The sequence below is a fragment of the Pistacia vera genome, unplaced genomic scaffold (genome assembly GCF_008641045.1).
Source record: "Pistacia vera cultivar Batoury unplaced genomic scaffold, PisVer_v2 Contig93, whole genome shotgun sequence".
In the NCBI taxonomy this organism is placed as follows: domain Eukaryota; kingdom Viridiplantae; phylum Streptophyta; class Magnoliopsida; order Sapindales; family Anacardiaceae; genus Pistacia; species Pistacia vera.
In genome coordinates this window covers 202,274-274,362 of record NW_022196812.1, presented here as the reverse complement: position 1 = coordinate 274,362, position 72,089 = coordinate 202,274, and the positions used below count along the sequence as shown (strand labels likewise).

The 72,089-nt window shown below is 35.5% G+C and overlaps 2 protein-coding genes across 2 annotated transcripts; both read left to right on the top strand.

The window, feature by feature from the left end:
* Window positions 1–53,011: 53,011 nt before the first annotated feature.
* Window positions 53,012–61,461, top strand: LOC116120312 (CSC1-like protein At4g02900). Its single transcript, XM_031406271.1, has 11 exons — window positions 53,012–53,531; window positions 53,656–53,805; window positions 54,293–54,428; window positions 56,242–56,343; window positions 56,586–56,702; window positions 56,857–56,937; window positions 58,359–58,699; window positions 59,225–59,470; window positions 59,823–60,147; window positions 60,719–60,952; window positions 61,243–61,461. The coding sequence occupies exons 1-11, from the start codon at window positions 53,218–53,220 to the stop codon at window positions 61,459–61,461; spliced, it is 2,265 nt and encodes a 754-aa protein (XP_031262131.1). The 5' UTR covers window positions 53,012–53,217.
* A 7,916-nt stretch (window positions 61,462–69,377) lies between these two features.
* On the top strand, window positions 69,378–70,652 carry LOC116120311. Its single transcript, XM_031406270.1, has one exon. The coding sequence runs from the start codon at window positions 69,378–69,380 to the stop codon at window positions 70,650–70,652; it is 1,275 nt and encodes a 424-aa protein (XP_031262130.1).
* Window positions 70,653–72,089: the final 1,437 nt, after the last annotated feature.

The following is a 72,089-nucleotide window of genomic DNA, read 5'->3' as shown; positions in this document are numbered from 1 at the left end:
ATAATCACTTATGGAGCTTACATACTAGCGACTTATCATGCTGTTTAGAGAAACCCTGTGGTATATTCATATAAATTTCTTCTTGGAGGTCCCTTTGCAAGAAGGCATTATCAACATCTAAATGGTAAAGAAGCCAATCCTTCATAGATGTTATATATGGCTAAGACTAATCTAACTATTACCATCTTAACCACAGGAGAAAAAGTCTCCTTGTAATCAATTCCAACTTGTTGTGTAAATCCTTTGGCAACTAATCTTGCCTTATACCGTTCTAGAGTGCCATCTGCCTTGTACTTGAGTTTATAAACCCATTTACACCTAATTGGAGATTTACCAGGTGGTAAGGGAACTAAAGACCATGTGCCATTTCTTTCCAAAGCCTAAATTTCTTGTTGCATAGCCATAACCTAGTGGGGATCTTTGGATGGTTGGGTAAGTGTAGTGGGTTCAGCAATGGCTAATATACTAGACAAACATGTTTGATAGGATGGTGAAAGATTTGTGTAGGAAATGTAATTCTGAATAGGATATTGGACAGTAGTTGTTAGATTAATTTTGGGTAATGTAGGACATACAAAATCAATGGTCCAAATTGGTGGTTTAGTGACTCTACCAGATTTTCTAAGAGGACCAAGTTGTTGTGAAGCTGGACAACTAGGGTTTGCTGGCTCTATTTCATGAAGATCATTTGTATTTTCATGCACATAAAAAACAGTAGAAGATGCAGTTTCAAAATCTTGTTCCAAAAATGTTTCTAGGATAAAAGGTGGTTGACTAGATTTATGCAAAGTAAAAGGAAAAATATATTCATGGAAAACTACATCACGATTAATATGAACATATTTGAAATGTAAATCATACAAAATATAACGTTTTTGTGTGGTAGAGTAACCAAGAAACACACAATGAGTAGATCTAGGAGTGAACTTGTCATGGGGAATTAGATTGGTAGCATATACCAAGCATCCAAAGACTTTCAAGTGGTTCAACTTAGGCTTATGACCAAAGAACTTCTCATAAGGTGAGAGACCATCCAGGACTTTAGTGGGTAATCAATTAATGATATAGACTGCAGTTTTGACTGCATAACCCCACAAATAGTCTTGAATATTTGGTTGAAACTTAAGGGCTCTAGCTATGTTAAGTATATGCCTATGCTTGCGCTCTACAACTCCATTTTGTTGTGGAGTGTACACACATTTGCTTTGATGTATGATACCTAAACAACCAATAAGTCATGAAATTGATGATTGAAAAATTCTAAACCGTTGTCAGTTCTAATGCATTTAGGGGTCTGATTATGCTGATTTTTGACCACGTGAAGGAAATCTTTTAAGTTTTGATACACATCAGATTTGTATTGCATGAGGAAAATCCATGTAGTCCTAGAGAAGTCATCCACTATGGTAAGAAAAAAAAACCTAGCATTTCCTTGGGTTGGTAACTTATAAGGTCCCTAAACATCTAAGTGTAACAACTCAAAAATATGTGATGTATGTGTTTTACTTAAGGCAAATGGTAGCCTGGTTTGCTTTGCTAAAGGGCAAATGCTGCAGTGAAAATTAGAGTGCGCAGGGAATTCATGATGTAATTTTCGTAGAACAGGTAAGGGTGCATGTCCTAATCTCCTATGCCAAAGTACAATGTCCTTACTATATAGTTCTGTTCACATTACTAAAGGCCTTTTTATTGATGAATCAAAGGTTACATCACAAGAATTACAAACATAATTCTTTATTCCTAAAAATGGAAGACAGTGCTTTATTTGTGAAAAAGGTATACAATGGTATAGCCCTTGATATTGCTTACCAATCCCCTTGAGTTTGCCACTCCAAAGATCATGGATAACACAAAAATCCGGATAAAATGTGATAGAACGGTGATTTGATGCAGTTAATTTGGATATCAACATCAAATTATACTTAAAATCTGGTAAATGTAAAACTTTTTCAAGAGACAAATTTTCTCGCAATTTTATAGAACCAAAATGAGTGATTGGTGTTTTAGTTCCATTAGGAAGTCCTACATGACTTGTTACAGGTGAATTATTAGCTATAGAAGATTCAAGGTTTTGGAAATTATGTGTCATATGGTCAGTGGCCCCAGAATCAAGAATCCAATCAGAATTACTAAAATTTGAGTATAGAGACACAATTGTACCTGCTAGATTAGCAGACCGTGCACTCATGTTCTCTTTCCCTAGGAATTGAAATAGTTGTGCATACTGCTCTGGAGTTAACACATTGCCGAGATTAGCTCCTACTTTGGTATTGTCACCTACTATTTTAGAGTTCACCAACCGATCCTGAGTCGAATGGACTTGATTGGCCTTAGCTTTTGTCCTTGACTTTCTCTTGGTGAACGCAAAATTAGCTGGATAACTGTGTATTAAACTTCCGCACCCAACAATTTGAAGAATAATAGGTCCAAGTTCATTAAGCTAATGGAATCCTAGATTGATTTCATTGATTTTCAAATCTATCTCTAGCATTCAATACTACAATGGTGATTACCCAAGAAGCTTAATATGATTCATCTCTCAATCTCATCATATTCATCAAATAAAATCAATAAAAATGGAATAACCACACAATCTGTGCAATAGGATATCAAAATAACAATAATCAATTGATTAACCCATAAAAAATCCGAGTTACTTCAAAACCCTAACCCAAAATGGGTTAGTTCATAACTAAATCAACACAAACAGCAAGAAAAACATTAAACATAGCAGTCAACATATTGAAATAAGAGAAAAGAAAAGATATCTCCCCTAGTTGAAGAATCCACAAGGTTGAATATCAATTCTTCTCACTTTCTCCACAAAAATGTCAAATCTATTCTAAACTCAATGAAAATCAGACGAGACTAGACGACTCCCACGAAAATGGCAAGGCTTTTCTTATATAGCTCGCCCCAAAAGACCTAAAACTTTCCTAAAATAAAACTGTGCGTTTTGGAGAAACTAAAATTTGTAGACTTTGCCGCGGCGACGAGGTAAAATGGAATCTCGTGCTTAACAGTTTTTGCCGTGACGAAGAATAGACTTCGCCGCGGCGAACCTTCATGAAGAATTATGAAATTACATAATTGCCCTCCGCTTGCTTCTTTGCTTGAATCTTTGATCTTTGATGCTCTCCCATAGGAACAAGCTTCATAGTGCTTCACTCTGCTTCCGAACTCTCTCAAATTCTGAGATCCGCTTACTTCTGAGTCCAGAAACTCTAATTCACTCATTATTTACTCAAAATGTCCATTTTGGCCTGCAACACAAAATGTATAGAATTAAATAGCAATTCAGGCATAAATGAACTAAGAAGTATCTAAAATCCGGCCACAATGCCTCATTTAAATATTATAATTCTCGGATTATCAGCAGTCTTTAGTGAGCGGCCTCAAAATTTAGAAAGAAGAATTGTACAGTCCGTTAGAACTGTGTGTGGATGAAGACTGTACCCAAAATTAGAGAATTCACTCACACGGCGAAGGCTCCAAATCCATGCCTCAACCGAGTCCGATCGGCAAGAAAAGAAAAGAAAGAAAGAATAGAAAAGAAAGAAAAAATAGAAAGAAAGAAAAAGAAACAGAATAAGAATAAGAAAAATAGAAAGAAAATGCATAATTTATGCATTTGTGCATTTGCATCATGTATATGCATAATACCATGCTCATTATCATGAGTAGTGAAAAATTAGAAAATTGAGAGAAAAACAGAGAGCAAAACAGAGAAAGAATGAGAAAGAATAGAGAAAGAACAGAGAGAAGAACAGAGAAAGAATAGAGAGTAATCGGAAAATGAGATGTAAGGAAAGAAAATGCAAAGTTAAGCAAAGGAGACAGAAGGGTAGTATAGCTGGTTTACTTACTGAGCAATTAGTGCTCACTCCGTTGTTTTCAATGTTTTTGTAGGTAATAAGTGAGTTGCGGTCACTTGGAACGTCAAGCAATGGAAGGGTTGGGCTACACTGTCAAGTTGCTATTTTTGAGTATATTTTATAAATATTTGTATATAAAGAAAAATTAATATGGGCCCATACTTTATTACTTGTTTATATGTGTATTTATATATATATATATATATATATATATAATGAGTTTTAATGATTATTTTACAAGTATACTAGCTAGAAAGAAAGTATTACAGTACATAGATGTGCGGGGACCAACCCTTGTCTCTTTAATAGAAGGCTTTAAATATTATGTTTAGTTTCTGGATGACTTTAGTAGATTCACTTGGTTGTTTCCTCTTAGGACCAAGGTTGAGGTTAAATCTATTTTTGTTAAATTTCATCATCTTGTTGAATGTCAATTCAGCACTAAACTAAAGTGTCTCCAATCTGATCAAGGAAGAGAGTATAAAGCTCTTCTTCCTTATCTCCAAGAAAATGGTATACAATATAGGTTTTCTTGTGTCCATGTTCACTAGCAAAATGGTAAGAGTGAGCGCAAACATCGACACATAGTTGAAACATGCCTTACCTTACTAGCCCATGCATTCATGCCTTTAAAATATTGGTGGTTAGCTTTTGAAACAACAATTTTTCTTATTAACAGAATGTCTATTGATGTACTTCAAAATAACACACCCTATTTTACACTTTTCAACAAAATTCCTTCCTATGATAGTCTTAGAGTATTTGGTTGTGCTTGCTTTCCTTTTCTTAGAAATTTTAATAGCCACAAATTTGATTTCCATTCCTTTAAATGTGTGTTTGTTAGTTATAGGTTAATACACAAACAGTACAAGTGTCTAAGAGTTGATGGAATTTTTTTTGTCTCTCCTAGTGTTAAGTTCAACGAAATTGAGTTTCCTTTTTTAGAAAATAGGTTTGAACAAACTGCTGGTTTATTTGGTCCTGATTCTAATTCTTTAGTCAGCCCCTACACTACAAATTCTTCTAGTTTTCCATGTGTTACTATTCATATTCCCTGTCTTCAAGCTGATTTTGCTCCTCCTCCAACAATTGGCTCTTAATCTCAGTCCTTTTTCCCTAATACAACAATCATCCCTCTACTTCATTGCCTCAATCTCATACTCATCCTACTCAAGTAATCACAAATACTTCCTCAACAGCTTTACAATCCTTCAAGGTTTCATCACAAACTGCCTCACCAAAGTCACCAAGTAGCTCATCAACCTTACACACCATTTTACTAGATTTCCACGCCACCTATTCTTCTCTATCAGACTTGTAACCAAACTCATCAGACCTACACGTTAACTCATCAGACTTACATGCCATCTCACCAACCTTACACACTGTAGATTCCTCTCCCAACTTAACCTTACTAGTCAGCTCCCAATCAATATCTAATCTACCCATTATCCCTTCCACTTGTTCCTTACCCAACTGCCCACTTGAAGTTGATCTGAATCCGTCAAAGTTCACAAATGTTTAGCCCATGTCTGTTATCAACAATCACCCCATGATCACAAGAGCCAAGTTAGCCGCTAGTTTCTCTACCAAAAGGGATGATGACCTAGTTCATACTGCCTATCTTACATAAGGTTAGCCTATTATAGAACTAGAACCACTGACAATTGCTAAAGCTCTAACTAGCACCACAAGGAGAAAAGCCATGAAAGCAAAATTTGATGCTCTTGTTCACAACAACACCTGGACCCTTGTGCCTCCTACAGCGGATATGAGTATTGTAGGAAATAAGTGGGTCTTTCGCACTAAATTTCATGCAAATGGCACCCTGCAAAAATATAAGGCTCTCCTAGTGGCTAAGGGCTTCCAACAAACACCTAGACTGGACTATTTTGAAACATTTAGTTAAGTCATTAAACCCTCTACCATCAGAATCATTCTTACCTTAACTGTTACAAATTCTTGGGATGTACAACAAATTGATGTGAATAATGCATTTCTGAATGGCACTTTCAATGAGACAGTTTACATGAAGCAACCTATGGGGTTTGCATTTGCTACTCAGCCTTCCTTTGTGTGTAAACTGAATAAAGCCTTGTATGGTCTTAAACAAGCTCCTAGAGCCTAGTTTGACAAGCTTGAAAATGCTCTTTAAGCCAAGGGATTTAGAAATTCAATCTCTAATTCTAGCCTCTTTAGTCTCAAATTGGATACTGGCCTAATCTATGTTTTGGTCTATGTGGATGATATACTTTTCACAGGGTCAAATTTAGCCTATATTACTCATTTGGTTAAAGAGTTGAATGATCAATTTGCACTCAAAGCCTTAGGCTTTCTCAAGTACTTCTTAGGAATGGAAGGAACTAAATCCTCTACAAGTATTCATCTTAAAAGTCTAAATACGCATAAGATTTGCTTATTAAAACCAAAATGTTTGAAGCAAATCCTTGTTCCATGCCCATGGCTGTTGGTACAAAGCTTAGCTGTGATGACAGTGAACTGTTTGAGAATCCCAGCCTTTACAAAGGTACCATAGGTGTATTGCAATATCTCACTCTTACTTGACCTGATATTAGCTTCACTATCAATAAACTTAGTCAAATTTTACAAGCTCCTACTAAGTTGCATTGGTAGTCTTGCAAATGAGGACTCAGATACATAAAAGGTACTTTGAATTTTGGTTTTCAATTCAAACCAGCAAGCTTCCTACATGTAGAGTGTTATGCTGACACTGATTGGGGAAGCAATGTTGAAGATAGACGATCTACAAGTGGATATTGTGTTTATTTGGGTCCTAACTTGATCCAATGGAGTTCCAGAAAACAAAAAGTAGTAGCCTTGTCTTCTACCAAGGCTGAATATAGAGCTTTGGCACAAACTGCTACAGAAATTGCTTGGTTACAAAGTATGTTCACTGAGTTAGGAATAAGTATATACTCAACCCCGGTTATTTGGGGTGACAATGTTAGTGCACGTGTGTTGGCTTCCAACCTTGTTTTTCATGCCCGAACTAAACATATAGAAATAGACGCTCACTACATCCGAGAGTAAGTTTTGGCTAAAAACCTTGTTGTTCAATTTGTGCCCTCAAAACTTCAAATTGCTGATTTACTAATCAAACCCCTGTCTATTGCTCTAGAGCCACAAGTTTCATTTTAGGTTTTGGGTACCCTGCACTATTACTGAAAATTACAACCCAAAGTTTTCATCACATATTTCATTTCCCCCAATTCCTCTACTCAACCTATTGCCATTCCTATCAAAGCAAACACCGTTGTCCTTCTTGAATGTGTAACACTTTGCTGTCGAGCTACCAGATCTTGTCGCCGCCTTGCTCTACCATCTTTTTCTTTCCATTATGTTTCTTCACTTCCTCTTCTCTTTTTTATCTCTCTCTTGTCTTTCATATTTCCCCTAATTCCTTTTCTCAACCCATTGCCATTTCCAATCGGAGCCAACACCATCGTCCTTGTTGAACGTGTAACACGTCACCGTCAAGCTACCAGATACAATCGCTACCTTGCTTTACTAACTCTTTCTTTCCGTTATGTTCTTTTTTTCCTCCTCTCTTTTTTGTCTCTCTATTTTCTTCCATCTCTTTATTTTCCTCTTTCTTCTTCTTCTTCTTCTTCTTCTTCTCTCTTAACAAAAAATTTCAAAATTCCCCAATCCTCAATTCTATACCCTAAATTGTTATTTAAAAGGGGAAATTACAAAAGAACTCCCATTTTTTTTTTAAAATTTCAATTAAGTCGTGGTTCTGAAACCAGTTCCAACCTAAGTACTCGGATTTCGATTTTGGCTTCGGTTCCTAGTTCAGTTCTGGTTGCCTGTACTGGTGGAACTTGACCATCGATTCTGATTCTACCTGGACAATCTATGATAACTTCACTATATATTATTAATTTAAAAAGGTAATATTTTATAATTATAATAAGTTATTACCACTTTCTAAGAATCTTGTTGAGTTATTATTATACTAATTACATAAAATTAGTAGATCAAAGAAAAAAAACATTTAATGAGAGTAATACTGAAATGGTCTAAGCTTTGACTACTGTATTAGTAACTGTCATTATAAAAACAACTAGACAGGTGATATCATATAATTATAACAATTTGTCACAAATTTTCTAAAATTTTATCTACTTATTATTTTATTAATTACATAAAATAAATAGGTTAAAGAATGTACGCTTTAGAAAGTAATATAGAAGTGCTCAAAGCTTTGAACATTAAAATGATAACTATCACTAAAAACAACTAGACAGGTGATATCATATAATTATAACAATTTGTCACAAATTTTTAAAAAAATTTATCTAGTTATTATTTTATTAATTACATAAAATAATTAGATAAAATAGTGTACGTATAGAAGTGCTCAAAGCTTTAAACATTGAAATGATAACTATCATTATAAAAACAACTAGACAGGTGATATCATATAATTATAACAATTTGTCACAAATTTTCTAAAAATTTTATCTAGTTATTATTTTATTAATTACATAAAATAATTAGATAAAAGAGTGTACGTTTTAGAAAAGTAATATAGAAGTGCTCAAAGCTTTGAACATTGAAATGGTAACTAGCTATCATTATATTATTAAAAGTATTATATAATTATAAAATAGTTGTTGCAAATTTTTTCATAAATTTATCTAGTATTTATATATCAATTTGATAAAATTACTGGATTAAATGGAACACATGCGCATTTTGATGCATACACTTAAGAATATTAATATTTAAGTAATCAAAGCTTTGACTATTGATATGATACGAAATTGTTGATGCCATTTTTGCCAAGGAAGCCCAATAAAGGCTAAATGGGTCCAACCAAGGAATCAACTCAACAAAAGGAGTTTCAAAGCCGTTCAACGCTTCAGAAAAACCTATTAAGCTCAGTTCGAAGGTTTGTTTCTCTTAAACCCTTTTAAGGGCATTATTTTGTGAGTTATCGTGCGGCAGGTAAGAAAGTCCAATAGGGCCTATTTTAAATTGAAATGTTTCTTTAGATTTGGCCCGCTTGGGGGACCCTAATTGGACATTTCAATTAATAACATGAAAAGTTATTTTCAAAAAAAAAAAAAAAAGTGGTTTATAATCCCTAAAACCTCCCTAAAACCATTCTAAATCAAAATCTACTATTCTTTATCATTCACAGTAGCAAAATAGCAAAATTTCATACTTGAATTGTAAAAACTCATAGTCTCCAAAAAATTCTCTGTTCCTGAACTTCGATACTTTTGCATTTTTCATAAGTCTAATATTCCAAATATTTATATTTTTAAAAATCTTCAAAAATCTTTAATAACCAGAAAATTTCAAAATTTTATTCCAAGTAGTTTATTTTATAAAGTTCTTTCTTTTTAGAAATTCAACAGTTTTAGCTAATAGCATAGAATTTTAAGTTATATTTTTCAAACTCATTTTCAAAAAACATATAATAATTCTAGTTACATTTGAAATCCCTTCAAAACATATTTATTTCCACGGGGATCAATTTATAATTATTTTATATTTTTTCCTATTAAAACCTCAGCTTTTGCTTGGGTAAATAGGTATTATGACCGTTTGTTAAATGTTTGCCAAGTTTAAAACAAGTCATTTCGAAACTACATAGTTTTATAGGTTTTTCAAATCATAATTTAGTTTAAATTTCCATTTTCAGTAAATGTTTTTATTTTGTAAATTATTTTAAATGGTAAAAGATATCCTTTTTTTTTTTTTTTTTGGATAACCAAGGTAAACAACATGTCTATTGAATAAACGCCAAGCCCAATGTTCCACGGGAGAGTCACAAATGTAGTAGATGTCCTCTAAAGTGGTTTGAACCAAAAAAGTAAATAAAGAGAGTAAATTTTATTGACCACCAAGTCAACCCCGTAAGGTTATAATATCCCAATATTGTTTATCAATAATATTGTATTTATCTTGAATTGTAATAAATAATCCTGAAATTAAATTAATTTTATAATTAATTTTTGGATTATCTTTATCAATAATATTGTATACATCTAGAATTATAACAACTAATCCTGAAATTAAATTAATTTTATATTTAAGTATAGTGAAAGAACAAAACTCCAACTCTCCATCAACAACATTGCCACAAACATATCAGCCTTCATTATCATGTCTCACTCCATCGTTAATTATCATTCCCCACAGTAAATTTTAAATTAATGATTTAATTGATTCATGTCACAAACCCTTATAGATTGCACGTATAATATAGTTTTCAAGTGCTATTTATAGTTTTCCAATTCACGTTAAAAGTTCTAGGTATAACATTGTCAGTTTCAAATTTCAAGCTTAAAATTAATTTTAGGGGACTTGTGCAATGATATAAAGGGACATGATGTTGATATGTTAACCTAAGAATTCTGAATTCAAAAAAGAGAAAGTACACACACACATACGTATATAGCTATTTCAAGTTTTGGACTCCCACAACTAAATATATTAAATGAAGATAATAATGGAACTAGGATTACAACCGACAGTGACAACAACATCATTCATGAACTCAAAATGTGTAGTTGGTTTTGTAATTAAAAAAATATTCATCATTGACATATCAATACTTTATTAGATCATGCACATAATTTCTTAGTTTTTTATACAAATTGTCATTTCTTAGTTTATTTGAAGGCACAGTCAAATACCTTAACGCAAAATCAAATTTAAATATGACTTTGACAAATTTTAAATCAATATTTAATTATTTCACTTTTTAAAATAGAATACAATAATTTTAAATATGACTTGAGACAACTTGTTTTATAAAGTAAATATATATTTGACAATTTAAAAATAAGTGTTGATTCTTTTCCTTTTTTAGAAATATAATTGTGAAATGGAATGCAAATGGTAGAAAAATATGTTATTTACATAATAGTTAAGAATATTTATTTTACTCTCTAGGGGATTTAGTAATCATTAGAATATTTTACTATCTTGTTTTATAGTTTATTTAGTATGAATAGGTAATGTTAATTAAGTAACAATTAATTCATTAAATTATCTCTTTGAGTCTCCTTTGTCCATCTTTCACTCTTCACCAGTCTTAATTCCGAATAACATAAATCTAAATTTAATTGGGTAAAACTCAAATGTTAAAATATCAAAAAGTTTTGTTATATTTGAACTAAATCAAGTCAGGCTCAAATAACATCATTCAGTCTTGGCTTATGGCGCTAACGCTTACAAGCTAACTCATAAAGCTGAATATTAAGCTAAGTCAGTAAAGCTGCTTATAATTGACTTTAACAGGCTTAATAATTAACAAAATTAACTACAGAAAAGCAAAACAAATAGAATACTAACTTTTTTTTTTTTTCCAAAGGCAAGCCATTTTTGTTGCAGTTTGTGTTTACAAAATTTGTTGAGTTTATTTACTAAGAAGGAAATATTTTCCCTGGTAGTGCCAAGTACTTAAGGGCTCTAACTAGCGCAGACCCAGATTTTACGTAAAGGGGAATCACATCAATTTTGATATTTACCGAGTCTTAATGCTTTTGAGCACTCTAGTTTACCTTGTAAGGATATCATCCATTACCGTAAAAGAGTTAACCTCTTCATCCATCTTTTTAAAAAAGATAGAGGTGATTTTCATCTATTTCGAGTTTATTAAAAACTCTTAATATAGACGTTTACAAGGCAAACCAGTGAACTCGAAATGTTGCGTCACACATATGCTTCTTGCTCTTAAAACTTGAAACAATAAATATGCCAACTACTTGTAGCAATTAAACCAGTCGCTGAAGGTGGGATAGACGTGTCCCCGACAGCAAGTCTGGTGACAGCGTCGGCACCACTAGACAAGATGTACACAATAGTGTCAGTGGTAACGGTGACGGGAGGAGGTTTGGCTACAGCAACCGAACACATAAAAGAAGCTAAACTTAAAACCTACAAACACCTATTTTAAATTAGAAAGTTTAAATTTTTAAAATTTCAAACTCTAATCGTGCTTAATTCTAACAATTTTTACAAAATGCAATAAACTAATCCATGTAGTCACAAAATCATGATAATTGTCCAGTTATAACCACAAATATGAGTTTTATTACAGTAAAATAAATCAACATACAATTTGTAAATTCAAACATGAAAGTTGTAAAGCAGAACGGAAACCTTATAAACTAGACATAAAAGAATATACACAATAGCCGAATTCCTTTTGCAGATTCTAAGGAGGAGTTTCTTCTGTCAGGTACTTCCCAACGGTTTCTGCAAGTGTTTCAACTAGCTTGGTGTTCACTTAGAAGCAAGGTTTGATAATTTATCATCAACCTCAACTTTTGTTGACCTTATAATACTTGATGTAAAATTATTCTCAATAATTTTGTATGAGTATATAGCGTTTGAAGCCCAGTGCTAAAAATCCTCCTTCAATGGTTTGTGTTTCTTGACACGTTTCTTATAATTAACCTTGAATTTTTTCCTTCATATAACCAACTCCAGGAGTTCCTAAAACAAAAACCAAATAAAATAAATATTTAAATTCGGTAGCTCAAATGAAATGTTTGATAATAATATGAATTAATTACCTAGTGGAAATGTAACGTTTAGAAGTGTGCCAACTTGTCCATCACCTTCAAGGACTTTTACTGTTCCAAGTACATCTGGCAGAAATGTATTTATAATTGTGACGACTTGAAGGCTGCTATAGATATCCCACACCGAACAAGCCGTCGCAGCCACCACCGTATTCGCTACAACAAGGCCGTGCATTTTGATGCTATGAATTTGGTTTTTTGATGGGCTGGTTCTTTCTTATGGTAGGTATTTATAATGTTTTCTTGAAGAAAGAGTCAAGATCTAAATGGAAAAAGGCAAGGTTGACTTTTAGTGGATAATAGGAATTTGATAGCTTAGTATGACATTCGACAACCTATAATCGGTTGACAAATAATAGTTTAATTCATTTCCTTATTTAGAATAGAATAATATATTCTGAAATTTAATTGAGTATGACTGAACAAATGTCAAAAAATATTTTTTAGAACGATCAAATGTTTACCTCCATGTGTAAAATCGGCACCTCCACTTAACAATAAGAATTGAAAGGGGAAGATCAGATGCTCTCCACCAAAGCATCTTTGGTTTCTTGAAGATCTAAGTTACAACTCCATCCTACAAAAGGTTACAAATGATTAAAAGCACAAAGATGGAAATTATGAAAGAAGAAAAAGGAAAACTGTGAGAAGTTATAATTCTATTTACCGTTATAATGAGCAAGACAAAATACTTGCTTCTGTCACCTAAGGTGGACTGACCAGCAATTTGTGCAGCCACGTTTATCACCTGCCAGAGAAACATTGTGGAGAGCATTCGTATAAGCAGCCATGATGCCTTTAACTCCTTCAACCTGTTAGATAAGAAAATCAACTGTTATTGAAAATGGAGAACGCAAAATTCAGATGTAAGTCACTTTGGATAGATCTACTCATGAGATTTTCAAGGAATATAAGCCCATATGAAAGGGGGCGCATTAAAAAGAGAACCCTGTAAAATAAGCAACAATAACTTGAATATAGATCCTCTTCATACTATTCTAAATAAAATGATCAATAATGTTCACTATAAATTAACCGTAGTAACCAAATTAAAGAATTGATAAATCTGTTACGTAAAAACAAAGTGTATGTTGTTTATCTGAATTGATGAGCACTTCCTTTTCTCACTTCTGAGAAGATAAGTAAATCAAAGATGGAGACAGAGAATGAATGAACAAAATGCACAAGGAGCAGGTAAAGAAGTAACATCAGAAGAGTAATATTACACTTACAAATAAATTTTACAAAAATCTCCATATAATGTGATGTGGCAAAAAATGAATGGAAGAGTGAATTTAATGAGTTTGACTTTTTGTTTCACTCTTCCGTTCATTTTTTGCCACCTCACTTTGTATAAAAATCTTTGTAAGTTTAGTATTATTGACATCAGAAAAGTAATTTCCTTTTTCACAAAGTCAAAGTTATTGACTTCATTGAAAAGTTAAATAATAAGCAAAGTCAAAGAAATTTAATTGAGTATAACTGATCAAATGTTTAAAAAATATTTTTTAGGATGACAACTTGTCTAAAAAATTAAAATAAAAACTTATGAACTCATTTTAGTAATGATAATGTTCATTTCTTTTTTTATATTATAATAATATAAGTTTAAATCTCTAATGAAAGTAACAAAGTCTTATTGATTTCATGTTTTAACGATAAAATTTCAAGTGTAACGATATTAATTTAAAGTTTTGGTTTTTTCTGATGTTAAGGTTTAAGGTTTTATGTACAATATTATTGTTTTAAGTTTCGAATCCTATTTATAGGTTTTGTTGAGTAAAGAGAAAGGTGCAGAAAAAGGCTTTCAAAGTTTTCCTCTAAGTCTATAGTTTACAGTTTATATTGTTGTGTAAAAGTGAAATGTTTACAATCTTACTACTGGGGATTAGTTTGTAATGTTTACAAAGTATTGTAAAATTTTGTGATATGCATAAAACACTGCGTATTTTAAAGTGGCTAGTATAAATTAACCCACTATTCTATTATTCTACAGTTAGTAAAGTCGAATCTCAAAATTCCAGAATTCTTCCTCTCTGCATCGTTACTTTTCGTTTCTTGTTTTCTTTAATTTTTCTTTTCTTTGTGTTAAAATCTTCATGGTATCAGAGCCCTGGACAAAAGTCTATGGTTGATTTTGTCTTTAACTTAGAAAATTTCAGCTCAAAATCGGTAGAAATGAACACTGAGGGTTTGAGTTTCGTTATTCCAAGTAATCCACCCACCTTACCCACCATTTCTGTGAAATTGCTTGAAAGTAACTATTCTTTCTAGAGGTCCCAAATTTTACCAATGCTGACCTCTCATGGAATTGAAATGTTCGTGACTGAAGAGAGAACGTGTCCACCGATGTTCTTGATTGAGAAAGCAGATGATTCTGAACAAGCTGTCAAGAAGCCGAATCCAAATTATTTTGCTTGGAAAAAGATTGACAAGTTTTTGGTAAGTTGGCTGTACTTTACAATGTCTGAAACTATGTATCGTCATGTAGCTAAGTGTACTTCTGCGTATGAGATTTGGAATATTTTATAGATGCACTTTCAATCTGCTTCCAAGGCTAGACCTCTTCACCTTAGAAATTGGTTACAAACTACAAAGAAAGATGCTAGTACTGTTAATGAGTATGTGTTAAAAATGAGAGAGTTAGGGGACGAATTGATTGCCAATAGTGTTAATATATCTGATGAAGAACTCTTGTTATATATATTAGATGGCCTTGGGCCTGAATATGATGCAGTTGTGGCAAACTTAACTGCGAGTAGTAGTCAAACCACTTTACAGGAGGTTCAATTTTTACTTCACAAACATGAACAACAACATGCTTCCAACTCATTTTCATGAAGCTTTGATGGTCTCTAAGTAAGGTCAGAATGATCCTTCAGTTGTGTCACAGCACACAAACCCTCACCTGTTTGAGACTGATAATTCAAGAACCTTTAATCAATTCTCTCCATCAGCTCCAGTCTTATCTCAACCACCAATTTCAAATGTCATTTCTCAACATCAGCATCCTGGTTTCACAGCCAATCAAGGATTTGCTAGACCTGATTTTACCTCCCCTCAACAACAGTAGTACTCATAGTTTACTCCTCTTAATCAATACCAAGTGTATCACTCTCAAATGGTGTGTGGTAAAGGAAGAGGCAGAGGATACTTTCGACCAAAGTTAATATGCCAAGTGTGTGGAAAAGGAGGTCACTCAGCCCTATAATGTTATCACAGGTTTGACCATGAATATCAAGGGTTTGTGTCTTCTAGATCTGGATACAATTCTGGACCTATATACAATTCTGGCCCTGGATACAATGCTACTCATGGATACAATACTGGACCTGTTCAAACTTTAATAGAAGGTCAATCTCATGAATCTGCCCAAGCTCTGTTAGCAACTGGAGTTATGCCTACTGGAGTTATGCCCGGACCGTGTGTCCACAAATTTGTTCCTACAACATATAGTTCTGTAATGCCAAATGCTCAGACTAGTTATCATGGACAATACAGTTATATTCCATCCAATCTTGGAGGTTCTCAGCAATCTCACTCTAGTAGATTCTTCAGTAATGAAACAAAACATCAGAATCATGCACCAACTTCAGTTGGAACCACCATGGCTATACCACACACTGTGATAGACCAGAAATGGTATGTAGACTCTGGAGCTACAAATCACATGACTTCTGACCTCAACAATCTTGTCATCCAAGACAACTATCAAGGAGGAGGAGCAGTCCAAGTGGGAAATGGACAAGCTGTCCTTGTCTCTGTGTCCCTTTTACACTCCCAAACTTTTCCTAGAGTTTTACTTCTCAAGAATATGTTATGTGTGCCTCATATAGCAAAAAACTTACTAAGCATATCTCAAATTACTAAAGACAATGGTGTGATCATAGAATTTCACTCTGATCATTGTCTTGTAAAGGACAAATGGACTAAAGAGGTACTGCTTAAAGGAACCTTACAAGATGGCTTGTACCAGCTGCAAGTTTCCTTGCCAATTGCTCCTCCAACTCTAACTCCCCTGTATCTTGCTTTGTTGCTGATGTCTCCAACACTTTATCTAGTAATAATTACTTGAATAAAAATTCTGATTCTCAAGAAGAACAATCTGATGTAAGTCTTAGTTTGAAAAAATTGTGGCATGCTCGGTTGGGGCATCCACAAGTGAAAACTCTTAAGAATGTGATGAATAAAGTGCATGTTACTGGTTCATTTGCTAATAACATCTTTTGTGAATCTTGTCAATTTGGAAAATTATCTCAGACTTCCTTTCCCAAGTCTGCCTTTAGGACAACAAAACCTCTTGAATTGGTTTACTTTGATTTGTGGGGTCCTGCCCCTGTGTGCTCCTCTGAAGGTTTTAGGTATTACATACTATTTGTGGATGATTTTAGTAGATATATATGGATATACCCTCTGAAATTTAAGTCTAAAGCCTTTAAGGTTTTTACCTATTTCCATTGTCTTTCGAAAAAACAATTAGATGCCAAGTTAAAGACTTCACAAACTGATTGGGGAGGTGAATTTAGATCCTTTACTGGATATTTACAACAACATGGGATTAATTTTAGACATCCTTGTCCCTATCTACATCAATAAAATGGGAGAGTAGAAAGACAACATAGGATCATTACAAAATTTAGTCTAACATTATTGGCACATGCTGGTATGCCTTTATGCCTATGGTGGCAAGCTTTCAACACTGTTGTGTATCTTGCCAACAAGGTTCCCTCTTCTGCCCTTGAAGATGTATCACCTTAGCAGATGTTGTACAGAAAGACACCTGATTATAGTGAGCTGAAGGTCTTTGGATGCAGCTGTTATCCTTTTATAAGACCTTACCAAAAACATAAATTGTCTTACCATTTAGAGCAGTGTGTTTTCATAGGATACAGCCTAGCACACAAAGGGTACAAATGCCTCTCCTCTACAAGGAAAATTTATATTGCCAAGCAGGTAATTCAATGAAACAAGTTTTCCTTACAAGCTTGGTTTTAACTGTTTTCTGTTTAAGGATTTGGATAGTACAGGACTGAGTTTATCCAATGTTGAAAGTTTTTCTTCCTCTTGGAATATGTCTCACTGCTTGGATCCTCAAATAGAGTAGAATATGAGGTTTAATTCTACTAAGTAGTCTAATACTACTACTCATGATATGTCTTCTATGAGGAATTTTATTTTGAGGTTTGCTGGTAACATGTTGCAATCTGGTGCCACTCAACAGCCTAGTGGTGGTATAATGAAGGATAATACTGCTAGTAAGCAACCAGCCGTAACATTCTCTCCTTCTAGTTTAACGCAGTAGCCTAGTGGTGGTATAATAAAGGATAATAATGCAGGTCAGCAACCAGCTGTGATAATCTCCTCTACTAGTTTAACTCAGCAGCCTGGAGGTGATATAATGAAAGATAATACTGGTGGTCAGCAACCAACTATGACATTCCTCTCTTCTGAATCCGAGAATGCTCCTTCAGGAATTCATCTAGAAGTGGTTTTACCCTTTCAAAAACACACTCTTAGCACCAATCATCATCCCATGATTTCCAGATCAAAATCTCACTCACAACATCCCATAGGACAGGCTTATATCACCACTATCTCCATTCTTCCAGAGCCAAAATCTGCTGCAGAAGCTTTAGTTTTTCCAGAACGGAAGGTAGCCATGACAGAGGAGTTTGAGGCTCTCTTAAGAAACAAGGCCTAGGAATTAGTCCCCTTCACCTCAGATATGAATGTTGTGGGCTGTAAATGGGTTTTCAAGACTAAACTAAAAGCTGATGGGACCCTACAGAAATATAAAGCAAGATTAGTGGCCAAGGGGTTTCAACAAACCCCTAGTCTAGACTATTTTGACACCTTCTCACTGGTGATTAAACCTGGAACCATCAGAATTATGCTGTCACTTGCAGTTCATCACAATTGGGAAATACAACAAATAGACATCAACAATGCATTTCTGCAAAGGGAACTTATTGAAATAGTGTTTATGCTTCAACTTGATGGCTTTATTGATCAGTCTAAATCCAAGCATGTTTGTAAACTTCACAAAGCTCTTTATGGGCTAAAGCAAACCCCACGGGCTTGGTTTGATAAACTAAAAACAGCCTTGGTTGAGTGGGGATTTCAGAGTAGTATTTCAGACACAAGTTTATTCTTTTTCAAAAAAGGCACTCAAGTGGTTTATCTCTTGGTTTATGCAGATGACATCCTTATAACAGGGAATGATCCTACCTTAATTGAGCATATTGTTACAGATTTAAATAGCAAATTTGCTTTGAAGACTCTAGGTGCTCTTAATTACTTCTTGGGCTTTGAGGTGCATAGGAACAAAGTAGGACTTCTCCTTACTCAAGCAAAATACGCACAAGACCTACTGAATAAGGCTGGTCTCTCAGAGTGCAAACCATGTAACACTCCCATGGCAACTGGAACAAAGCTCATGAAAGAGGATAGTGACTTTTTTGATCAGCCATCTCTATACCAAAGTCTAGTAAGAGGAGTCCAATATCTAACATTATCAAGGCCTGACTTAGCCTTTGCTGTTAATAAGCTAAGTCAGTTTCTTCAATATCCTACTACAAACCACTGGACTGCCTGTAAAAGAGTCCTTCATTACATTAAAGGGACAATCCAGCATGGCTTACTGTTTAAACAAAACCAACAGTTCAAGTTGGAAGGATATACTGATGCAGATTAGGCCAATGATGAGAATGAGAAAAAGTCCACAACGGGTTACAGTATTTTTCTTGGGGGAAATCTAATTCAATGGTGCTCAAGTAAACAAAAAGTTTTTGCGTTGTCTTCTACAGAGGCAGAGTATAGAGCTCTTAGCCAGGCAACAACTAAATTGGTTTGGGTTCAAAATTTATTTCAGGAACTTGGTTTACAATTCATCAACATTCCAATACTTTGGTGTGACAATATGAGTGCTGGTGCACTGTCCTCCAATCCTGTATTTCATGCCAGGACAAAGCACATTGAAATTGATGTGCATTATATGAAGGAGTTGGCTGTTGAGAAAAGATTATGTGTTCAATATGTGTGTTCTAAATACCAGGTTGCTGATACTTTGACAAAGGCTCTTCCTGCTCACAGATTTCTGACTCTCAAGGACAAACTGAATGTAGTATCATCCATACCTGCAGAAGAACCTGTAGAAGAACCTGTTACTTTAGCCGACTCTTAGAGTTGAATGCTTTTGATTAGCTTCTGCTAAAACTTTAACTCTGGTTGATGAATGCTTATGCTTTGGTTGATGAATGCTTATGATTTGTTTGTGCACAGTTGTGTTTTTAACTTCAAAATAAGTGTCAAATGAAGGAGTTGTACAAAGTAAGGTGACCAGATTAAGGGAAGCTACTGTTAAAAAAAAAAAAATCAGCAAATGATGCCAGTAAGGTAGTTTGGTTGATGAATGCTTATGATTTGTTTGTGCACAACAGTGTTTTTTTTTTTTTTTTTTTCTTTTTCTTCAAAATAAGTGTCAAATGAAGGAGTTGTACAAAGTCAGATGGTGTTAGATGGCTCAAAGTGAGGTGACCAGATTAAGGGAAGCTGCTGTTGAAAAATCAGCAAATGATGCCAGTAAGGTAGTTTGGTTTATAGGAGGATATTGAAGTAGAGATAAAGGTGAAGAGTATGAAGTAAAGATAAAAGGTGAAGAATTTTTCTAGAAAGGTGGTTTGCTTTACGAGAGGACATTGAGTAAAGAGAAAGGTGCATAAAAGGCTTTCAAAGTTTTCCTCTAAGTTTATAGTTTACAGTTTATATTGTTGTGTAAAAGTGAAATGTTTACAAGCTTACTACGGGGGTTTAGTTTGTAATGTTTACAAAGTATTTTAAAAGTTTGTAATATGCATAAAACGCTGCGTATTGTAAACTGACTGGTATAAATTAGCCCACTGTTCTGTTATTCTGCAGTTAGTAAAGTTGAATCTCAAAATTCCAGAATTCTTCCTCTCTACATCATTACTTTTCGTTTCTTGTTTTCTTTAATTTTTCTTTTATTTGTGTTAAAATCTTCAGGTTTTAAGTGTGTTATTGTAAGCATTGAACTCAATAAGAGGAAACCTCGATCTCTTGGGATTTAATTTAATCCCTTCAAAGGAATGGGAGCAAAGGGTTTATTTTCAAATGCATTCATGAAGTCAAATGAAGATAATAATGCAATGATATCATTCATGAACTCCAATATGGAGCTGGTGTAATTAAAAAATTGTAATATTGTCATTAATTTAAATAAACAATTATTAAAATAAATGAATTTTACAATTTTATGAGGTTAGTTCAACAATTTTACTAATTAAATTATACCAGCCCAACTTTGTATTTATGTTATCCATATCCAAATTCATGACTCATGCGATCAAAATGTTGTAAGTTTGACACAAATCAAATAATCGTAACGTAATTCAACTCGGTACAATATAAATAATATTTTTGATTGACGAATATAAATTGATATTTGATGGAAACATTTAATTGATCACATAACTGTTATTATGATTTTTTTATTAACCAAAGTTGATAACCACCTGATAAGTAAATCCGTAAAGTAATCTATAAATGTAAACATATTTAGTAACTGATTTTGAGGCAAGATTGTGGGATGCACTACGTTATGCTGTCAGAACGTACCTAAGTAAAAATTCTTTTCCAAATTTATATAAAAGAATCCTACAATTAATAAAAAAGTAGAATTTCAAATAACAATTAACTTCATACCGGTTGAACTGGTAATCAGTTAAAAAGAATTGACAATTAACGCAATTAAATAGGAAACCATCAACGATTAACACAATTAAATAAAAATAAAAATAGACGATTAATCGCAAATAAATAAATAAATAAAATCATGATCAACCACTCTACTCATTCCTTCTGACTTTGTGCTCATTAAAGATGACGGACATTATTAAGGATTACAACAAACAAGGACAACGACATTATTCATGAACGCAATTAAATGTTCATTTAAAAAAGAATATATTTGAATCATTTTATTCATTGATATATCAATACTTTATTAGATCAAGTAGAGAAGTCATATGTTAGTCGCACCTCATAACTATTGTCAAACACAATTTCTTAAGCTATACTACAAACCACTAGGTCTAGGGGGTATTCTAGGGGGTATTAGTGAGGTTTGCTTTCTTATTGTTTTTTTAATTTAATCATGTCCAAATTCAAAGGGTTCACTCTATGTGCCAAAATTTTCGTCTTCATACTGATATATATAAATAGATTCAAATGAATAGTAATAAAACTATAATAGACAAAAAGAAAATAAAGCAAAATAGTTGTTATCGTTGTTATGGGATAATTGCAAATGATTGATTGTCACCGTTGGAGAATATCTGATTAAATAGATGAGAGAATATAAATTTTAAAAATGATTTAAATTCAATGATTTGTGGTATAAATGGTGAAGTACTCGCATGCTATTCTAGATTTTTTCTTGAAGGGATAGAAGTTGTGATTTTGTTAAAGTTGCAGCTATACCTTACCTTGTGAATTAATTTGTAATAATTAGGTGAGAAAGGAAATAAGAACAAGGTAATTATGAAATTAAGGATGGCCATTTAAAAATCGCGGTCAAATTGTAGATATGTCCAAGTCAAAGGGTCAGTTTGTCAGTTACCAAAGAAATGTGGTTCAGCTTGTAATATTAATCAACGATATCGTTTTGTAAAAGTACTTAGAATTGGTTAAAGTTCGTAGTTCATCAGTAAGCTGTTTATCTTGTTAGTCTACTTTACTCTTTACTCACATATAAAAAGAGTATTGTAACTATTGAACTTAATCAAAATAACACATTGAGAATCAATTTTGTAAAACTCTATGGTTGTGTTTGGTTAGGACTATGGGCAAATAACTCATATTATCTATCTTTGATTCCAGATATTCCTTTGTTTGGTTTGACAGTAATATAAGATCATATAATGTTTTATTATAAGGATATGTTATATTAACGGAAAGAAAGATTACCTTGAAGATTATTGGGAATGTTTAGAAAACGTGTTTGATTGGTTCAAATAAATTGGGGAATAATATGTTTGGTTGAGAGGATAAATAGGTGGGTATATTATATAGATTACTAAATTGCCCTCCTTTTAAATATTAATATAATAGTATTTATTATTATTATTATTTGAATCATTTTTTTAATCCCCTACATTTGAAATTTTGCTAAAACACCGCAGCCATATAAAACTTTAATTTATGACAAAATCACCCCTATCCACCCGAAGCCACTGCCGGCAGCCACCCACCACCGCCAATCGCCACCAGCAATTGACAGAATGGCTCACGATTGGCCGTATATGGCCGATCATGTGTCGACAAAGCCGAAAATGGCCATGGATCACAAATCCATAGCCGAAAAATAGCCAGCTCTATGGTCATTTCACGGCCACATCTTTGGCTGTGAAACAACCATAAGAACACCAGATCTGGCCGTTTTCGACCATGGAACGATGATCCATGGCTGGAAAAAGCCTTATTGGGGCACAACCGGCCAGATCCCGCCGATCGTGCACCGTTATGGGGAGGTGCACCGGCAGCCAACAGTGAGTCACGACCAACAATGGTCTTGGGTGGGTGGCTGGAGTATGTTGTTAACTTTTTAGTGGCTGGGGTGTTTTAGCTAATTTCTCAAATGTAGGGGGGGTGGGGTAATTGTTATTTGGTAGACATTTGAGGGCAATTGTGTCTGAAATGGTTTTTAATTAAGGCCAAAATGGGTAGAAAAATTAGATTACCCTAGCAATATTTTAATAACACTGTCTAACTAGGTAATAAGATTACCCCCCACATTACTAATAGTAAACACTATTTGCAATAAAAGATTACTGTAATATTAGATTAATTGCAAACCAAACACCGGAATCTTGCAAAATAAACGAAGATTACCCCCGTTATCTCATATACCCCCGATCCAAATAGCCCCTTACTCACATATAAAAAGAGTATTGTAACTATTGAACTTAATCAATATAACATATTGAGAATCAATTTTGTAAAACTCTATGGCTGTGTTTGGTTAGGGCTATGGGCAGATAACTTTTGTTATCTATCTTTGATTCCAGACATTCCTTTGTTTGGTTTGACAGTAATATAAGACTACGGGAATGTTTCTTTCCCAATAGTGAATATCGTTGGTCATTTTAGGGTAGTCAAGGGGTGTTGATCTTTTTTTACCAAATTTTCCCCTAAATAAAAGCCATTTTGGATTGAATTGCCCTCAAATATCGATCAAATAACAATTACCCAAACCCCCTACATTTGAAAATTTACCTAAAACATCACAACCACAAAAAGTTTAACAAAATACTCCTAGTCACAAAAGACCACCGTCGGCTGCTAGCCACCACTGCCGGTCACTGGTAATAGTTGCCTGATCATTGCACGATCGATGGGATCTGGCCAACCATGCACCGATCTAGCTATTTCCGGCCATATCGAAGGCCGAAAACAGCCAGATCACCATGAATCTAGCCGAAAATAGCCAGAACATATCTTGCCGTTTGTGACCGTTTTCGGCTAGATCCATGACAATCTGGCCGTTTTTGGCCTTGAATAAGGCTGGAAACAGCAAAATTGGTGTGGATCTTGCCATTTTCGGCCAGATCCATGACAATCTAGTCGTTTTCAACCTTCAATCTAGTTGGAAACAACCAAAACGATGCACAATTGGCCAAATCTCGTTGGTCATGCACCGTTTTGATGATTTTCGCTAGCAGTCGGCATTGATCTTGGGTGGCTGGGGGTATTTTGTTAAAATTTAAGCTTTGTTGTTAGGTGTTTTAGCTAAATTCTCAAATATAGGGGGTTAAAATAATTATTTAAATAATAATAATATTATTATTATAATGATATTAAAAAGGAAAGGCAATTCAGTAAAAGCTTATATTGATAATATTTTATTCTTCTCAACCAAACATCTTAATTATTTATACCCACTAATCTAACCAAACATATTGATATAACATTCCCCCATAATCTTCAAGGTAATCTATCTCACTAGTAATCCTACCTTTTCAGTAATAAAACATTCCTTGAACCAAACACACCTTATATGACAAATATTCTTAGAAGGGGGGGTGCGTGGGGAGAGTAGGAAACTATAAAAATAATTGTGGAATAAAAACTTTCACCGACCAAACAAGTTATGAACAAATAACACCAGCAAAGATATACAATAAATGAGAATGATGCTAAACAATAAGGATAAGCAACGTTAAGCAATAAATGAGAGAGAGTTATAAATGTAAGCAATGAATGAGTGCAAATGATAACGATGCTTCAAGTAAATATGCAAGGAATAGTAAATGAGTTGAGAGAGAAGAAATGCTCAAAGATTTATAGTGGTTCAGAGCTCTGTCCACAAGCCTCATTCACTCACTTCTTCAAGCAACCTCCTTGAAGTTCCACTAGAATCAGATTTCACCAAATACACTAGTTTGACAGGATTTTGCCTCTAGATTTATAGGATTTGGCCCATAAGATGTTTGAATAAAAGTATGTGAAAGATTGCCTCTTAAACTGGGCTTGAACACACAACAAAAATAATACTCTCAAATGTTTTCAAATGAGTACAAGAGAGTGATGATTTGATAAGACTTTGTATCTCTAATATTCTCTATGTCTTTCTTAGCAATAAAATGCCCTATTTATTGCTCATCTATACCCTTAGAAGCAAAAAGTCGTTGCTGCATTTAATGCAAGTATGAAAAGCTTGCAGACACAGAGGAACAGGCATTCCACCATCGCGAACAGACATTCTTGACACCAACGTTCATTTCGTATAGCCTTAGGGTTTCTGGTATGATCGTTCCACCATCGTGAGTGGTTGTACCACCATCATGAATGATCGTACCATCACGAATGGTCATTCCATCACAGGAAGTGATCGGTCTATTGGCACTTGACAAATCCATAAAAATTCACAAAGCATGCCTAGAACGATGACGTTCTGCCAAGAATGATATTTGAGTTTGAACAATCATTCCACCATGAGGAACAATTGTTCCACTTTAGATGCTTGAACTTCAACTTGATCTTCAAGGCTTGTCTTCCAAGATTTGTCAAAGGCACGAAATGTTTGAATTCTAGGTACTTTGACTTCTTTCATGGATGGAATGGACGTGTTGCTTGGTCATGCTGTTGTGAGTGACTTCACTCCATTTTGGGAACAAGCATGCACGATCATGTGGAATGTTGATGTGTTGAGAGGAAAGTGCATCTAGGTAACTTTGTGTTATAAGGAACGATCATTCCTTCTGTCTTGCACAGTCATACCAACTGGGAAATATGCATTTTGTTTTTTGTTATAACTTCTTGTCATATCTTAGCATGTTTGTTAGAGAATCAATAAACTCTTTAGTTAGTTTTGGCACATCAAAACATATAGGGGCTCAACAAATTTCTTGTTTTTCTAGAAGTTCTCTTGAATTTCTGTTTTTGTTTTTGTTTCTTTCTCACATGGTATCAGAGCTTTGACAGATGTCAATGGCTAAAATTCATGGTTCTTCTCCATCGCCTAACAACATCGAGGAGATGTTAAGAGAATCACTAAGTCAATATAATCTACACTTGCTTCTTGCTTGCAAGTAATAAATAAAAAACTCACGCAAAACAACTATAGGTTTTGGAGCTCATAGGTCTTGTTTGTAGTTGGCTCCCATGAACTTGAGGATCACCTCATTGGTAAAATTCCAAGTCCTCCTCCTCTTATACTATCAAATTCTGAAATTGATAATGTCCTAGGTCAAATTAGAAGAGAAATTAGGGCCAGTAATGATTCTATTAGTGGTAACTCAATCCAGACTATTTTATGTGGAAACGAATAGATAAATTTTTGGTCAGCTAGATGTTAGCTTCCATATTTGAGAGTATGTTCAATAAAGTGTCAAAATGTAGATATTCGACTAAAATTTGGAAAGCTATAGAGAATGAATTTGTTGCATATTCTAAGGCTAGAGCCTTGCATCCTAAGAATTTGTTGCAAACAACTCAAAAAGTGCAATCTTAGTATTGGTGATTATGTCAAGAAAATGAAAGAAGTCAGTAAAAGTTTGTTAAACTAGTGGTCTGATTGTGTTTGATGAAGACTTGATATAATGTGTTGGATGGTTTAGGACCTAAATATGATCATGTTGTGGTAAACCTTACATATAGGCTTGAACCAAAGGTTGATTCTGTTACACTACAACAGGCTCAATTTTTGTTACAGAAATATGAAATAAGGTTGGAAAAGTTCAACTCAATTGATCTATACAACAGTTATGCTCACATGGCAACCACTAAATATTCTTGTAACCTTGGCGATGCAAACAATTCTAGCACTCAACTGAATCAGAATGCTGTTAGATCCCCAACCTCATTAAATGGTCTTGCTCCCTCACTAGTTTTTCTTAGGAATCCTCACTGTCAGAAATCATATGTGGTGCCATCTAACAACTATTCCACTGGTCCAACCATTCAATTTCTTATACTAGTGTCCATATGTTCAATCCTAGACCTCCTAGTGTTATGCCATATGGAAGAGGCAGAGGTCAAAGTAATAACATAAATAAACTAATTTGTCAAGTGTTTAATAAAGTTGGTCATTCAGTTGTCCAATATAATCATAGGTTCAATACTGCTTACAATGGAACTTCACAGCATGGAACTTCACATTCATTTGGACCTAATTCTTAACAATTCATCAATTCTTAAATACTAGTCCTCATTAGTATCTTCTTGGTTCTGGTACGAAACCACCACATCAGTTTGGTGTACCTCTCAATATGGTCCCTGTTTTGGTCCTTCTACTGGCATTTTCAGACCTTGGGCATTCCACAACACAATTCTGAGAATGGCACTACCTCATCTTCTATTTTGGTATACCTAGTCAACAAGTAGCAAGATGTAATCAAGCATTAGTTATAGCAACAAGTTCTGGACATCACAATCAAACTTTTCACAATCGGCAAAATTCACAATTAGTTTTTGCTACACCATTCACTCTAACTGATCCTATATGGTATATGAACTTTGGAGCTATTGACCATGTAACACCAAAAATAAGTCATTTACATATCAGCAAAAAATATGATGGTGGAATTAGCTTCAAGTAGGCAGTGGTGGGTATCTTCAAATTTCCCATACTAGTAACACCCTCTTACCTAGTAACTTACATTCTAAGTGCTTGCATCTTAAAAACATATTGTGTATGCCAAAAATCACCAAAAACCTTCTTAGCATTTCAAAATACACTAAAGACAATAATGCAATTGTAGAGTTTAATGCTGATTGTTGTGTTGTTAAGAACAAACTAACCAAAGCATTGCTATTGCAAGGGGATATTAAAGGAGGTATGTATCAGCTGAACATCCCACATACAAAACCTATCTGTCCAACACCACCGAATTAGAATTAGAATTAGAATTAGTGATTTCAGTATATTGTTTTGTAATTTGAATATCATTGTATATTTGCTTTTATTTTTATCTAATTCTAATTATTTGATTAATGAATAACCTATCTTTGATAAAATAAATTGACCCAAAATCCTTCAACTACGAAATTTTACTTGTTCTATTGATCTTATCAAACTCAGTTCCAATCTTAATTTTTAGAATTTGCCAAAAACCATCATTAAACTCATCATATTTTGGTAATTTGAAACATATATATATATATAAAACTAAGATCACAATTGAAGAAAGCAATGCCGCGCACTTTACAAGTTGGAAAAGATCTCAATGGATCAATTGCTAAAGAATTAGTCAACTTCCTAAAGGAAAACCGAGATGTCTTTATCTGGACTCATAGCAATATGGTGGGTATCAACCTTAAAGTTATATGTCACCGTTTGAATGCTGACCTTGACGAACAACCTATTCCCTAAAAGAGGTGAGCTATGGATCCAGAGCGCTATGAAGTACTGAAAAGTGAGGTGACAAGCTCTTGTCTATAGGATTTATCTAAGAGCTTACTACTCGCAATGGGTTGCGAACCTCGTCTTGGTAAAGAAGCCAAATGGAAAATTGTAGTCAGGCATGGATTTCATAGATTTAAATCAAGCATATACAAAATATGTCTTTCCATTACTGAGAATCGACTAGTTGGTGGATGCAACCTCTGGCCACAAACTGTTTAGCTTCATGGATGCGTATTCAAGGTATAACCAAATCCCCATATATGGCCTCGATGAAGATCATACTTCATTTATTACTGCCTACAGGCTATATTGTTACAAGGTCATGCATTTTGGCCTGAAAAATGCTAGAGTCACCTATCAAGGACTGGTAAATCATATGCTCGCTGAGCAGATAGGGAAAACTATGGAAGTATATGTTAGAGTAAGTGCCCCAAAGCCAATCATAATGTTGTATATTGACTCTATGGATCATGATTATTCAATCTATAAAAGGCATCGTTTATATTATGTAAAGCATATTTCATATGTATGTATTAATATATGCCTTTAGAGTGGTTGAACTATGATGAGGGAATCAAGCAGTGATAAGTCTTGATTGTGAGATTCCCATGATCACTTATGGTAGCCATTCTAAAAACACCCATAGCCCTAGTATTATCTTGACTTAGGGCACAGATAATATGGTAAGGCTATCATAGCATTGAACGACCCTACTAGAAGGTAGTGACAGATCTTGCATTTCAAAGTTGTTTGGTGATAACTTGGTACGATGCATGGGTGCTTGTTATTCATGAGTTCATCGGACTGGCCCATTAAAGTATTCCATATAGATGGTAGCCTCAATGTCCATGGAATATATCCTCTAATAGATGGTGATGCATGTGGTTCTTAGACTTGAGAACACCGAAGCGTCGTATGTAACTATTGGTGTAGTTTGACACTAGCCAAATGTAATCCTATATAGGGTTATCAGTATGGTAGTGATTGGCTACATTGAGAAGTACATCATGGCTATGGTGGATTAAAAAATGATTCATCCTTCTTGTGTATAGGAGAAATTATCTCGTTGAGATATTCGGTAATAGACAACGACCTTGAATTTATGGCCACAGTGGAATTGAGTTGGTGCTGGGTTGGTCAATTAGTCTGATAACCAAATCTAAATATGTCAAGTTGGTTTATACATGAAGCTGGTATTATTTCTATGCTCCAAACCTTGATCAAATAATAGATAATGAAAAGATTTGATTGCATGGTAACCATACTGTTGACATGTAGCGTATACACTGAATCAAAATATGTCGGGTGGCCATGATGCCTTGCTAGAAGCCAATATTTGTTTGTGTGTAACGAGATGATCAATAGGGTGTTGATCGCAATATTACTCACTACTGACATGATGAGGAGCCTACAGGTCACACACTTAAAAGGCAATTTAAAGAAGATAACAAGTAAGAGGCATTTTTGTCATTTGGTAAATCTTACGGAGCAATTAAATTTGTTCGAAAGGTTGTTGCTTGGATCCAATCCCATATTAGATTTAATATGTAAGATTTATTATTTATTTAAATATATATATTTCTGTATATATATTGTAAATAAATAAAACGTCAATATATATATATATATATTGGTGTGTATATGTTTTAAATACTAAAAAATCATTATTAGATGAATAAATAATAATGGCTTAATACCTGGTTAGTGGTTTTGTTCGGAAATCATGGAAACTAGTTATTTAATTAGCGAAAAGGTATATTGGTAATATACTCAATTAGGGAAATTAGGGTCTGCCTATTAGAAAGGCACTTTTCCCCAAATTTCCCAATTTAGCTCCTACATTGCTGCCCAAAAGAAAAACCTTGAGAGAATTTTCTCTCTTCATTTTTCTTACTCCCTTCTTTTTTAAACATTACAAATCAAACTAGCAAAGTGATTGTGTTGATTCTTGCCTTTCTGTGGATATTGCAGGTTCACTTCTATCCTTGAAGTGTGAGCGTTTTTTAACGATAAAGCTGTGGAGCCATCGACATGGGTAAGAATCTAAAACATTGAATGGGTTTTTGATGTTCTATAACATGTAAACAACGTATTTCCATGTATGGATTTTGGAGCTTTAGGTTTTAATCGGTAAATTTTTGTTTTCTGCTGTCTATTTCTTTGATTAAATCCTAACAGTGGTATTAAAGCCTCTTATATGAGATTATGATGTTTAATCATCGCTGGAAAACATTTGATTTGATGATTACATGTTTTGTGTTTTAATTTGATTGATTTGGATTTGAATTAATTGGATTAAAATTGATATTGTTGTGTTGATGGGATTATTGAAATCTGTTGTGATTGGGCTGATTTTTTGTTGAAATCGGTGTAATTTTGAAACCCTAGATGCACCACTGTGTGTGGTAGTGCTGGCTATCATGCGTGGTGGTGCACGATAGCACCATGACCCAAAGCAACAACATCACCTATGTGTAGCAAATCGCGCAGGCGCTAGCGCGCGATTACTGTGTGCTTTCCACACAACAGCTGCCTACCGCCATGCATGGAGGATGGTATGAAAAAACATGGGGCCAACACCCATCAGGGTGTTCAAGGGTTGTGTGCTAAGGCACACAACCACTATCCCTAACAACCGCGATTGAAAAACTTGGGATTGTTGTCACTTTCACTGTAACGCCGCTATGTACGGTGGTTGCCCATGGCTGATCGTTGTTGCAAACAACCCAACCTTTTTGGCTTGACCTTCACTTTGTGCTTTCACACAAGTGTTTGACTAGTTGTGTGTTGTTATGCACAACTGTCTTGTTTTGGACAACCTGTGATTTTCCTCCGGGAAAATCTCTCTTATCTACACAATGGTGCTTATTTTAGCAATTCAAAAACTCACTTGTCACTGCATGTGTGAGGATTGCTTCAGTGGGTTTACATTAGTGTTTGGACTTTTGTAACATAAGGATTTATTCTATTTACAGTCAGTCGTTGCTAGTGTCTGTTAATTCACTATAGGTTTGTAAATAGGTCATAACGGATTCAATAGTGAGTCAGTTGACTCACGGTTTGCACCAGTGGATTGCTGAGATTTTAGTGCATGTTTAGCAAGTCTTTAACATTATTGCCTACATGCGTCGATGCACATAAAACCGATGTTTTGTGTAGCTTACACGTTGGTGTAGGCGGGTTTCATTTTGGGCTATTTTTGGCATTGTTGCGCATTGATGTTGATCCAAAACTTAATATAATTGTTGTTACGTATTATAATCATTCTGGAGCCCCAATTTGGAGAGGCCCAACAACAAGGGACTAAACTAAATGGTTTACAATTTGTTGGGCTTAAAGACAACATGGAATAACATCAAGGGGTAATTATAATTTACCAAGTGATAAAAAATTGTAGTTTTTGTTTGATTGTTATATGCATATTCTTGAGAGGAAATTGCATGGTGTTGGTTGCATTTGCCTTTTGACCTAGTTAAATTTGAGGATTGTAATTTCAATTTAAATAAGGCCTTTGTGCCTTGCCTTTCTTTTAATCTCCTGTATTTCTCTCTCTCATCTTACTCCCCTCGAATTTAAATCGAGGTTTCTTTTTATTGATGTAAAAGTTAAATTAGAATTTATTTTAATTTAATGTAATGATCAAGGAGAAAAAACATTGGATTGAAGAAGGCGAGTTTTTAAATTGAAAGTCCTCTAGTAATTTAATTACCTAGGTTGACATACAAATTCCGCAAGGCTCGGAGAATTTGGTTTAGTTAAGGCAATGCACCAATACATTTATCTTTATTGCTTAGTTTGCATGCTAAGGTTGAATGTTATGGATATAACATGTTAACAAAGATAACAAAATGATGAGAGCAAAACCAAAAGCAAAACCCTCATAAAAGGATATTAAGTCTATGATTAATGCCTTCCAACATCATGGGCTTAGTCAAACCATCAATCGATGTAACCTTATCAATCAATGAAGGGTATGCGTCTATCAATGAGAGGCTAAGTTGCATTGGGGTTTTTCCTTAATGATGTTGGGTAAGACTTAACTATTAGTTTGGCTTGTTTGATCAATAAAGGTTGAAAACGCACTAGAGGCATACGTAGAGAAGTGCAATTTCACAATGCACGGGATGATATGTAGTATCTACTCTACGAATCCAAGAGTTGCACTTGAGATTGATGGTTAGCGACATTGGATTATGTAACTGGTTTGTTTGCCCAAATTATATTTGAGGATTAATGATTGGTGCCATTAGCTGGTATAAATTGAATTTGTGGCCTACCTAAATCAACCCATTTTTATTCAAGGAAGGTTCAAAATGGAATTGATGGGATATGAGGCCCACTTAGAAGACCAATGGGCCTTCCCGAGTTTAATAGTGAGAGCTATTACAACTTAACTAAAATGGTGGGAGCGTTTAATTATTTAAAAGACCTTGATTAATCAAATTATAATATGATATTAACTCATTTTATTTTGCACTTGTGGACTCACAAAATGACATCCGACAACCTATCATTACAATCACTCTTTGAAAGAGAAAATCAGTTTGATGGTAATAATAATTTCATGGGCTGGTATAAACATTTTCAGTCTGTACTTGAGTCTGATGATGAATTATATACCACGGAGTGAGCCTTAGAGCTTGCTTATGATTCCACCCGGGAACCAAGGGACGTTTATTCACAACATTAGCATGAATTTAACATTGATAATGTAAGGCTTCTCATGCTATTGTCGTTGACACCAAGACTACAAAAATAGTGTGAGAACATGGATTTATCCACCATGATCTTAACTCTCCATCGAAACGAGAGGTATATGGTGTCATGTGAATTGTTCAGTTGCAAGATGAATAAGGGTGTCAAAGTAAGGCCTCATATGCTCAAGATGTTAGAGTATATTGAAGCACTGGAGGTAATGGGATGTGCTCTTGATGATGGTTTAGCAATAGACCTAGTCTTACAATCCTTGCCTGATACTTTTTCTCAATTTGTCCAAGACTTTGTTAAGAACAATGACGAGAAAGCCCTACCTAAGCTTTTGGAGGTATGGAGGCCATGGAGCTAGACATGGATAAAGCTTTGATGTTAGTTGATGTTAATTACATTGTGACATGTTGAACTAAAGTTTGATGACCTCATTGTTTATATGAGTTGTTTGTTTGTTTTCTTGTATGGAAATGTTTTATTGTCACTTTGGATGCATACGGTTTCGCTTTAATGGTAAGTGGCGGTGAAGGTTCGATATGAACATTTGAGGATTATTGTAGAGGACAAAAGTGTTGATTTTATGTTGGCTAATTCCCTAACTAAAGGACTACAACCTGTTGTTTTTAAACATCATGCATAAAACATGGGCGTTTTAGGGTCTTATGATATTTTGGGTTAGTGAGAGTTTGACATAATTTTTGGTGACTTTATGCAATTTTATTTTGATCATGATCATTGGTTTTATCACTGGATATATATATATATATATATATATAGATGATGAAATACAATATTTTAAGAATAAGGTTTCTCTTGGGAATGACAGTTGTATATGGTTGGTGAAATACAACATTTTGTTTCAAGAATGAAGTTTCTCTTGAGAATGACAGTTGTATAGGTATAATTCATGGTTGGATATCCTAAGGTTTATTGGTTGAAACATAGAGGCTTCATCGGAAGCCGTGAGATTTCTCTAGCTTTTTCTAGACAGGAATCATAAAGAGGACTGACAGGAATCATAAAGAGGATTGATAGGAAAATATTACATGTTTATAATCATCTTGTTCGTTGCTATTTCCTGCCATACTCCCAAATTACTAATCCATGTGATTTCAGTATTAGTAATTGTAATCATGGATTAATCTTATGTCGATTAAAGATGTAATGATTGCCTTGGTTCATTATTGATAATCATATTGACTAGATTGTTGGTGGAAGTGTTATCTATGGACTATTTCGTTTTCTTCAAACATTGGCCACTTTAAAGTTAAAAAGTTTGTTTACCCGGGAGTCAAAATTTTTGTATTTTCTTAAAATAAAATAAAATAATTAATGTTTCCCAAGTGGGAGAATGTTAGAATATTCCTAATTGTGGGCTAACATTAATTATGATTTGGTTTGATAAAACCGGGTAAATGCATAGTCCAATGAGATATCCTAATGGGCTTATATGATCATTTCATAATTTTCCCAATACACTTCATTTTATATAATCTAGGTTGATGGCAAGTGTGGGCGTGAGCCTGTAATGGGCTTTTGAATGATTGGTTTTGGGACATAATTTGTTTATATGAGGAACAAAGACCCCCAAGAACAAGAGACAGAGAGATTAATTGACAAAATTCTTCATTGATAACCACAATTTAGATTTAGGCTATTATATAGCCTTACACTTGAATCCAAATTACCCCCACAAGGACTTTAATTCCTATTCTAATTGCATAATAGAGTAACTGTAATTCCTAATTTAAAAGATGTCATAATTGTAAGATATCCTAAATGCCAAATTCTACTTATCGTATCCTTTTTGGATATCTCCTCAATCATCCAACGAGAGAACCAATGATAGGGTTTGGGATAAGATCTATTTATATGAGGAACAAAGATCTCCAAGAATAAGAGACAGAGAGAGATTAATTGACAAAATTCTTCATTGATAACCACAATCTAGATTTAGGCTATTATATAGCCTTACACTTGACTCCAAATGACTCCCAATAGAACTTGAATGCCTATTGTAATTGCATAATAGAGTAACTGTAATTGCTAATTTAAAAGATATCATAATTGTAAGATATCTTAAATGCCTAATTCTACTTATTTTATCCTTTTTGGATATGTCCTCAATCATCCCATAATCGGGTTCCTAACATAGAGTTTATTGGACCTTTATTGGGGGCCCAATAAATTGATATAAATTGGCTAGGTCCCCTTTCCAAAATATGATTGTACACTGAACCACATTTCGAAATTATCATTCTAGAACGTTTCTAGAAATGAAGACTGGTCATTACTTGCAGGGAATTCAAAAAATTCAAGAGTAATGGCAGAATCAGGTTTTTCTAATCCTTAATATTTGAATTCAGTATTCTATAATCAATATGCAGATCTTGGGATTAATTGTTATAATTGAGGGAATTCATGTTAGAATTCATACGAATTTTAGCTAGAAGCTTTTACTGACTTCTGTTGCCCGTGTTCAAGTTAGCAAAACTTATATGGGTTAGTTTTGTCATAGTCAATGTAAAGTCACTTTTAGTTTGTTTTAGCAAGTGGTGCCAGCCCATTGTACTCTGTAACTTTGTCTTTGGATCAAGGCAGCAGTTACTTTTTGTAAGTGATTAAGTCCTTCAGTCAATAAAATTCAGTTTTCTGGAATTGTTACTTTGCTTTTGAATTGATATGCAGGCCTTTGACTGTCTTGTTCCCATAATAAGATACCATCTAGTCATGGGTGATAGCTCTTTCATCCTCGTTACAAAATCATAATTTTAAATATTATAAACAACTCAACCATGAATTTAATATATTAGTTAACTGAACACTTTTTGGATTATAAATTGTAAAATAAGTAATTACGGGAGAAGGTGCAACAACCACAAACTCAGCCTTAATTAAATTGTAATCATGTTTACTTACCAATAAATTCCACAACATGTAGTTTGGCTAAATTCTTGTAGCCGCAAAATCACATAATAATTGTCCACTTTTATAACCCCCAAATCTAGGTTTTATTAGAATAAATTCATAACATGAAAGTTACAAACAAAATACATAAAACTTATAAATACACTTAAACAATGCAATATAATTGCCAAAGCCCACAAATATTCTTTATTCTACAGTTCTACCAAATTATAAATTAACTAAAAGAACATTGTATTCTTTTATTTTATTTTAATATTATTATCAGGTTTACTATATTACCAGATCGACAACAAATTCCATTTGCAGAATCTATGGAGGAGCTTTCTTCTCACTCAAATACTTCCCAATGGCTTCTGCAAGTGCTTCCACTACCTCGGTGTTTACTATAGAACCAAGATTTGCATCATCAACCTTATACTCTATTGCTGATCTTATAATACTTGATGTAGAATTTTTCTCAATAATTTCAAAGTGACCTATATAAAGACTTCTTATCATTAACCGTTAAAAATATTTCTTTCGTATGACTAGCTCTAGGAGCGAACAAGCTGGCGCAGCAAGCACCGTATCCACTGAGAGCAGGCCGTGCATTTTGATGCTATTTGGTTTTTTTTTTAATGGGCTGGTACATTGTTGTGGTAGTATTTATAATGGTTTATTTGCAGAGAGATTCAATAGATGTGAATGGGAAAAAGTCAAAGGTTTGACTTCTAGGGGGACCATAGGATTTTGATGGCTTAACGCTAAATCAAATTAAATATGACAACTTGTCCCACAATTTAAAATAAAAGTGGTTTAAGGAATTTTAAATAAATAATTTAATTCATTTTAATTTTTAAATTATAATGATATAAATCCACTTAGAACACTTAACAAAAAACACAGAAAACGCAGAAAAACAGAGCAAAGAGAGAGAAACTCAGGTTTGTTATATTGATGATGATAAAATGATACATGCGTAAAGTGTTTTTATATATACATGTGCACTGCATGTATTTTGAATGTGCATTGTAATAGAATCAAACTAACTCCCTGACACATCCGCTACAATCAATGGTCAGATTTCATTACATCCTTATATCCTTTCTTAAAAAAAACTTCCGCACTTCTTCACTTTTCCATTACGTTCTTTCTCATATCCTAATATCCTCCCTTAAACAAAACCTTCTCAACTGATTAACAAAGAATAGAACACAGCAAAGATTGTTTGCATTTCGTCATGACACAGGAAAGCTGCTGCATGAATTCCAAGTACTTCATTCCACAACAAAAAAAAAAACCTTTCTGCATTTCATGAACTGCTCGAGATGATCAGATAGCTCAACTAGGCACTAGACGTAGAAGTCACTGAACCATAAGTTTGATGCACAAGAAAAGGTGGTTTAACGTTGAGCTTGTCACAAAGTAGTTCAAATCTGGAAGCTAATAGAGCTTTAGTAAATATGTCGGCAGTTTGATGTTCAGTAGGAACAAACTGAACTTTGAGCTTGCTGGAGGTAACTTGTTCTCGGACATAATGAGCATCCAGCTCAATATGTTTTGTTCTACCGTGAAAAATAGGATTTGAAGCCAGTGACCCTGCACTCTGATTATCACACCATATGATAGGGATCTCTGGTAGTGGTAGTCCAATTTCAGAAAATAGACTAAAAAACCAGGCTAACTCAGTAGAACCTTGAGCTAAGGCTTTGCATTCTGCTTTAATGGAGGATAACGCCACTACTTTTTGCTTCCTGGAGTTCCATTGAATCAAATTAGATCCAACATACACACAGCATCCACTGGTAGAACATCTGTCTGAAGGCTTGCAGGCCCAATCAGCATCTTTATAGCAGATTAGATTAAATCTGGTATTAGGACTAAACAATACACCATAGTTTAAGGTTCCTTTGATATACCAAAGAAGCCTTTTACAGGCTTGCCAGTGCGACTGTGTTGGAGCCTTAAAAAACTGACTCAATTTGTTGACTGAAAAAGAGATATCAGGCCTGGACAATGTGAGATACTGAAGTGCACCAATTATACTTTCGATAGAAAGCTGGATTCTCAAATGGTTCACTACCTTTAAGAGCTAATTTAGTGCCAACAGCCATGGGAGTGGTGCAGGGATTACAGTCCAACATTTTGGTTTTGTGTAACACCCAACATTGAGGTACATGATTTAAATTATGTTGTATAGCCCTTAGTTAAATTTTGTTAGAATTATTTTAAGAGAATATGAAGAAAATGCCTTAAACTTGCATTAAGGGTAAAATAGTCTTTTCACTCAAAACTAGTTGATTTTGTGGGGAGTGAAAAGAGATAGAAAATCATAGAGAATACAATAAAAGTGAAGGCATTTTGGTAATTGACTAAGGGACAAAGATGGAATTTCTAAGAAAGAGTAAGGGCAAAATGGGAAAGTGAGTTTATAAACTAAAATGTTAAGGGTTTGAAACCCTTATTTCGTTCATATCAACCCCACACTCCTCCTCCTTTTCCCTCAAATTTTCATTCACTTTTCCAAGGAATTTGAGGGCTTTTGAGTAGATTTTCATAGGGTTTTGATTCAAGGCATCAAAAGGTAAGGATTCATGCTCTTTATTCATGTTTTATTTGTGTAAAAGTTGAGTTCTTATGAAGTTTATGCTTAGGGTTAAGAGAAGATTTGAATCCAACAAGAGTAAAGAGCTTAGGAGAGACTACTCAAGCAAAAGGTAAGTAAATTCCACTCAAAATCCAACTCAAGCTAAAATTTAAGAATTCAAGTGAGTAGAGATTTATTTTAAATATGCATATGTTGTGATTATTGAGAAATTGAGATGAGATTGATGATGAATAATGCTTGTTGTTGGATATATTTGAATATGAGAAGTATATGTGATGATTTGATGATGGGTTGAAATTGGAAGAATTGGAGAAATTTTTTTGGAGTGTGTTTTCCATGTAGGTATGTGATGCTACAAGAGAGTTTTTCTCTCATTTTGGATGGTTTGAGAAATAAATAGAATGATAAATGAATTAGGGTTTGTTTATGCACAACTAATGTTTGATGAAAGGTCTAAGTGAAAACTGCCCTGTCACAGCTGTGACTTTCTGAGTGATTTTTGGGCATCTTACAGATTGAACTGGGTTGAGACCAAAACACAAAAGTTATAGCCCTGTCTCTAAGCTTTAAAACGAGACAAAAATCGTAGCAATCCGATGTGTATAACTCAAGTTATGCCTTCTTGAATAAGACCTGTGCAGAATGACTATCTTTGATGCAACATTGCATTTGTGCATTTCATAAGTGCATTAAGTAAGAAATTTTAAGCATGAGCCATCCATATGCATATAATTGGGTATGTGTAGAAATTTAAGAAAGAATAAAGAATAAAGAATGAAGAATAAAGAATAACGAAAGAAAGAATAAAACACCCTAAGAATAAAGAGAAAGGAAGAATAAGTATTAAAGGATTAAAGAGTGTTAAAAGAAAAGTAAAGGATAGGTTGATGTGATGGGGAACCGTGAGTGTTAAGAAGAAATTCCCACATACACGCCACCATAATTGAGTGGCATAAGAAGAAGAAAAATTGTACGGCCTGTAAGAGTGTATGTGGATGAGGTTGTACCAAGAATAATTTCCTATATGCACGCCACCTTAATTGAGTGGCCTAAGAAGAAAAAAGAAAGAAGCTTTCGTACGATCCACAGAGTGCATATAGATAAGAACTGTACTCACTCACACGGCCAAGGTTCCAAATCCATACATTAACCGAGACCGATCGGCAAAGAATAAGAAAAGAAAGAATAAGAAAAGAAAAGAAAAGAAATAGAACAAGAAAACAGAAATAAGAAAGAAAAAGCATTTTGTGCATTATTGCATATGCATTTTATTCATGTACATTGCCATGAATTTAATCATGGTTAGGAAGAATAGAAATAATAAGAAAGAAAGAATAGAAAGAAGTAGAAAGAAAGAAAAGAACAGTGAGAGTAAGAAACAGAGAAAGAAAAAGAAGAAAAAGAGTAGAGTAAGGAAAGAATTAAAGAGTGATGCACGGGGATAGCGGAGTAGAGGATTTACTTACTGAGCATTTTTGTGCTCACCCCGTTGCTTTCTATGTTTTTGCAGGAAATAGGTGAGGATGCGGTCGGATGGACGTCGGCAAGTGGAGAGACATGGCTACACTGTCCACCATTTTGATAGTTTTTGTATATGTTATTTTTGTATTGTGTAAAGAATGTATATATTAAGTAAAGATAAAACTTGGGCCCAACTACTTTTTAGTCAATATATATGTATTTTCATTAAGTATATTTTATGAGCATATTAATAAAAAGAAGTCATTACATTTTGACCAGTAAGTCCTTTGCATACTTTACCTGGTTTATGTGCAAATGAGGCTTATCTCTTGTAATTTCAAACCTGAGAAAGTAGTGTAGTGAACCTAGAGTTTTTAGAGCAAACTGAGTGTTGAGGTTGGCAACGATCTTGTGAACCAGACTTGAGTCATTGCTAGTGAGGAGTATGTCATCGACATAAACCAGAATATATACTTGCACTTCTTGTTGCTGATAGATAAATAGACTGGGATTAGCTAAAGAATGTGAGAAACCCTATGAAAGAAATGCTTTTTTGAGCTTATCGAACCAGGCCCTTGGTAACTGCTCGAGACCATAAAGTGCTTTGGTTAATTTGCAAACATGATGGGGATATTGTGGACTGACAAAGCCTTCAGGCTATACCATGTGAACTGTTTCAGTAAGCTCTCTATTCAAAAATGCATTATTAACATCCAGTTGTTGGATGTCCCACCCGTAGCTCACTACAAGGCTCAAGATAACTCTAATTGTTGGAGATTTTGCCACATGACTAAAATTCTTTAGATAATCAATCCCAGGGTTCTGCTGAAACCCTTTTGCCACTAAACTTGCTTTAAAATGTTGAATGGAGCCATCAGGATTGGTTTTAACTTTGAACACCCACTTACAACCCACTGGATGCGTATCAGGAGTAACGGGAACCAGCTCCCAAGTGTGATTGGACTGCAGTGCATCAAATTTAGCCTGCATGGCTGCCTTCCATGAAGGATGAGAAAGACCCTCAGATACGGTAGCTAGTTTTGTAACATTACAAGATGAAGTGGATACAAGAGCAGTTTGGAGAGATTTGTTTTGGACCTGGTTTGCATGGGATAGGTGTTTAAGGACTTGTCTTGTGCACGTTGAGTTGTAGGATCAGGTATAGGTAAGCTGACCACTAAGGGAATGGTATCATATGACTCATTAGGAGAAAGTGTTATGGGAGATAGGATAGAATCTGATTGTGGAAATGAGTCTGTAGAGGGAGTACTGATTTGTTTAGAAGAAGTTGAGATAGGAGACAGTTGTAAGGATGACAAAGGTAGATTTCTTGGAGATATGACCAGAAAGTTGGAATGATCATGTGTGGTGGGACAAGCAGAAGACAGATGTGATGAAGAGGATAAGGTAGGATTAAATGATGACCTTGTTGGTAACTGATCACGTGTGGTAGGACTAAAATCACTAGACACATTATTTAGAGGTACAGAAGTGGGAACAGACCAGGAAAAAGAGACAGGAACATGAGCCAAGGACTCAGACGTAGTAGCCTTTTTAGATGTTGAAATAGATTTGGAAGAAGTATGAAATGGGAAATCAGACTCATCAAAGTGAACACTCTAACATGTATAGACTTGACCAGAAGAATCTAAGCACAAATAACCTTTATGTTGAAGACTATACCCAACAAATGTACACTTAACAGTATGGAAATTAAACTTATGAGCATTGTAAGGTTGAAGAAATGGATAGACTGCACAACCGAGAACGTTAAGAACAGAATAGTTCAGAATAGTATGAAAAAGTTTCTGGAAAGGACATAAATTATCTAGAACAGGGGACAGAAGTCTATTTGTAAGATAAACTGAGGTTTGAAATGCATACCACCAATACTTTAGTGGCATACTAGCTTGTGCAAGGAGAGTTAATCCTTTCTCTACAATCTGACGATGCTTCCTCTCTACCTTCCCACTTTGTTGATAGGTATGAGGACAAAGATGCCTAAAGAGTATGCCATGTTCCTTAAAATAAGAGACTAAACTCCTATATTCCCTTCCCCAATCAGTTTGGACACATTTGACAAAGGCATTAAACTATTTTTCTACTAGTTTGTGGAACTGAGTAAATATGGTGTAAGTATTAGATTTGTTATTTAAAGGAAAAATCCAAGTAAACCTAGTGTGGTCATCCAAAAATTGTATATAATACCTAAAGCCTTCAGGGGAGGTGATTGGTGAGGGTCCCCAAAGATCGAAATAAATGAGTTCAAGAGGTTGGATGCTTGAGAGTCAGACTTGGGGTAGGTAGATTGATGTAGTTTGCCATATTGGCAGGCTTGGCAAAATTTGATGTTTGGTTTTGCAGGATGAGGTAATTGTAGTGTTTTAAGAATGTTTGTGAGCACTGAAATGTTAGGGTGACCAAGGCGTTTATGCCATAGCATAAAATCAGTTTTGCAGGCTAGAAAAACATTCAATTTATTTCCAATAGAGGTACCAGTTACAACTGAAATAGGAGCAGATACAGACGGATTAACATGACTAATACAAGACTGACTATTGACAGAAACATTCAAAGGTGTACATTTATTATAAGTGGAATACAACTTTTGAGTTTTAGAGAGGATATCAACATTCTTATTAGAGACACTGACGTGAGGAACAAGACTACTGGTGATGGACTTTAAGGAGATTGAGGGATCCAAAACTGCACTAGATGGAGAACACGAATGAACTGGAACTTGAATGCGATAAAGTCCAGCTCTAAGTACCTGTGAAGAAGAATGACCTGGGATAGTTTGTCTTTAACCACACTGATCAGTAAAGAATTCCACAAGAACATCATTATCTCTAGTGAGCTTGGATACACTAAGTAAATTTTTTGTGATATGAGGAACAAATAGAACATGTCTAAGGTGTAAAGTTTTAACAGGGTAAAGTAATATACTAGAACCAGTATGAGAGATTGATTACAACTCACCATTGCCAACCTGGAGTTGTTCATTTCCAGTGTAGGGAGAGCTTGTTGTAAGCTGTGAAAAATCTGAAGTAACATTATCCATGGCTCTTGAATCCATATACCAAGCAGCATCTTAAACAGTGGTTGGTATGGCAACATAGTTGATAGTAGCAGAGGTATGATTAGGGGACTGAGATTGTGCCATGAACACTTGATTGGATTGATTGGCATTAGTAATTGTTGGCTGATTTACAATAGGTGTAGAAGATGGACCAGTACCTGTCAAGAATTGAGCATGGTATCAAGTTTGGTACGGTGGACTGCCTTGTGTGTAATGAGGAGGAGGAGTAGAAGAGTACTGTCCTCCTGTTAATGTAACAACTGCTATAAACTAGTACAATGCATGCATAATAATAGAAAATGGGCCCAAAACTTTCTTTTTATTATAAGTACTAAGTCTTTTATACACAAAGAGCATTATTTACAAAATGCCATTTAAAAGAGACAAAAACAGGGGAACCAGTGTAGCTATTGCTCCTCGCTTGCCGACGCCCCTCCGACTGCATTATCACCTAGATCCTGCATCCACAAAGGAAAATGACGGGGTGAGCACAAAATAATGCTCAATAAGTAAACCCTCCATCTATCTATCCCCGTAAGTATTTCTCTTAATTCTTTCCTCACACTTTCTTTCTATTGTTTTCTACTAAACGTCATGGCCTCATCTTACCGGAGGTACGGCCGGATGGCGTTCACACAACGCCATCACACTCTTCATGACTGTCGGGTGGAGTTCACACAGCACCAACCCGCTCATAATGACTATCGAGTGGGGATCACAAAGCACCTATCCGGTTTCCATAACTATCGGGTGGAGATCACAAAGCACCTACCCGTTTCTCATGACTTTTCGGGTGGTGATCACAAAGCATCAACCCGTTTCTAATAACTATCGGGTGACGATCACAAAGCATCAACCCGTTTCTAATAGCTATCGGGTGACGATCACAAAGCATCAACCCGTTTCTCATGCTCTTCTCATAGCACTTCTCATTCTCTCTACCCTTAGAGTAGTTGCATTCATAAAGTTCTCTACTCATAGAGCAAGTGCCTACACAAAGTTTTCTACTCTTTCTTAAGTCATTTCTCAATGCACAATTAAGGCATATGGATGGTTCATCTCCACTAATGCACTATGAAATGCCAACATGCAATGTTGAAAAAATTAAGATTCACTACTCATACCCAAACCTCTATTAGGCATTTCATCAAACAACCTCAGTGCATAAAACTCTACTATACAATGATCTATGTCTTTCTCTAACCATCCAAAATGGAGAAAACTCCCTCACATAGCCATAATTCCTGCCAAAGAATACACTTCCAAAAAGGATTTCTCAATATCCTTTAATTCCATCTCAAACTACCTTTCCAACCTACATCTCATTTCTCATAATGTAAATGTTGAACAATCACAAAGCAATAATAATCTCCATTTGAGACTCAATAACATAGCATATAACATGTATACACATCAACAATTGCTATTAAAACCCTAATCAAGAAAATTCTCAAATCTCCACTTGGGTTGGGATTTACTTACCTTGTGATGGAGAGATCTCCTAGCACTTCCTTTCTCTTGGTTTGCTTGACTTTTCTCTACCCTTAAAACAATTCCACCAAAGACCTCAATATTCAAATATCCACAACTCACAAACTTCACATCCAGCAAGAATCCTTACCTTAGGATGCCTTAGATTGATTTTCTACCCCAAATCACTCCAAAAGCCCCAAAAGTCCCTTAACAAGAAAGGAAATTGAGAGGAATAAGAAAGGAGAGTGGTGATGGAGAAGAAAATGAAGGGTTTGCAATTACTTATCCTTTTAACACCTCTTGCACAGACCTTCCCATTTTGCCCTTACTCTTCCTTAGGAACTCCATCTATATCCTTTGATTCATTACAAAAACACCCCCACAATAACATATCCTCCATGAAAAATCATTTCAATTTACTCCCCACTTTTCCTACTAATTAGGGGTAGAATGTTCAAATTGCCCTTAGGGAAGAAAATATCTAAATTTAACAATATTTTGTTGGCACGTCGCCGCGGCGAGGAATCTTCTGTCGCCGCGGCGAAACTGTCCAGCAGTTTCCCCGTGGCTACAACACCTCTTCGCCGTGACGAAGATTATTCTTCGCCCCGACGAAGCCTGAAACACTAAACTTCTTCTATTTTCAACCAATATCAGGCAAGTTTTCAACATATCACTCAAAGGCCAACCAAACAAAATGAATCAACTCAAAAGAGCAAAGAAGAAGCATTAACTACGTACCTCAAGTGGGGCGTTACAATTCTTCCCCCCTAAAAGAATTTCGTCCCCGAAATTCAACAAATAACCTGGGAAGCGATTCTGCATGTCCCGCTTCAACCTCCCATGTGGCCTCTTCCACTTTGTGATTCCCCAAAGGATCTTCACTAACGGCAACCCCTTGTTTCGAAGCTCTTTAATCCTTCGATCTAGAATCTGAACTGGACGTTCTTCATATCCTAGATTCTCTGTTACTTCAACTTCCTCTACACTCAGGATGTGGAGGGGATCACTTACTATTTCTGTAGCATCGAGACATGGAAAACATCATGCACCCTTCCATGCTAGGTGGTAGTGCCAATTTGTAGGCCACCTTTCCCACTCGTTGCAATACCTCAAATGGACCTATATATCACGTTGCTAACTTCCCTTTGCTTTCGAAGCGATTACTCGCTTGTAAGGGAAACTTCAAAAACACTTTGTCGCCCCCTTGGAATTCCACCTCTTTCCTCTTCAAGTCGGCATAACTCTTCTGTCGATCTTGGGTTTGTTTCATTCTATTTCTGATTAACTTCACATCTTCAACCAGTTTCTAAGTCACCTCTGGCCCAAGAGCGGTACTTAACTCATCCTTTTCCCTACTTCATCCCAATGTAGTGGAGACCTACATCGTCTACCATATAAAGCCTCGTAAGGTGCCATTCTAATTGTAGACTGATAACTGTTGTTGTAGGCAAATTCCATTAAGGGTAACATCTCATGCCAGGATGCTGGATAATCCATGCAACAGGCTGAACATATCTTCGAGCCCTGATTGGTTCTCTCGTTTGGCCATCTGTCTGAGATGATAGGCAGTACTGAATGCTAAACAGGTACCCAAATTCCTCTGTAAACTCGTCCAGAAAGCTGAAACAAATCTGGAATCTCTATCTGCTATAGTCTCGGGCACACCATTCAATGTAACATCTCCTTGAGGTAATCTGAGCCAGCTGATCTGTAGTGGTACTCTCCTTTACTGGAAGGAAATGGCCTGATTGGTTAATCTATCCACAATCACCCATATAGCATACACCCTTTCTGTCCTTAGGGAGACCCGTGATAAATCCATCGAAATGCTCTCCCATTTCCACTCTGGAATACTCAGTGGTTGAAGCAACCCGACGGCCGTTGTGTTCTGCTTTCACCTGCTGACAAGTTAGACATTATCTACAAACTCGGCAATGTCTTTCTTCATACCTGCCCACCAATAGCCTTTTCTTACATCTTGATACATCTTGGTTGCTCCCGGTGAGCTGTACGTATGTCATGAGCCCATAAAGATTTTCTGTTTCAACTCCTCATTTGGAGGAATGCACAACCGATTCCTGAAATAGAGGACACCATCTCTCACAAGAACTCTGATGTCTTGCCCTCAAGCACTTGCTGAACTGTTTTCTGACACCACTTATCGGCCACTTGCTTTTCTCTGACTTCCTTCAGTAAAGTAAACTGTACCTCTAAACTGGCAACTCTCCCCGAACCACTTCAATCTGTTCTTTGACAATTCTTCTATTAACGTTTTCTGCTTGGTAAGCCGGGATAAAGAGGCTTTCTACTCAAGGCATCGGCTACCACATTGGCTTTTCCCGTTGATACTTGATCTCCATTCATAATCCTAAACCAGCTCTAAACACCTTCTCTGCCTCATATTCAATTCCTTTTGAGTGAAGAATACTTTAAACTCTTGTGGTCGGTGTAAATATTACTCTTTACCATAAAGGTAATGCCTCCAAATCTTAAGGCAAAGACCACGGCTGCCAACTCTAGGTCATGCATAGGGTATCTAGTCTCGTACTCTTTCAGTTGACGAGAAGCATAAGCTATGACCCTACCTAACTGCATCACACAGCGCCAAGTCCCTGCAAAGAGGCATCTGTTAGATGTCATACTCTACACCCTCCTGTGGTAACACTAATACAGGAGCTGTTGTTAATCTCTTCTTCAACTCTTGGAAGCTTTCTTCACATATTGCTGACCAAACAAAAGGAGTTTCTGTTTGGTAAGAGCTGTTAATGGTTTAGCCAATTGGGTGAATCCTGCTACAAAACGTTGGTAGTAACCTGCTAAGCCTAAGAAACTCCTGATTTCTTTCACTGTTCTCGCCTTCTGCCATTCAAGGATTGCCTGCACTTTACTCGGATCTACTGAAATCCCTTCCTTCGACACAGTATGACCTAGGAATATCACCTGATCAAGCCAAAACTCACACTTAGAAAATTTGGCACACAACTTTCTTTTCTCTCAATCGCTGCAATACTAATCTCAAGTGTTCCTCATGTTCTTCCCTCGACTCAGAATAAATCAGGATGTCGTCAATGAAAATAACATAAACTGATCCAAATACTCATGGAATATCCTATTCATCAAGTCCATAAAAACTATGGGGTGTTAGTCAGCCGAAAGGCATTACTACAATCATAATGCCCATATCTTGTACGAAGGCAGTTTTAGCCACATCTTGCTCAACTACTCTTACCTGTAATACCCGACCTCAATTGATTTTGGAGAACACTGCCGCTCCTTTCAACTGATCGAAAAGGTCTCTATCCAGGGTAGAGGGTACTTTCTTCACTGTAACTTTATCATCTCCTATATCAATACACATCCTTAGTGATCCATCTTTCTTTTTCACAAACAGGATTGGGGCTCCCCAAGGAGAATGTCTCGGTCGGATAAAGCCTTTATCTAGAAGCTCTTGGAGTTCTTCTTTAACTTGAGCTCACTGGCATTGATAAGGGGCCTTAGATATGGTGCCGTCCTGGTGTCTAGTTCGATACTAAATTCTACCTCCCTTTCTGGAGGCAAGCCCGTAACTCTTTCGGAAACACATCTAGAAAGTCTCGAACTACCGACACCCTCTGAATCTCTGGCTGTGGAGCATCCCCATTTTGCACTACATGGGCAATACCCGAACACCCCTTTCTCAACATCTTCCTAGCTTTCACACTACAATCAGCATGCTCACTGATGACCCTCTCCAAAACTAAACTTATCTCTACTATCGAGATTAAATCTCGCTTTCTTTTTCCGACAATCAATCTCTACTCCATATCTCCCTAGGAAATCCATGCCCAAATCACATCAAAGTCTGCATATCAAAAACTATTAATCAACTGTTAACTCTCTACCCTGAATCACCATGGACTCTCCCGACAACATCTCTTGCGTCAGAACACTAACTCCATCGGGTAACTCTATCTTAATGTTTTAACACTCTAATAGGTTTCAAACCTAATCTCTCAATCATCCCATACGATATAAACGAATGAGTGGCTCCTGAATCAATTAAAGCATATAAAGAAACTAATGAAATAATAACTGACCAGTAACGGCTGATGGACTGGCTTCTGCTTTACCCTGTGCACAGTAAACACTCTGGCATTCGCAGTACCTCCTGACCTCTGGCGGTGATGGAAGAGGAGCTTTACAATCTCTCATCATGTGCCCTAGCTGTCGGCACCTATAACACACCTCTGGTCCTTCACATTCTCCGGGGTGATTCTTCCCGCATTTAGGGCAAAGAGGAAACCCTTCCGCGGGGCCGTTTATTCTTCCACTCCCTCTTATTCTGTCTATACTGAAACTTCTTCTTCTGATCCTTCATTTCTTTACCTCTTACACTTTCTTGTTTCTCTCTCTGTGGGCGGAAGGTGGCTCACGCGGTCCTCCTGTCGAGGATCCGACTGGGAAATCTTATTCTCAAAATCTCTGCCTTCATTGCCCGCCTCAAAGCCTCGCTATAATTTCGAGGAGGATTAGAACTTGTCATTATATCCCGGGCTATCTCCGGCTTCAACCCATGCACAAACTTATCCCTTCTCAATGCCGGAGTACTAACTATTCCGAGTGCAAACCTTGCAGAGAGTTAAATTTCACCGGATTACTCCTTCACGGCACAGACCCTTGCTATAAGCTGATAATTCTGGACCTTCTCATGGACTGGTCTTCTGTTCTGTAATCAGCCTCAAACTCTTGCCTGAACTCTTCCCAAGTCATCGTTGCCACTCATGAGCTTCTTCCATTAATTCCCACCAAATTCAGGCATCACCCTGAAACAAGAAACTCGTATACCGGATCTCTCCCCGATCTGTCATAGGAAATAAACCTGTGGCTGTTCTACGGACCCAAACCACTCTTTTGCTATTACTGTATCTGTAGTACCCTTAAACTCTGAGGTTTTGATGTTGACTGGAAAGACCGTAAATCGGTTCCACTCTATTCTGTACTGGGAAAGGTACCGGTTATCCTCTTTCGACATTTGTAACTGGTGTACCTGTACGGGGTTTTCAACTCTCCCTTGGGTTTCTACCATGACTTGCTGTAAATCCCCCGAATTCTAGCTTCATCCAAGGAAGGGGGCGTAGACTTGGTGGGTTAAAGGTTCTCCTTCATTCACCAACCCTTACCACGTTTTCGGTAACTACGCCTCATCTACAAAATAATCACACCAATCAACTCGAGAACACATTACTGTAAGGAAAGAATTAACTCACACAGTCGATTTTAGGACGTCGTGGCGATGAGAATAGTACACTATTCATTCCCAAAATCTTGGCTCTGATACCAAAATGTAACAACTGCCGTAAACTAGCACAATGCATGCAATAATAAAGAAAATGGCCCAAAACTTTCTTTTTATATAAGTACTAATCTTTATATACAAAAGCATTATTTACAAAATGCCATTTAAAAGAGACAAAAACAGGTGAACCAGTGTAGCTATTGCTCCTCGCTTGCCGACGCCCCTCCGACTGCATTATCACCTAGATCCTGCTCCACAAAGGAAAATGACGGGGTGAGCACAAAATAATGCTCAATAAGTAAACCCTCCATCTATCTATCCCCGTAATTATTTCTTTTATTCTTTCCTCACACTTTCTTTCTATTGTTTTCTACTAACGTCATGGCCTCATCTTACCGAGGTACGGCCGGATGGCGTTCACACAACGCCATCACACTCTTCATGCCTGTCGTGGTAGTTCCACAGCACCAACCCGCTCATAATGACTATCGGTGGGGATCACAAAGCACCTATCCGGTTTCCATAACTATCGGGTGGAGATCACAAAGCACCTACCCTTTTCTCATGACTTTTCGGGTGATCACAAAGCATCAACCCGTTTCTAATAACTATCGGTGACGATCACAAAGCATCAACCCGTTTCTAATACTACTGGTGACGATCACAAAGCATCAACCCGTTTCTCATGCTCTTCTCATAGCACTTCTCATTCTCTCTACCCTTAGAGTAGTTGCATTCATAAAGTTCTCTACTCATAGAGCAGTGCCTACACAAAGTTTTCTACTCTTTTCTTAAGTCATTTCTCAATGCACAATTAGCATATGATGGTTCATCTCCACTAATGCACTTATGAAATGCCAACATGCAATGTTGAAAAATTAAGATTCACTACTCATACCCAAACCTCTATTAGGCATTTCATCAAACACCTCAAGTGCATAATAAACTCTACTATAACAATGATTCTATGTCTTTCTCTAACCATCCAAAATGGAGAAAACTCCCTCACATAGCCTAAATTCCTGCCAAAGAATAACACTTCCAAAAGGATTTCTCAATATCCTTCATTCATCTCAACTACCTTTCCACCCACATCTCATTCTCATAATGTAAATGTATGACAATCACAAAGCAATAATAATCTCCATTTGAGACTCAATAACATAGCATATACTTGTATACAACATTCATACATATTGCTATTAAACCCTAATCAAGAAATTCTCAAATCTCCACTTGGTTGGGTTTCCTTACCTTGTGATGGAGAGATCTCACTAGCACTTCCTTTCTCTTGGTTTGCTTGACTTTTCTCTACCCTTAAAACAATTCACCAAAAGACCTCATATTCAAATATCACAAAATCTCACAAAACTTCACATCCAAGCAAGAATCCTTACCTTAGGATGCCTTAGATTGATTTTCTACCCCAAATCACTCCAAAAGCCCTCTAAAAGCCCCTAACAAAAGAAAGAGAAATTGAGAGGAAATAAGAAAGGAGAGTGGCGATGGAGAAGAAGAATGAAGGGTTTGCAATGACTTAATTCCTTTTAACACTCTTTATGCATAAGCCTTCCCATTTTGCCCTTACTCTTCCTTAGGAACTCCATCTATATCCTTTGATTCATTACAAAAACACCCCCACAATAACATATTCTCCATGAAAAATCCTTTCAATTTACTCCCCACTTTTCCTACTAATTAGGGGTGGAATGGTCAAATTGCCCTTAGGGAAGAAAAATATCTAAAACTTAACAAACATTTTGGTTGGCACGTCGCCGCGGCGAGGAATCTTCTGTCGCCGCGGCGAAACTGTCCAGTAGCTTCCCCGTGGCTACAACACCTCTTCGCCGCGACCAAGATTATTCTTCACCCCAGCGAAGCCTGAAACACTAAACTTCTTCTATTTTCAACCAATCTCAAGGCAAGTGTTCAACATATCACTCAAAGGCCAACCAAACAATAATGAATCAACTCAAAAAGAGCAAAAGAAGAGGCATTAACTACGTACCTCAAGTGGGGCATTACAGTTAAAGGTTCAAGTGATCTCACAAAACCAGGTGTACTAAAGTTGCCTCTAACATACGAATTATGCCCTGTGAAATTTACATCAAACTGATGATAGCAGTGCAAGGCAAGATACCCAGCTTTTCCACAAACTTGACAAAAGAACCTGTTTCTACCTCCTGTACGTCCTTTACCTTGGCCACCAACATATCCTCCAGAAAACTGATTATTAGAGTAAGGTTGAGGCTGAGATGTAGCAAAGACAGGGAATTCTGACCAGTAGGTAAGTAGGAGGGATTAAATCTAGTGAATTGTAGTATAGCTGAGGTCATAGTGTTATACTGATTTCTAGGAAGGTGTGATGATTGATTGATAATCCGTGGATTATACAGTTTTCATGAGTCTTTTTATTCGGATTTTAGGTACTTTGTGGTGCATTTTGACTTGAATTGTTGTTTAATTATTTACATTTTGTGTTTCAGGTTAAAATGGACATGTTGATCAAATAAGGGCAAAATTGGAAGTTTTCAACGCAGAAGTTAGCGGATCTCAGAAGTTAAGAGAGTTCGAAAGTAGGATAAAGCACGATGAGGCTTGTTTGAAAGGGAGATGATAATCCGTGAATTATACACTTTTCATTAGACCTTCTTGTCGGATTTCAGGTACTTTCTAGTGCATTTTGACCTGAATTGTTGCTTAATTCTTTACTTTTCGTGTTTCAGGTTAAAATGGACATTTTCANGTTTGGAATTAAATTCATTAAAGTTGGTTGCACCATTTAATTGTAATACAATTTATTTGCAATTTGGATTACATTATTCCTTCAAAGGAGAAAGCACTCTTTCAGCCAGTAATATTAATTGCAAAAAAAAAAATAAATAAAATATATATATAGACCTGGCACGTGTCATCTAACCAACCAAAAATATGAAGGGCAATTTAGTCAAGAATAAAAGATTCAAATTGTTGGAGCTATTTATAGGTACTTCAACTTTGCATCAAAAGCGGTTGCCGTGGTTGTTGCCGCCATGTTTCTACTTGTATTGCATTGCCTCACACACTTTTCACGAACCAACTAACAAAATCAAAGACTCGATCAAAAGCCATGCTTTTTAAGGTGTCGTAACTTTCCCTCCATTTCCTCTCTCTCATTTTCCGCGATTTTAGTTTAATTTTCTCGGCAGCCAAACAAGTCAAGGACTAATGCTTATTTGGTTTCCGCGATGATTAATCGAGATTTCATTTCAGAATTAAACGAATTGAGGAAGCAATTGGCGAGTCTTAAACGTAAAATGTTATAAGATTGTTTGAAATTGTTGCTTCAGGAAAAGAAATGGCGAGTCTCAAAGATATAGGCGTTGCCGCGGCTATTAATCTTTTATCGGCGTTTACGTTTCTTGTGGCGTTTGCAATTTTACGACTTCAACCGATAAATGATAGGGTTTACTTCCCTAAATGGTATCGTAAGGGGGTTAGAGATAGTCCAACACATTCCGGAACATTTGGGAACAAATTTGTTAACTTAGACTTTAGAACCTACTTAAGGTTCTTGAATTGGATGCCTCAAGCACTCAAAATGCCTGAAAGTGAACTTATTGATCACGCCGGACTAGATTCTGTTGTACAAATCAGGATTTACCTCCTTGGGTGCGTTTAATTCTGACTCATGCATTGATATAAGTCTAGTACTTCATTTGTGTGTGTTTTTCTTTTTAATTTATTTATAATGGATTGATCATTTGATGATATGGATGATTCTTTTAATTTGCAGCATTAAAATCTTTGTCCCCCTAGCTGTACTTTCTTTTCTGGTTTTAGTGCCAGTCAATTGGACAGGGAAGACATTAGAGCATAGTAAGCATGTAACATTCGATGATATCGACAAGCTCTCAATATCCAATGTTGCATCTGGATCAAAAAGGTGAGGAGCGATTTATATTCTCTCTTCTGTCACTTTGCTGTGAGATGCTAGCACTTTGTAATATTGGAACTGAAATAGAATGTACTTGTTTTCTATTTTGACTTTTACTGGTATTACAACTTGTATTGTGTAACGAATCATACATCAGAAACGTATTGGAGAGGTCTTGGGCTTATAAATGGGGGGAGTCCCTCTACCTAATAGGTTAGTCTTTTGGGTGTAAAACTCCCAGTCCGTGACACTTGCCTTATAGTAATAATTATGTAATGTGTATATGTCCCTATTGAAAGAAATTTTAGTGAGTGCAATGAGTCATCCTGGAAGTTATCCTAGAATGTTTTATATCTGACCTGTGGTATGGAGACTAGCAAGAATCTTAAAGTTGAATCTCACTAGTAATATATGCCTTCTGTTTCTTTTGAATTTTCATTGTCAATAGGAATTTGTGTTAATGATATGAGTTCAGCTTCTAGTTCATATTTTTCAGGCTATATGCACATATAGCAATGTCCTATGTCTTCACATTTTGGACATGCTATGTGCTTCACGAGGAGTACAAGATAATTGCAGAAATGAGGTTGAGATTTCTGGCATCTGAAAATCGTCGCCCTGATCAATTCACTGTGAGTTTGTTGGTTCTTTTCTTTTAGCTTAATGCCAGTGTTTATGTCTATGTTGTCTAACTGTCCTATTTCCTAATTGTTAACTGTATAATAGGTCCTTTGTTTGGTCATTCTAACACATTTGCTAACGTGTAAAATAAGTTAGATCTTAATACAGTAAAACCTCTTTATAATAATAATGGTGGGATCAAACTAATTTATTACTATAAGGAAGTTATAACTTAATAGAGGTATAGTTACTAAAATTAATATTTTGATTTCTTATTTTATAATTCATGTTTTAGTAGTATGTATTAGGATTTCAATTAATTGTTTTAATAGTATTGGTATTAGTATTAGTATCACACAACTGTTCTGTTCCTATGACCAGCTAGCACTTCCAAAATCCAGTCGTGTGATGCAGACATTATTAGAAATTTCAAAGGTTATTATAATCAACGTTTTAATCGCTTATTTTTTAAATGGATAAAAGATCATGTATTGAAACCAGAAAAGAAAAGTATCCTCAATAAAATTGTAAATGTAGTTGCTGCATGGTCAATTGATGTAAAGCCATATACAATTGTCAATTGTTTTAAGCATTGCAAAATTGGGACCCCCGGTGTTGATGAATTGCAACTTACAAATGAAGTGGATGTGGAGAATAAAAGACTCATTGCAGAATTGACTGACCAGATTCGACAATTTCACTACACTAATCGAATGCATATTAATGTCTTCCTCGATCATCCAAATAAGCAACAAGTCGTATATGCTTTAACTGAAAAAGAAATCATTGCTGCAATTAGACAAGAAGGGAAAGGAAATAATCCTGAGGATGATAGTATAGAAATACAAAAAGTTTTGTGCCATGAAACTCTAAATATACTTGAAAAGTTAGAAATATTTTGGTTTCAACAAAAAGATATCCATGCTAGCGAATAATTATTACATACCCACAAGTTAAAAAGTGTCGTAACAACTCTGAAACATAAATCATTGTCCTAAACAACTTTAGATAAATATTTTATTTTATTTTAAACCTTTAATATAATGTAGCATATTTTTTTTTTTTTTACAATATACATATAATTATTATTATGTGGAGACAACTTTCCTTATATAAGACGGAAATTAGAAAAATTATAACTTATTACAATATGAAGTTTATTCTTATTTATAACTATCCTAAATTAAAACTAGAATTTTTTATGAATATCTAGAGTTTATTCTTATATAGAATATCACTATAGAGAAGTTTGACTGTAGAAGGTAGATATGTCGTAAGAGAAACGTATTCTATCCAAGGATTGTGGACTTAGTGAGTACTTCTTAGATTGGATGAGTGGTTAAATTTCATGTGTTCTGTAGATTATTGTCTAACAGCAAATGAAAATTCCAAGTAGTTAAGAGTTACATTAGAGTTGCTCACATTGTTTTTCAGAGTTAAGATGCATATGATGGAGAATCTTACAGATAGAATTTGACAGTGATGTATAAGCTCTGTCCATACTGATGGTTCAATTGGTGCACATAATCAAAATTGGATCTCTGCCACACAGATAACCTATATAAGAAGAAAATAGTGAGACATTAATTTTAGAATTTATTTAAATTTTAGCTTCTAACACTTCAATAAACGCCAATTATTTGGTTACACTAATTGTTCTCTTTTTGAATGCAAACTTGGTAGTTGGAATGTCTTGATTGAAGCAATATCTCGAAATTAGTATATGTTCTTGTCTGTGAGATCATCTGTTGCTCTGATCAGGACTGTTTCCATTTAATTTTTTTATCGAGGCTTGCTGTTTATCTATTTTAATACTCTTGGCAGGTTCTTGTGAGAAACATTCCTCCAGATCAGGATGAATCAGTTACTGAGCACGTCCAACATTTCTTCTGTGTAAATCATCCTGATCATTATCTTACTCATCAGGTATGCATCGTTCTCAGGCTGCATTAATTATAGTAGCTTGATTCATGATCTAATAATGGGTACTGCTGCAAATAAGTAAAAAGAAATCATAGTTACCTTGTAGTATGGATAGGGATTTTTTTCTTTGATAGAACTCTATTTAATTTTGAAGAGTTCTTTATAGAGCATGATCAATTTCATTTTCAACTTTTATGTTATCACGTTTGAGAATGTACTGGAGCTTCACTACTTCAATTTTCTAGGTTGTCTACAATGCAAATAAGCTTGCTGCATTGGCGGCAGAGAAGAAGGGTTTGCAAAATTGGTTAACCTACTACAAAAATAAATATGAGAGAACTTCGACGAAGCCAACCACAAAGGTTCTTCAGTTCATCTTTAACTTCCTGTTTTTGTTTCATTTACTTTAGATTTCTTTTATAAATAATCAATTTTGTTCAAACAATTGTCATTTTGTATATAAAAATATTGATTTAAACGTATTGAGTTTGTCATCTCATTTTCTATCATATATAGACAGGTTTCTGGGGTCTTTGGGGAACTCAAGTGGATGCAATTGAACATTATACGGCTAAGATTGAGAAGTTGACTCAAGAAGTAAGTTTGCATATGCTATAATAAAGATTTATCTTTGGTTTTCTATTGATTTAGAAGCTTTCTGGTGGTTATTTGTTTTTTTTATTTTGCTGCTTCTCTTGCTGTTATGGCCGTATTTAAAGAACTTGGTAAAAGCACATGGCGGTTAAACTCAGGTCCTTGTGTTTGCTACCATCTTCACTGTTCATGTGTATACCTGGCCATAGTTTCAATAAGAACAGGTGCCTTCAGATTGGAGCATTCTCTGTCTTCATTCTGAATTTCATCTGAATGAAATTTAGGTGGTTTTCATGCTCCATTTTGAAATGAAGGATGAAGAATGATAAAGATTTTATATCAATTTGAACAAACATTAAATACACAATCAAATGTTAGAAGTATTGTAGGACAACCCCAGGCATTGGATCATGTGTTAGGGGAGGCAGAAATTTTGCACAAGGAGAAGCAAAAAATAAAGCTAGTATTGTAGAAGGAGCAAAAAGTCTAGGTTGTAAAGCTATACAAGATACTAATTCTATGAAAGTCTCAGTAAAATCTAAACATTATTATTTCAGAGTGGACAAGTGAAGAGACTGGAGAGGATGGGATTTAAAACTCTAATATGATGGGAAGTCAAGAGTAGCGTCGGTCAAGGCTGAGATTGAGCGTGGCAGCTATCCTGATTGTTCTTTATCGGGGATTGCAGTGGGATTTGGAACCTCCATTAGGGAACACGGTAGTTCAAAGGATGGGGAAATGCCACTTCTCATTGTAACTGAAAATAGAAAGAGAGAAACAAAGTTAGCTGACATAATAAAATTATGAACAACTTAATTGTAGTGATTGCACTTCCAAAGAGTGCTATTCAAAGCGAAAAATAATTCTTTTAGCTGATTCCAAATGGTATCTAGAAGTTTTGATTTGAATCCTTTAATCATAAAATCTCCCCGAGAGATCTTATGTTTGACTGAGTGTGTTGTCCTGTCACCCATTCTTTCATGCTGTATTCGTTTGTTATGAAGATTATCCAATCTGGTGCAAGCAGCAGTGCCATCAGGCATATTCTTGTTTCTCGAATTTCTACATGGAAGGAGAAAAACTTATCAGTAAGGTTGTGATGCTATTTTATCTTTTCATTCTAAAGGAATTTAGTTTTATGAAGTTGACAAGCGTATGGACAATGCATTCCTTCATATTTCTTATCCTTCTGGGAGTAACAATTTGTTACTGAGTATTCTAGAAATTTTGTAGTTTTTGGAAGTATGAAGTAGGAGTATTACTACCATATGTGCATTTTAGAATTGTTATGTGTTTGTTACTGACTAATATTAATTTTCACAAATCTGTACATGTGGTGACCAGAAATAACTTCACTACATGCCCTGCCTATTTAATTTTCTTTGTTTGCTCCTGAAGTGTAATATGGACATTTTTATACGCAGGAGACTACCGAAAGAGAGAGGGTAATGAATGACCCTAATTGTATAAATCCAGCAGCATTTGTTTCATTCAAATCTCGATGGGGAGCAGCAGTCTGTGCTCAGACTCAGCAATCAAGTAACCCTACAATTTGGTTGACAGAGTGGGCTCCTGAGCCACGTGACATTTATTGGAAAAATCTTTCTATACCATTTGTTCATTTGACTATCCGAAGATTGCTCATGGCTGTTTCTCTGTTTTTCCTAACTTTCTTTTTCATGATTCCCATTGCATTTGTTCAATCCCTCGCCAACATCGAGGGGATTGAAAAGGTTTTTCCTTTCTTGCAGCCTCTTATAGAAACGTAAGTTTATTCTTCTACTGCTGCTAAGATATTCTAATGTTGTGATGCATTCCATATATTTATTTTGTCTATATCATTCTATTAAGCTAATGCTTCTAATCAATGGACATCTTAAATTATCAAAATGACACAAAAGGGATCTTTTTAACTTACTACCACCTTTTTCAAGAAACCTTTTACCACCGCTTGTGTACATGGCTATGCCACCAAGGTTCTGACTAACCAAGCTAAAAAGGAAATGTAGTCGTTCACACTACTCTACTCCTAAGTAGTACAGTTCTCTTAATGAAACCAGACAAGCTCTGACAGTGTTCAAGTTGGATTTATCTTGGTGAAAGGGCTCTCACAAAAGTTAAACTTGGAGAGTCTGATACAAGGTTATGATTATGGATGATTTCTGCTACTTACTCCTACTCACAGGATACAATGAACTATAAGATATTTTCTGATTGCCTCCTCACTAGTACTGCTGTTTTCAGGCTTGAGGTTGTCTAAGTTTTAACTGTTTGAAATTCTTTTCTGCAGTGGGTTTGTGAAGTCAATAATTCAAGGATTTCTTCCAGGGATTGCTCTGAAGATATTTCTTATTGTACTCCCATATATTCTCATGACCATGTCCCAGATAGAAGGATTTACATCACTCTCGTCATTGGAGAGGAGATCGGCTGGGAAATATTATTTGTTCATACTGGTTAATGTTTTTCTTGGAAGCATTATTACAGGAACAGCATTTCAGCAGCTTGAAGCTTTTCTTAACCAGCCCCCAACAGAGTATGTTGCTTAAAATAAATAACTTGCATCGAGTATCAAAGTCTCTTCAATCGAAGATATTATTTAAATATGCTTTTCTGTAAAGCACTAGTCAGACATGTGGCCCAATAATTCTTTGATTCATGCTAAATTTGCAGGCCATTCTAAGTTATTACTTTATTTCTATCAGATACATAGATGTTCTTCCCTAAGCTAATTATCTTTTTGTTTTTATTATATGATGTATTACTGAATGACTAGTAATCCTGTCAACATTTGAGTGCCTTGGCCTTTTATGTGCAATTATACTTTTTAGTTGATGATCAACTGATAACATGAAGGCAATTGAAATGCACTTGTATTCTCTCCACAGGATTCCAAAAACTATTGGCGTGTCCATTCCAATGAAAGCAACTTTCTTCATTAGCTATATAATGGTTGATGGTTGGGCTGGAATTGCTGCGGAGATCCTCAGATTGGTACCATTAGTCTTATTCCACCTGAAAAACTTTTTTTTGGTTAAGACAGCCCAAGACAGGGATGAGGCAATGGATCCTGGATACTTCAAACTTGCTTTATCTGAACCTCGGATCCAGTTCTATTTCTTGCTGGGACTTGTATATGCCGTCGTCACACCCATACTTATTCCTTTCATCATTGTGTTCTTTGTCTTTTCATATCTGGTATTTCGTCATCAGGTACCTTAGTCAATATAATTTTCATGCTTTCAACTTCCAGTTAGCGTCTGTTTGTGTGTGCACACACATACATTTTACATGGCTATTGATAGGGTCCCTCAATTTTTAGAGCACTCTTTATCTTAGCAATTGCAACTTTGTCTATATTCATAGGATTCATCACAGCAAAGCAGATCTATAATTCACAATGGAGAGATATGGATGGTCATAAAAGTGTCTTGGAAATCTATGCCCACATTTGTTGAATGTTCCATTGGTTATATCTCTTCTTGGTAGTGACAAAAATTTTCATTAGATAGAAGTTCAGCTTGAAAATTCTCTTACTAATGTTCACTGTAGTAGTAATGGTTGATTTTTATAACAGTAGGTTTGATGAGTTGTTTTTCATCCACTTTTTTTGTTGCCATTAACAATACGAGCTAGACCACATTCTTCATTCCAAAATGGTGTTTATAAGATTCGTTTTGTTCATATTTGTTTAATGTTTACTTGTACTTACTAGTTATAGTAAACAAAGTTTATAATACAAAGTTCATTGTTGATTATTGCTTTTTTACTCTTTTTTTGCAAGGTTATCAACGTGTATGTCCAAATATATGAGAGTGGAGCTGCATTCTGGCCTGATGTGCATAGGCGTCTGATTGCCAATTTGATAATATCTCAACTGCTTCTGATAGGTTTGCTAAGCACGAAGAAAACTGAGAGATCAACACCTTTGCTCATTCCCCTTCCAATTTTAACCTTCTGGTTCCACAGATATTGCAAAGGCCGTTTTGAATCTGCATTTTTGATGTTCCCATTACAGGTTTGACCAAATACTTATAATTAGAAATTTTTATCAACTTTTGAATGGTGATATATTGAATGTTGATGATGTGTGATGTCATTTGCCTTGCATCATTATTAGAATCAAAAGACCTCCAGGCTTTGATAATCCATCTTGAATCTTTGAACAATATGTTTGTTCGACCATTTTGAACAGTTTTGTTATGATCAACTGACATAGTTGAAAGCCCCAGATACTCTGCATACTTTTTTAACTGAAATTAAGATTAGTTGACAATGATCCGCAACTGATATTTAATAACATCACAGGACGCAATGGTGAAGGATACGCTTGAACGGGCTAGAGAACCGACTCTAAATATAAAAGATTATCTACAGGATGCTTATTTACATCCTGTTTTCAAGGGTGATAAATCTGAGAGGCCACAGATTGATGAGGAGGAGCGAAACAGTCCACTTGTTTCTACAAGAAGGAATAAGAGTAGTAGTAAACCTTCTTCCGAGTCTAGTTATTCAGCTGGTCACTGATACACACACACACACACACACACGTGTACAAACTCATTTGGGAGAAGAGAAAGAGAATCTGATTTCTTTATTATTCAAGTCTAAAAAAGTAAAGTAAAACAGTATCACACTTATTACATTTCAGTAACTATGGTTAATTAATCATAGTTGAAAGTAACCAAAGTAACTAACTCAACCAACTAATCTGAACTATACCCAGCAATTAACTACTACTGACTTACTAACAAAATACGCATTATACATCAAGAATCATTATACATCAAGGAGAGAAAATAATAATAAACCAAGACCCCCCCCTCAAGTTGGCGGGTGATGAATGTCAAACGCTCCCAACTTGGATAGTAAATGGCGATGGAGAGGACCAACAACAGCCTTCGTGAACAAATCAGCGAGCTGTTCTTGAGTAGGAATGTGAATAGGATGTACCAGGCCTTCCTTGATTTTAGTACGAACTATATGACAATCAATGTCAATATGTTTTGTACGCTCATGAAACATTGGATTAGAAGCAATATGGATGGCTGATTGACTGTCACACCCAAGAGGAATAGGCTGGGGAACCGAAATGCCAAGATCAATCAAAAGTTGAGTAAGCCATACAAGCTCACAAACCGTAGAAGCCATGGCACGATATTCTGCTTCAGAGGATGACCTGGAAATTGTAACTTGACACTTAGATTTCCATGACAGTAAAGAACCTCCCAAGAAGATGTAGAAGCTAGTAATGAACTTACGCGTCATAAGGCAAGAAGCTCAATCAGAATCACAAAAAGCTTGAAGATGGATAGAACCATTTGCTGGAAAAACCAAGCCTAAACCAGGAGATCTTTTGATATATTTGACCACTTTGAGAGCTGCATTGAGATGGGACTGTTTTGGCTGATGTATAAACTGACTAAGTAGATTTATAGAATAACTCAAATCTGGTCTGGTATGACACAAATACAGCAACTTCCCAATCAATTTCTGATAAACAGAGGGATCCTTTAAGGTAGGATCTGTTGCACTAGGAAATGAAGCATCAAATTCCACTGTTGTAAACTTCTGCTGATGATCAAGGGGTATCAAGGCTGGTTTAGCAGCAGCCAAACCTAAGGTGACAATCAACTCTAACGCATATTTCCGTTGGCACAAACTAATGCCCTTGGATGATCTAGCAACTTCAAAACCTAAAAAATATCTAAGAGAACCAAGATCTTTTAACTTGAAGTTAGAGTGCAACAAATCTTTAGTAGCCTGAATAAGAGAATGATCATTACCTATGATAACCAAATCATCAACATATACAAGCAAAATCACAATATTAGAATTGTCTTTCTTAAAGAAGAAAGAATGATCCGAGGGTGATTAGTGGAAGCCACCTGATATTAGTGCAGTAGTAAGCTTTGTATTCCATGCCCTGGAGGCTTGTTTCAAGCCATATAATGACTTATGGAGCTTACATACTAGATAGACATGTTTGATAGGATGGTGAAAGATGTGTGTAGGAAATGTAATTCTGAATAGGATATTGGACAGTAGTTGTTAGATTAGTTTTAGGTAATGTAGGACATACAAAATCAGTGGTCCAAATAGGTGGTTTAGTGACTCTACCAGATTTTCTAAGAGGACCAGGATGTTGTGAAGAGGTACTAGGTAGATTGGGTGAACTATATGAAGCTGGAGAAATAGGATCTGCTGGTTCTGTTTCATGAAGATCATTTGTATTTTCATGCAAATAAAAAATAGTGGAAGATGCAGTTTCAAAATCCTGTTCCAAAAATGTTTCTCGGATAAAAGGTGGTTAACTAGATTTATGTAAAGTAAAAGGAAAAATATATTCATGGAAAACCACATCACGATTAATATGAACAGATTTGGAATGTAAATCATACAAAATATAACCCTTTTTTGTAGTAGAGTAACCAAGAAACACACAAGGAGTAGATCTAGGAGTGAACTTGTCATGGGGAATCAAATTGGTAGCATATACTAGGCATCCAAAAACTTTCAAGTGGTTCAACTTAGGCTTATGACCAAAGAACTTCTCATAAGGTGAGAGACCATCTAAGACTTTAGTGGGTAATCGATTTATGATATAGACTGCAGTTTTGACTGCATAACCCCACAAATAGTCTAGAATATGTGATTGAAACTTAAGGGCTCTAGCTATGTTAAGTATATGCCTATGCTTATGCTTTACAACTCCATTTTGTTGTGGAGTGTACACACATGTGCTCTGATGTATGATACCCAAACCAACCAATAAATCATGACATTGATGATTGAAAAATTCCAAACCGTTGTCAGTTCTAATGCATTTGGGGGTCTTATTATGCTAATTTTTGACCATGTGAAGGAAATCTTTTAAGTTTTGATACACATCAAATTTGTGTTGCATAAGGAAAAGCCATGTAGTCCTAGAGAAGTCATCTACTATGGTGAGAAAAAACCTAACATTTCCTTGGGTTGGGATCTTATAAGGTCCCCAAACATCTAAGTGTAACAACTCAAAGATATGTGATGTATGTGTTTCACTTAAGGCAAATGGTAACCTGGTTTGTTTTGCTAAAGGGCAAATGCCGAAGTGAAAATTAGAGTGTGAAGGAAATTCATGATGTAATTTTTGTAGGACTGGTAAGGGTGCATGTCCTAATCTCCTATGCCAAAGTACAATGTCATTACTATATAGTGCTGTGGACATTACTAAATGTCTTTTTATTGATGAATCAAAGGTTACATCACAAGAATTACAAACAAAATTCTTTATTCCTAAAACTGGAAGACAGTGTTTTATTTGTGAAAAAGGTATAAAATGGCATAGCCTTTGATATTGCTTACCAATCCCCTTGAGTTTGCCACTCCAAAGATCCTGGATAACACAAAAATCCGGATAAAATGTGATGGAACAGTTACTTGATGCAGTTAATTTGGATATCGACATCAAATTATACTTAAAATCTGGTAAATGTAAAACCTTTTCAAGAGACAAATTTTCTTCAATTTTATAGAACCAACATGAGTGATTGGTGTTTTAGTTCCATTAGGAAGTCCTACATAACTTGTTACGGGTGGACTACTAGCTACAGAACATTCAAGGTTTTGGAAATCATGTGTCATATGGTCAGTGGCCCCAGAATCAAGAATCCAATCAGAATTATTAAATTTTGAGTATAGAGGCACAATTGTACTTGCAAGATTAGCAGACATTGCACCCATGTTCTCTTTTCCCGACAATTGAAGTAGTTGTGCATACTGGTATGGAGTTAACACATTGCCGAGATGAGCTCCTCCTTTGGTATTGTCACCTACTGTTTCAGAGTTCACCAACTGATCCTGAGTCGAATGGACTTGATTAGCTTTAGGTTTTGTCCCTGACTTGCCCTTGGTGAACACAAAATCATCTGGATAACCACGTAGTTTATAACAGGTTTCCCTCTTATGCCCTGGAGCATGACAGTAGTCACACTCTATGTAGGGTTTCTTCCCCTTGTATTTTGAGCTTTGATTCTGATTCCTCTGATTGCCTTGTGAATATAGCACTGTAGTAACCTCAGTGTTGTGATAGGAACTAGTCAAGACCTTCTAGCTTTCATCCTGACTTACTATGGAATATGCTTGCTTGACTAAAGGCAGAGGCACCATCAATAAGATTTGACTCCTTACCAAGGTGTACGATTCATTAAGTCCCATTAGAAACTGCAAAAGCTTCCGCTGATTGAGATGAGCCAAATATGCCTTGGCTGAATCACTGTTTGGAAGTGGTAGACTCACTAACGAACTCAGTTCATCCCACAAGGTTTTCAATCTGTTATAATAGACCGCAATCGAACTCGTACCTTGTACTAGATTAGCAATTTCCCTATGAATCCCAAACACTCTTGTACCATTCACTTTATTGTATTGTTCTTGGAGATCTTGCCACACTTGATACGCACTATTTGAATACATAATACTATTGAAAATGTCTTTTGAGACAGTATTAAAAATCCACGCTAAAACCAGAGAATTGCAGTGTTCCCACTGAGCATGCAATCCTTCATTGAATTTCGATTTCTCGCAAGATCCATCAACAAATCCCAATTTATTTTTTGCCCTTAGCGAAACCTCATGGCACGACTCCATATCCCATAGTTCTCAGTTCTGGTAAGCTACTTTGAAATCAGAACTGAACCACGGGTGTCCGACGGGTGAATGTAAAGAGGGGAACCTGAATCTGTGATATTTGACATCTATTGTTAATGAAATTAAATTGATCTGGAACGAATCAGCTTGATTCTGAACAGAAATGGTGAAGCAGAAAACTCAATCTTGAAACTCAATCTTGAAAAATTTTAGACGAAACTTCAAACTTGAGCTTGATTCTTCAGTCGAAGTTGTTGATTTCGCAGCAAAGAATAATTCTTCAGTCGAATTTGTTGATTTGGCAGCAAAGAATCACTGCTCTGATACCATCTACGAACTCATTTGGAAGAAGAGAATGAGAATCTGATTTCTTTATTATTCAAGTCTAAAAAAGTAAAGTAAAACAGTATCACACTTATTACATTTCAGTAACTATGATTAATTAACCATAGTTGAAAGTAACCAAAGTAATTAACTCAACCAACTAATCTTAACTATACCCAGCAATTAACTACTACTGACTTACTAACAAAATACGTATTATACATCAAGAATCATTATACATCAAGGAGAGAAAATAATAATAAACCAAGAACACGGAAATTATTCTTCCTCTCATTGATTTCCAGCATTGCTTCCAGATCAGCTTGTACATACAACTGGAAAAAAGAAAGGTCAGCTCCCGTTCATTTAATTGCTTACACAGTGAATATATATATTGGAGATGAGTTTGCAAAGTGCAAGCTTGAGAGAGAAATGATAGTAAGAGAACTCCAATGGATTTTATAGATAGGGACTTCGTTTCAAAAGTGTTCTTTATATAGCAATTTAATTCTTTGAGTTAACAATACACATTTTGAACATAGAAGATGCCCATGGAGGCAGAAAAACTGTGATAATAATTACAGTTTTTACATTGTCACCTTACAGTTTGGTGTATAATTTTAGGAAATTAACACCAATACTATCAAAAAGAGGTTTGTTTAAGGGTTGACAAAACATTTTGTTCGTCCCAGCTTGTTTTGCGTCGTGCTTTTTCGGATATGTCTCGTTTAAGTTGTAATTCTTTATTCTTTATAAAAACATTTTGTTTAAATGGCGTTTTAATCAAATGGTTTCATTTTTATATTAGAATTACATACTACTAAAACAGACAACCAAAACTTCTAGCTAGTCGTTCAAAATTGCCCCTTCGTTTGTCAAGAAATGACCTAAATTTATTCTAAATATCATTTATATTCCTTGAACTGAAAAAAAAAAAAAAAAAAAAAAAAAAAAAAAAAAAAAAAAAAAAAAAAAAAAAAAAAAAAAAACTCTATTCGGGGTGTAAGCCCCATAATTGGAGGAAAGTTTTTGTGAACTTCAGGGGTTGCTGCAATTGAATCCTATAATAACAATTTGATAAACCTTCTTTTAATTTAAAAAATTTGATATTTGAAGCATATATATATTATATATATCTATATCATATCTATATACAAGCACTTGATAACAATATTTAAAAAAAAAAAAAAAACTGTTTTAAATACACAACTTTTTACCTGATTTTTTTATTTTAAACTTGTCGATGCCTGATTTTGACACCAATGACTCGCACGTACAAAGTGTTAAGCTCTGCTTATAAATTACACGTGAATGATTATAATTGGATGCAAAGATTAAATAATAAATGAGAGATATGATTTTTAAAGTGGTTCGGATACTTAAAGCGAATCTTATGTTTACTGTTTCTTTTATATATAAGAGATTACAAGAGGTCGCGTATAGCGAACAATGAACAAAGGTACAATGATCGAATATTTAGAGAGAATATCAAGTTAGTCTCTTTTTCATAGGTTATCTTTGTTCTGAAAATAAAGATTACAATTAGAATGAGGGTTTAGTCTCAGAATGCTGAAAATGAGAGGGGGAAACCTCTATTTATAGTAGAAGAATTCAAGATAATAATTACAAATCTGCAAGTGGGTAGATGTTGTGTAAGTCCTTCCTTGTCTCTCATTGACTGATAACTTAAAAAATATCCTTAAATTATCTGAGGCTTGGACATGTGTACAGTCCTCAGTCACTCATAGACAAAGCCTGAATCTGTTAAGTTGATAAGAACCATATTTTTTCTATCATAGAGCAACATGACAGCTCCTGGACAGTATAAAGTCTTTCTGAACTTTGATTGATATTTGTTGTCCTAGGTTAATATCAGCCTTGATTTTCAGGCATAACAAAACTATAGCCTTAATTGTAATAATTTTGAATTATTGATAAGTGAGTTTGTAATGATGTTAAAATAATAATAAAATTTGTTTGAAATATCTGAATTCCCGGTTTGATTTCTATATATATGCTATATAATAATATAGTACCACTCATTAACAATTCGTTATTAATAAGAGCCCTACATACAAATTAATTAATTAGCATAATATGCCATTGGATAATGTATCTCACCTGGTCATAATCTTATTCATTTTTTACGAGTAAACGGCTTTTTCCCACCCAAGGTTTGCCTTAATGACACTTTTCCACCAAAATAGTTTCAAAATACAATTTTTTCACCCAAAGTTTATATTATATCAATACCTGAAGCCAATTCTAGCCGTTGCTAGCGGCAAAAATTATCTTTGTCACCACCATTTGAACCGGTCTCTTCTCTAGAAAACCCCTCTCACTCTAGTACTTGATTTCTCATCGATTGCCGACTACTGCAAAGCTAAGGTTTTTTGTTCTTAGCTGATTTTCGAATGATCTCGAGAACGAATATTCAATCGGTCATCACCATTCGATCCACCAACCTTCACTCTACAAAACCTCTTTCACCCTAGCTCCTAGTAATTCGCTGAATGCTAGCTTAGAAAGTGAAGTGTATTTTCGGTATTATCGAAAGAATAACACTATACATATAACATTCTTATACAATATTATGTGACAAAAAATGATTGAGTGAAAATTTAATTTTAATTTAAAATCAACTAATCATATTTTGCCACATAATATTATATGAGAAATGTTGTATAAAAATGTTACATGTGTAGTATTACTCCTATCGGAATATAAACTTTGGGTGAGAAAATGGTATTTTGAAACTTTTTGGGTGGGAAAGTGTCATGAAGGCAAACCTTGGGTGGGAAAAGGTGTTTACTCTTTTTTTAAACGCTGTTTTTCAGTAAACCCCATGTGCTTGGTCTTTTTATGTGTGCACTCCTTAGTTTCGAAAATGTAACGTTAATCCCATATATTTGGCTTTTTTATTGTGAACACCTACTAGTTTAAAAAATGTGATCTTAACTCCCATGTGTGATGTGTTTGAGCTTTTTTGTACTGAGTAGTGAGTATCCATTAGTTTCAAAAATGTTATCAATTCAACCTTCAAATTTATCAACAATTTCATCCATTTAACCTCCAAAAAAAATATTAACCTCTCAGCATTATTGACATCTTTTGAATGTTAGATTGATAAAATTTAAGTAAATAGTAAAAACACATTTCCTTAAAAAAATGGAGGTTAGGATTGCAATTTCGAAACTAACAGATACTCACTAGAAGAGGGCCAAACATACAGGGTTAGGGGGACATTTTCAAAACTAACAGAGTGCTCATAAAAATACCAAACATAGGGGGGTTTGCTATAAAAATCCCTTTTTTAATTAGGATAATCGGATTTACATGGAATCCTTATTTATAAAAAAAATATATATATATGGTAAAGCTAAAAGTCGAAACGCATCGTTTTGGTCCCGTCTCTGTTCTCATTCGAGGTTGGTTCTGGATCAGTTAATTTCCATCACAGAGACAAGAAACAACACACAGTGACAGAGATGAAGCTCTCTCTGAAACTCCAAGATGATTACAAACAACAGACTCAAAACCCCCCTCTCCTAAAGGCTAAATTACCCATCTCCATTTTCAACCAACCCTTCACTTCTTCACTCACAACCGCCACAACCGCCACTCCCAAACACCTCTCCTTCTCTCTCTCCACCAACTTCTCTTCCGGCCCTTCTTTCAGATTCACCTACACACCCGTCTCTTCAAATACAACGGCAGCCTCAGCTGCCCCTTTCTCCGTCTCTCTCAAATCGGGCCTTGGCTTGTTTGGTTCGCCTCATGATTCTCCTCTTATCTTCTCTGCCCACTTCTCTCTTTCCTCCACCAACCCCTCAACTATTTCCCCTACCTTTTTGCTCCATTTCAAGCCCCAATTTGGTCACTTTTCGCTGCATAAAACTACTTCCTCTGCAAACCCTAACCCTAGAAATTTGGGGTCCCGCTCCGGTTCTGCGGCCAACTTGCAATCTGGTTCTCCTCCGAATTACCATTTTGCAAGTGGGTCGGTTGTGCATGAGGCTTTGGGTTGGCAAGATGTGAAATTGGAGCCGTGTAGTACGAGTGAAAATGGGTTTGGTAATGCGAAGCCTAGCTTTTTTAAAGGGGTTGGTTCGGGTGATGGAATTGGGTTTGTTAAAGAGAGGATATTGGAGATGAAAGATGGTGAAAGAGGTGGACTGTTGGGTGGAATTTCTGTAAAGGCAAAAACTGTGTTGCCTGTGACGAAAGGGTTAAAGGCAAATTTGAGGTGGGGAGTGAATTTGCCGGCGAATTCAGAGGTTAGAATGCCGTATTTAACTGTGAATAAGATTGGGATTGAGAGAGTTGAAAAGTTAGAAGAGGTGAAGAAGATGAATTCTGAGAGTAACGTGGGTGATTTGGAGTTGTTGAAGGGAATGTGTTTTTGGATGAGCAGAGATTTGGAATTATTGGAGAAGGAAAACAGGGACATGAAACAATGTTTGGAGGATATGAGAATGGGAGTTTCCACGAGGAGTTATCGTGGAGTAAGTGATAGTATTGGGAAGAAGGTCTTTCCATCTTCAAGTGAGGGTTTCTCTGAGGCAAGGGGTTTTAATGGAGTCAGTGATAGTACTGGGAAGAAGGTGTTTCCATCTTCAAGTGAGAGTTTTGGTGAGCTTGAGAGGCGGAGCAGGAAGAATGGCGAAGGGAATGGCAAAACAGAGGCGAAGAAGTCTGTGAGTCAGGCTAGTGATTTGGAGTCTGAGTTGCAGAAAGCTATTATGGCTGCTGCTTCCTCTTAGCAAGGTTTGACATATTTGCAAATATGCTATTTCTTGGCGGTCTCCTTATAATATGTGTATATAATTGAGCTCTTTTTAACTTAAATTATGTCACAGACTTGGTTGTGTCTATTAGAAAGCTTGGAAATCTATTCCATGATCCTCGGCTATACATTTGATGCATATTTGCTTTAAGTGCTTATATTTCAAGACTTGATGGCAATTATGTTTTGAGCATCAACTTTGTTGCGGAACTTATTTGTATTAGTCTTTAGAATAGCTCAGCTCAGTGGGCTATTTTGCTTTATATCTTAATTAGTTGATTCACATTAGTCTGAAATAAGATCATTTCAACCATATGTGCATCTTCTGTGGTTCAAAATGGACGGATGATGCGGCTTGTAGTTCTGTGAGGCGCATTAATCTATAAGTTTAAGCATAGGCTTCATTCACTCTCTCTCTTGCTCTCTCTTAAAAATGGAAAGTTTATATGGCATTGATATTGTGATCGAGTTCAATGCAACTGAGCTGGAAGAACTGCCTTTAGAATCCTGTAGGTGTTGAAGATTTTACTACATCAAGAGTTGTTGGCTCACTTAAGAATGTCAAAAATAAATAAGAAACTAAAGATTACTCATAATTCTGCCCCATCTTCTTCAACTAAGCAAGTCTCCGGCATCAACGTATGCTATTGCTGCAGCGAAATTTAGGATAGTTTTCAGGCAACTGAAATACCGAGCAGGAAAAAAACTAACTTATATGCCAGCATGAAAAGTTGCTTGGTTTAAATAAATTGCAAATGATTCAGCATTAATAGTGTGTTATTTGTCACTTGGTTACCGTATTTCAGAACAGATTATTGAATATTAATGGCCCTACTGAGAGGAACAATGCTATTGCAAAATTGCAAGCTAGTGGTTGATGTGCAGAAAGGATGGTCTTAGCTAGTCATCTTTTGTCGCATGGTCCAATTGCTTGGGGCTTCTAGGTTGCTTTGCGTGCAGAGTGAGTGTGTTATTTGAGCTCAGCCAACAGAAGTTTTGGTTATACATATATGTGTGAGGGGATTTGCTCCTTGGTGCTTTTTGTTTTGAGTTATATCTTTTAGGTGTAGATGGCTCATGGCTGAATGTAAGATAATGTTGAAATTCTGATTTTATATTGTCCAGCCCACCTCTGAAATTTGCTCACTCACTTTGAAAACATGTTAAAAGAAAGATAATGTTTCATGCTTTTTTTCCAACTAAGAAATTAGGAAAATGGCATGGTTAAGGTAATTATCGATTTGGCCATAATGTTTTTCTCAAAACAAAGAGAAAAGGGACAGAAGTTTGAAAATACAATTTTCAGAAACTTACATAGAAGGAAACAAAACTTGGTCAGATTCTAATATTTTAACGTTTGGTAAGGGTAAATGTTGAAACATGTTAACAGGATAATGCAAAAATTCTGATTTTG

Coding starts and splice junctions, on each gene's coding strand:
- LOC116120312 (XM_031406271.1), top strand. CDS start 53,218: ATGGCGAGTCTCAAAGATATAGGCGTTGCCGCGGCTATTAATCTTTTA. Junction 53,806..54,292: donor GTTGCATCTGGATCAAAAAG/GTGAGGAGCGAT, acceptor CATATTTTTCAG/GCTATATGCACATATAGCAA. Junction 60,148..60,718: donor ATCTGGTATTTCGTCATCAG/GTACCTTAGTCA, acceptor TTTTTTTGCAAG/GTTATCAACGTGTATGTCCA.
- LOC116120311 (XM_031406270.1), top strand. CDS start 69,378: ATGAAGCTCTCTCTGAAACTCCAAGATGATTACAAACAACAGACTCAA.